The 65,468-nt window shown below is 38.7% G+C and overlaps 2 protein-coding genes across 3 annotated transcripts; one reads left to right on the forward strand and one right to left on the reverse strand.

Moving 5' to 3' along the window:
- Window positions 1–3,821: 3,821 nt before the first annotated feature.
- LOC106882195 (uncharacterized) lies at window positions 3,822–34,476 on the reverse strand. Of its 2 annotated transcripts, none has more exons than XM_014932785.3 (4): window positions 34,249–34,476; window positions 16,395–16,707; window positions 11,911–11,993; window positions 3,822–9,260 (listed from the first exon to the last, which is right to left on the reverse strand). In XM_014932785.3, the coding sequence occupies exons 2-4, from the start codon at window positions 16,682–16,684 to the stop codon at window positions 4,099–4,101; spliced, it is 5,535 nt and encodes a 1,844-aa protein (XP_014788271.1). In that variant the 5' UTR covers window positions 16,685–16,707; window positions 34,249–34,476; the 3' UTR covers window positions 3,822–4,098. The 2 variants fall into 2 exon arrangements, with proteins under 2 accessions (XP_014788271.1, XP_014788270.1); XM_014932784.3 differs by lacking the exon at window positions 34,249–34,476 and adding an exon at window positions 31,416–31,501.
- Window positions 34,477–55,635: 21,159 nt separating this feature from the next.
- On the forward strand, window positions 55,636–56,478 carry LOC106882194 (uncharacterized). The gene has a single exon (XM_014932783.2). It carries the CDS (start codon window positions 55,636–55,638, stop codon window positions 56,476–56,478), a length of 843 nt encoding a protein of 280 aa, XP_014788269.2.
- The last annotated feature ends 8,990 nt before the right edge of the window (window positions 56,479–65,468 follow it).

The raw sequence follows: 65,468 nt of genomic DNA on the forward strand, positions 1-65,468 counted from the left end.
AGCTTTGTCCTGATTTAAAACCTCACCTACGTTAGCTTTGTCTTTTATCATTTCAGGGTCAATTAATGTTATCAGTTCAGGTAAATAGATTTTGGTAATATCTGTTTTGTTCAATTCTATATTTAAGAGATGAGGAATTATGTACATTAGACAGATATTTGTCCTCATCTTGTTTGTTGTTAACACAACGTTTCGGTTGATATACCCTCCAGTGTCTTGGGGAAATTTCGAACCTGGGTTCTCATTCCTAAGGTATTTTTCGATATAATTATTATTATTGTTGTTAGTGTTCAGGTCACTGCCCAGGATTGAGAACCCAGGTTCGAAATTTCCCCAAGACACCTGAAGAAGGCTGGAGGGTATATCAGCCGAAACGTTGTGTTAACAACAAACAAGATGAGGACAAATATCCGTCGAACGTAAATAATGTATTTGTTTTGTTTCTGTGCATTCTGAATTCAAGTCCTGCCCTCTGTTACCAGCAAAAATGGTGAAAGGCCTGTGAAAGTCCTTAAGCAAATGCTTAAGTATTCCAGTTGGATCAATCTCGAGGAGAAAGCAAGGAAATGGTCGAGTCCTTGGGTACTCGATGAATAAACAATTTTCATTAGTTAATTGTGAAGACTAGCATTGTTAACAGTCTTCACAGACTCACCTAAACTGAAAGACATTTTGATAAGATTAATATAAGTGATATTTAGTTTGAATTTAGACCAAGAGAAGAAAACATAGGGAAGGAAGGAATTCAACAGGATAGAAATGAGTATCTGGAAAGAAGGGATTAAGCACTCATTAACAATAGAAGTTTGGGAAGAGGGATACAATAAAATTGGTGGAAAGCCTGCTGAATTAAGTGGGTTTATGTTGTGGTACAGAAATGATGAATCCACCAAATGAAATTATGGTGGTGATGATAAAAAAAAAGTGAAAAGATATTGGACAAGACTGTAGAGTATAACTTGCTAATTTGGGATATATTCATATTTTAACATTTTACATGTGGTCAAACAGTACCAGTACATGGCAGGTAACCAATCCAAGATGTGCAAGGTGAGAAGAATTCTGAATAACTGAGACTTCATTAAAACCAGCAGATAAAGTCAAGTGTTAAGCTATATCATGATTATGAATTGCAGCGAATTAAATACTGATACTTCAAAATCTTTAATTTCATTACTATTACTCATTGTGTAGTCAATCTTCAAAATTTTGGGGTTTATTTACTCAACTCTAATATTTGCAATATTATTTCAAACTCTCTTTCTTTTTTATTTAATTAGTACAGAAAGTCTGAAAAGTACTTGGTACAGGTCTACCATTTTTCAAAGACCATTTCCACGAACAAAATGGTAAACACTAAATATTTTAATACTTGCCAATAATTCCCAATAAAAATAGCGACAGAATTATAATTCTTATAAAAATACCAACCACTTATAAAATATAGTTACTTTATTTACACTATATTACATGCATATTTTTGTATTAGGTTTATGTGTATGTATGTAGGTATGCATATACATATACATTACACATTTGAGAATATTCGCTAGTTTGGGCATATTTGTATATATGTTAGTGGATATATTATACATTTATACAATATATATAATGTATGCAAGAATATATACCTGACTTACACATGCTACATGCACACATACGCACCATCACATATACATGTGTAAATATATTAAAGATTTTAAGAGTTATAATAATAGTCAAAATGACAATTTCTAACATAGGCACAGAATCAGAAATTTGTGGAGAGGGAACAATTGATTATATCAACTCCAGCACTCGATGGTACTTATTTCATCAACCCCAAAAGGATAACAGGCAAAGTCAACCTTGATATATTTGAACAATATTTAATAGAGTTAATAATTTCTAATATTGTACATTGTTGTAAGATAAAAATTAATGTTAGAAAGGAAACGATGGCTTATACATTCAGCCACATTACTCTATATCACTGGCAATAGCTATTTACTGATTAAAATAATGTGACCTACACATATAGCACCATGTGAGTCAGAAGACATTGGTAACAGCATTCTTTGATAGAATCATATAAGCACAATTACTCTGGAATTTTCTGGCTAATCTTCTCTCTCTTTCTCAGGAGCATTTAAACAACTATTTTCTCCAATCATTATTTATTACAAAAGAAAAATTTCTTCTCAAATAATATCACTAGAGTAAATTAATAAATTAAATCTTTGATATAAAAATGTTGAAAAAAAAGTAAATTATTAGTAAAAATTTCCTTTCATATTGTAATAAATATAATTTCAATATGTGTACAAATTTGTGCATATATGTATATACAGCAGTGAGCTGGATATAGTCCACATGAAATGGCTAACAACCAGTTCTCATAAAAAAAAAAGTTTTGCTAGAAACTGAAGAGTGACTCAAAAAAGTTGATCAGTTATGCCACACAGTCAACTGACTCCACCTACCTACACTACAAAAATTCAGTTGGCCCTTTGATGCTTTGAAAGTTTTAAGTTACTGTATTTGTAGCATAAATATCTCTATTTTAATGTTCAATTGCGAAAACGTAGTTCAAAAGTTATTTACGGTGATGAGAGTAAGGATATGCGTCAGTGTATGAATGCATGTAACTATGTATTGGGGAGTAATTGTCTGTTTGCATATGTTCCCACTACCACTTCTGCCAGCATTCCTCAGCCTCTATACTTCTATCTCACTCTCCTCCCTGCAATATTTTAGCAGGTCATCTTAACTGTAACACTGTTGTTTGATGTATTGTACCTGTCTTCCTAAAAAAACTTTCATGTCACTTTAACTGCATCTCCTTTTCTGATTGTTTGAAGGATGAATTTATCAGCCTAATGTTCAGCTTTTTTCACCTTCCTCTTTCATCAGCATACTTCCATGGCATTTTGTACTCTCATACCATCCATCTCCCCACTGAATCAATCAAGTTCAGTTTAGTTCAAATTTCCTCACTTTCAGACAAAGGGTAATCAACAAAACAGTATTGCTACAGTCCACACAGCAAAGAATTTCATAAATCTCAGCCATATACCAATTGATTTTTTTGCTGATACAGACTGTTACCACATTCACCTGACACTGGATTACATCTCAATTTAATATTATATTGCTGAATTCAGAATTTTTGCCTAAAATTTTGGCTACTAAGTAAACTGGTTGTTAAAGTTTTGACAGCTAAGCAAACAAGTTGTTAAAAGTTTAGTAGCTCACCATTACATACATACACACACACACACATAAATACATAATACACACACATACATACATATATATATATATATAACATTTATATATATATGTATATTTATATATATATTATATATATATATATTATATATATATATATATAATATATATATATATATATATATATATATATATATATATATATATATATATATATATATATATATATATATATATATATATATATATATATAATATATGTATATATATATATATATATTTATATATATAAATTATATAATATATATTATATATATAATACATATATTTATATTATATATATATATATATATTTATATTATACATGTATTTATATTATATATATTTATATTATATATATTATATTATATACATATATTTATATTATACATGTATTTATATTATATATATTTATATTATACATATTTATATTATACATATTTATATTATACATATATATATTATATATATATATATATATATATATATATATATATATATATATATATATATATATATATACACACACACACACATGTATGGTCATGTAATTTTAAATTCTAAATTTTAGATTGTTTCAAAATTTGTTTACTTTATTCAAAGATATTCTAACACTTAAAAGTTTATCTAGTTTCTCAGAATTTCATTTCATACTTGACATACAGTGTTGTTTCCTTTCAATTTCACAGATCAAACAATTTTATTTCAATTGGTCAAGACAAAGTAAAAAAATATTAAGAAACAGCTTTCTTCATCAAATTTTTTTGCTGTTGTAATTGCATTGTTTTCTGGGTGGTTGTTTTTTTTTTTTGTACAGAAAGAAATTTGCATTTAAAAGAGAAATAATATTTAAGATTCAGAAACAGAAGCATTGCTAGATTGTTGCTGTTGTTGATCACTTTGAAAAGTGTTTTCTGAAAAGGCCACTGACTGATTAGCATCAATTTTAGGTCGGGGTTTGACTGCATGACCTGCAACAACAGTATTACTACTAGTTACAATAGTCAAAGGTTTCGAAGAAGTAATTGCTTTGCCAGCAGTAGTTACAACAGAAGAATAATTAGAAGCAGAAGCTATGCCTAAACTTTGTCCAAAATTTGAAATACCCGTGGAACCATCTGCTGAGATACCTGCCAAAGATAGTTTCCGTAATTCAGCTTGCGTCCGCTGCCCTGAATCTATGTTCAGTAAAGCAGCAATAGTGTTTAGACGTGGACGAGTGGGTGCTGTTGATGTTGATACTGCTGCTGCTGCTGAAATGTGGCTGGCAGCAGTAGAACTGTGGCTTGTTGACTGAGTTAAGGCAGTACTGCTAGGAAGAGAAACACTACTCAAAGACAACTTGTGAAGATTAAGTTCTTGGGTGGGAAGTGATGGGAGTATTGATGCAGATGTTGCAGCTTCTGTTGCTGAAGACACTAGCATGTGCTGCAGTAAAGAGTTATTGGTTGCAACAGTGCTGACAACATCTGACTGCTGAGGTGTACTCATGGCACTACTTGAATTCTTCACAGAAGAAAATCCTAATAGCTTTTTATGAACTAACTGACTCTCTTTGCTGGTAGACTGAGAGATGGCAGCTCTAACTGCAGACAAAGAGGTGTTAACTAAATCTAACGTTTGTTTATCATCTTTCTCATTGAGTTTTCTTTGTGCATCAAATTGCTGCACAGATTGCATCGGTGTCTTTTGGAGGAGAAGTTGTGAAATTTGGTTGGTTGCCAGAGAGTTTACACCTGACTGCGGAGTAGTAATTGTATGTGTACTAGATACAATATTAGTTCCTGAATCAGTTGAAACAGTTTGTAAAGTATTCCAATTAACTCCAGAATTATAAGAAATGGATGAAGGCAATGACATTTCAGTCCCTTTAACAAATGCTACATTTGATTTATCAGTGACACCTGATGAAAGATGACTTATTGCATTGGCATCTTTTCGTCCAGCGATGGAAGTTAAAATCATTTGTGCTTTCTCAGCAATAGCAACTGAATAAGGTGGAGGAGGCTTTCCAATTATTGCTGACTTTGGCATCATATATGATTGTGTAACAGCAGGATCACCTATTGACCCTGCATGGGATTGGGAGAAACCCACTGGAACAGATGATTGGACTTTTGGGACACTGGAGTATTGCTGGGCAAGGGATACAATGTCTCCTTCTGAATGTTGAGAAAAACGTTCTTGGTTCTGAAGTGATGACAATTCTCTGGATTGTATTAAAGATGACAATGTTTGCTTTTCTTGTTGTGTCAGACTACTAAGGTCAAATGATCGCACCATAGACGACAATGTCAAACGTTCCCGAGTGGATGAAGGCGAAGGTTCATTTGCCTCAGATGCATTTTGATGAGGCACTTGTTTAGAGCTAGTTAAATTATTAACACCCTGAACCATAGAGCTTAGAGTGAATCGCTCTTGCTGAGCAACAGAAGTTTCACCACTGGTTTGCAATAAGTTCTGAGATAAAGTTCTGCTTTGTGGAGTTAGTAAAGTACCACCTTGACTGAGTGAAGTTGCTGTGGCGGTGGCACCACTGGAAGATTGACCAGACACAGCGACACTTCTTAACTGGTTTGCATTCAATTCCATAATTGTCTGTGATGATAAATCTACTTCGCTACCGCTCGTTAGAGAAGACTTTCGGGTCAAAATTGGTCCTGACGATCCCGTTTGTGGAGTGGTGGCCTGTGTAAAAATGGAAAGTTTGTAATCTGGTGAGGAAATCTTATTTTGAGAAATTCCAAGAGTTTGTGCAGTGAGTACATCATCCTTGCGCAGAAGTGAAGATTGCTGTGTGCCAGCTGGAGGAGACTGTGATATAGAGGTGACAGGTGACAGGGCAATATTAGAAGGATTAGTTGAAGGAACATGGCTTCTTGAAGATAACTGATTGTGAAGAGTAGCAGCGTTAACCTGAGCAATATTTTGAGCTGAGCTGATAGGAATCTGAGTGTTGTGAAACAGAGTTTGGGTGGTGGGAGACTGAGTTGGCTGCGATTGAGATGTAAGCAATTGGTTAGCCTGTGTGGTCAGAGAAAGGGATTTTAATAACTGGGGGTGATTTGCTTGGTTTGCACGGGCTTTGGCTGCCTGAAAATACTGGCTAAGGCTGGCTCGGTTCATTTGTGACAAAGCTGCTTGTAAAGCTGAAGGAGCTCCTCTTGGCTTTGCTAACTGAACTGAGGCTGTGGCACTCAGCTGCAACTTACTAGTGGGCTCTTGAGATGGTGACTGACTAACAGCTTGCTGGGGGATTGTCTGACCCATTAAGGCCTGTGGAGATGATTGACTAATGACAGCCTGGGGTGAAGCCTGACTAGATGGAGTCTGTGGAGATGCTTGACCTACTGATGCTTGTGGGGAGGGTTGGCTAAGGACTGACTGTGGGGAGGCCTGGCTTACTTGTGACTGGGGTGAACTTTGCCCTATTGGGGTTTGGTTTCCTATCTGAGCTTGCTGCTGTTGCTGTTGTTGTTGTTGTTGTTGCTGCTGTTGTTGTTGTTGAAGAACTAACTGCTGAAGCTGTTGCAACTGCTGCTGCTGCTGCTGTTGCTGTAGCTGCTGTTGCTGCATTTGTTGTTGCTGTAGCTGCTGCTGTTGTAATTGCTGCAGTTGCTGCTGTTGTAGTGCCAGCTTCTGAGATGCTGCTTGATTTGCAAGCTGCTGGGCAACACGTTGCGGAGAGACAAACTGTCGTGTTTTCTGTTGTTTGATCAGTTGAGTAAGCTGTTGCGTTATCTGCTGCTGCATCACACTTTGCGACTGCTGCACACTGGACACCGGCTGACCAGCAACTTGAGATGTTTGTTGCTGCTGCTGCTGTTGTTGTTGTAATTGTTGTTGTAGCTGTTGTTGTTGCAGTTGTTGCTGCAATTGTTGTTGCTGTTGCAGTTGTTGTAGCTGCTGTAATTGATGTTGCTGCTGTTGTTGCTGCTGCTGTTGTTGCTGCTGCTGTTGTTGCTGTTGCTGCGACATTTGCTGCTGCGCTAAACTGAGTTTCAACTGTTGCTGACTGACAGTTTGTTGTTGATTTAAAGCTTGTATTAACTGTTGCTGCTGCTGTTGTTGCAATTGCTGCTGCTGTTGTTGCTGTTGTTGTTGTTGCTGTAATTGCTGCTGTTGCTGCAATTGCTGTTCCAATGAGGTCTGAGCCTGTAACTGGGAAGCCTGTATCACTTGTTGTGATGTCACTTGGGATCTTTGCTGCTGCTGCTGCTGCTGTTGCATTTGTTGCTGCTGCTGCTGTTGTTGTTGTTGTTGCTGTTGTTGTTGTTGTTGTTGAAGCAACTGGTTTATCTGCTGCTGAGTAGCCTGAGATAGTTGCTGTGGAGCAGACTGAGCCTTCTGTTGCAGCAGTCCCTGGCTAAGCTGGGCTTGTAGAGAACTAAAACTAGGCTGACTAGCTGCAGGTGATGCAGCATATGGAGAAGTTGGGGGAGCCCTTGGCTTACCTGAGGCTACATGTTTAGATTTGTCTGAACTTAACTTTGGTTTGCCTGAAGCAGCCTGGCGGGGTTTAGTAATCAAACCAGTCTGGGGTAGATTCTGTTGGACTACCCGGTGTGCAGAAGCCGTCTGAGCCATTGGATTGGACTGGAGTGTAATTGGAGACAGAGCACCAGTTTGTAAAGGTGACGGAGCAGTTGAAGACAGTGGAGACTGGGCAGCAGTAGGGGATGGGACAGGTTGATTCATTGGGGACAGGGCCGGCTGCTGTAAAGGGGACATTGAGATTTGTGTCATGGGAGAATGTGTGTGCTGACTCATAGGGGACTGAGTGTGTTGACTCATTGGAGAGTGAATAGTTTGACTGATAGGTGACTGGGCAATAGGAGACATAACAGGATGAGCTATGGGTGATTGGACAGGTTTTGCCATGGGTGAATGAACAGGTTGAGGCATGGGTGAATGAACAGGCTGTGCCATAGGGGACTGTATGGATTGGATCAAAGGTGAGTGGGCAGGATGCATCATTGGTGATTGGACAGGTTGGTTCAAAGGTGACTGAGCAGGAGATTGTACAGGTTGAGCCATAGGAGAATTAGCAAGATAGGATTGAGCTGCTCTGACCACAGAAGGCTGTTGTGCAACCTGGGCAGACTGATGAGAGAAGAGGGAAATGCTAGATCGTGAAATACCTGCCACCGAATGAGCTGATTGAGTATTGCTGGCAAAGTGTGAAGCCTGAGTAGATACTGCAAGTGCAGTGGCAGAAAGAGGAGAGCTGGCAGGTGCACCAATAGGAGAAGTAGGAGCCAAAGTGGTGCTGGTGGTAGTAGTAATGCTGGTGGTAGTAGTAGTAGTAGAAGTAGTAGTAGTAGTAGTAGTGCTGTTACAGCTAGCATTAGCTGTAGTGGTACCAGATAGTGATTGTGGCACATTTTGTGGAAGAGAAACCCTTGGTTTATTAAAAAGAGTTATATTAGAGGGGTAAGAGCTTACCATTGGTTCAGTCATGAGAGCTTGGGTTAGAGGTGTGTACTTCGAGGGGCTGACGACAGCAGTGGTCATGGCTATAGACAAACCAGTGGATGACCCACTTGTCTTGATGGGGCTTTCCACTGATTCTGCTTGAGTCACTTCGGTCGCATTGAACTCAGCATCGCTTGGAAGTATGCTTTGAGGAACTTTAGTAACAGTGGATGTAGTCTGTGCAGCATTTTTCTCTGCACTCTGACCAGTTTGAGATTTGGGACTGGATAATGTACGAGGAGACGAGGAGGTGGAACGTAAAGGTGGAGTGTATTTAGAACTCAAGAGACGATTGTGTGAGCTCTTTGCTCCAACAGATCGAGGTGTACCTGGTGGTGTTATAGAAGGTGCATACTTTTCAGCAGACATTGGCGTTCGAGGTGATGAGAAAAAACGTCCACCTGCTGATCCTCGAGCAGACTTTGGGGTACCTTTCTTTCGCTGGTCCTTTGTAGCTTCAGTGGCTTTCCTTTGTCGATTAAGATCGTCAAGTACTTTATCCATTCTGGCAACTCTCTTTTTGCCTTTTGATGAACCTGGATTGAGAAAAAAAATACCCATGAGAAAATGATAAAGACAAAAAATATAATACAATTTATTTTTCTATTTTATTGTCAAGATATTCCAGAGATGAATGCTCACCACCTAATAAACTGAAAAAATTCTGAGCAATGTCCACAACCATTTGTTCTATTCTGCATGTATCACTACTAAACACTCCAACCTTACAGACTACATATCAAAGTTTTCTTATGGTCACAATACATCCTAAAATCACCTTAGTATGACTAAATACAGAACGAGATCATAGCATAGGTGAGACCATTTCATATATTCAATGTATTTGGTTAATAATCTGCTTTCCAGACCATTATATTTATATTGCTGAGACTGTACGCCTTCACTTAAATTTTTCTTTTTGCTGCTACTTTGGATCTATAATGCCATGCGAGTGCAGGTGCAATAGTTTATTTGTTGAAGAAACTGTTTTTCTATTTGGATGTCTTTCCTACTACTAACCACAAATATCAGGTGAGTGTTAAAAGTATATTTTTAGCAGTCAGGGAAACCAGAGCAAGGAATTAAGTATCATAGTTGTTGTTGTTGCTGGCACTCCGTCACTTACGACGCCGAGGGTTCCAGTTGACCCGATCAACGGAACAGCCTGCTCGTGAAATTAACGTGCAAGTGGCTGAGCACTCCACAGACACGTGTACCCTTAACGTAGTTCTCGGGGATATTCAGTGTGACACAGTGTGACAAGGCTGACCCTTTGAATTACAGGCACAACAGAAACAGGAAGTAAGAGTGAGAGAAAGTTGTGGTGAAAGAGTACAGCAGGGTTCCCGACCATCCCCTGCCGGAGCCTCGTGGAGCTTTTAGGTGTTTTCGCTCAATAAACACTCACAACGCCTAGTCTGGGAATCGAAACCGCGATCCTATGCCCGCGAGTCCGCTGCCCTAACCACTGGGCCATTGCACCTCCACGTATCATAGTTAAGAACACAACAAAATGACAATAGAAAGATTTGAACCTCTGCCATGTAGTTAGAAGATCAACACGAACTTCTCAGCCACTGTGCTTCATATTCTACAAGAAGAAAAATCTACTTTTCCCTGTAAGGACCAACTATACAGTCAAAAGCCTCAATAAAATTAAGAGTTTATTTATCAGAAATATAGCGCAAGCAAACCAAAAACTCTGTTATCAGTGGTGACAGTTTTAATAATATGCAGCTAAGGATTACATCAATCTCTAATACTCAAGAAACCTATCATAACATAGCGTTCATTATATGTGACAATAACAGATAATAAGATATCTATCACAGTTCTATCATAGCTGAGGGTTGGCGACAGGAAGGGCATTCAAGCTGTAAAAAATTTGCCTCAACAAATTTTGTCCACCCCATACAGGTATTGAGAAGTGGATGTTGAACAATGATAATGGTGATGATGATAACCAGATTTTATTGATATGCTCATGCAATGGAAAAAGTAAAATAGTCTGCCTTAATCTCCCCAGTGACTTAGTGGTGACAGAGAGAGAATCCATACAGTCAGTTTGACTGCTAAAGAATGAAACTTACCAAAACAACCAACATAAGTATATATATTTTTTAAACAACCGAATTAAAATTGACTCTTAAGCAATGAAGTGATTTCCTGTAACCTTTCCTTTATTTCATATCGAATATCTCACGTAAAATACACCATTTCGAGCATGGTCGTTGTCAGTACCTCCTGACTGGCCTTTGTGCCGGTGGCACGTAAAAGCACCCACTATACTCTCTGAGTTGTTGGCATTAGGAAGGGCATCCAGTTGTAGAAACTCTGCCAAATCAGATTGGAGCCTGGTGTAGCCATCTAGTTCACCAGTCCTCAGTCAAATCATCCAACCCATGCTAGCATGGAAAGCGGACGTTAAACGATGATGATGATGATGATCTAGTACAGGCCTGGTCAACTCGAATTACATTGTGGACCACTTTAATCACAGAAAGTTTTTTGAGGGCCGCTTATATACTGACAGAATTGAAAGCATTTTGCTTTCTCAAGCTATTATTACAATAATGAATGAATGATCATTGATTCAACACGAAATATCGTTGCAAAAACAGTATCTTTCTTTTTTACATTCCATTACAATCTTTAATCTTTGATAAAATTTTTAAAATGCTTGCTTAAATGAACCCATTTCAAGAAGGTATCAAGTGGGCCACAATATAAAAGTCTGCGGGCTGCATGCAGGCTTCAGGTTGGCCAGCCCTGATCTAGTATGTAGTCTTAACATTTAATTGAACTAATGTATGTAAAGCAGGCATGCATGGATAACCAGTTTCAAAAAGTGAACTGCATGAGAAATAACTCATCATCAGACAGACTTCACTACTAAAATAATTCAAGGTAATTATTTTGTTAGACATTGCTTTCAGAAATTCCCGCTGGCTGCAGGTTGCCTATGTCTGAGGTAAAGTGTCCTGCCTAGAGACATGACAAAAAAATTTATAGCAGATACCAGTACATTATACATAATTTCATCTCAACATTTAATGGATATTTCACTCCAATATCAAATAAGATGTTAACAATGAGCCTAACAATATGGGAATCTCTCCCACTGCAACAAATATTCAACAACTAAACAGATTGGAATGACATATATATATATATATATACACATACCAGGTGTTTTTCTAGGAGTTAGTTTAGTGGTAGATTGCTCTAGGCTGCCATCATCAAAATCAAATTCTGTAGGTTGTGGCACCCTGAAAAAAATAAAAAGTAAGCAAACAAAACCTTTATTAAGGAAAATATTCTTTACATCTTCAGTAACGAACAATGGCAAATTTGAGAAATTTCCATGTTTATTTATTTTGTTAGTTTGGCAATTATACATGAGAAAAAAAAAATTTTTTTTCATTCCTTGTAGGAAACATGCAATTATATTACATCAAGCTGCATTCCTAAACAAGGTACATAACTCTGCTTGCTCCAGTTCAACTCCTATATCAGTTGGGTGGTTAACAGTAAGAAAAAGCATCCAGCTGTAAAAAAACAAAAAAGACAACGGAAAAAAGAAAAAAAAAAACTATTTCTCTAACAACTAAACCAACCTACCATACAAGGATAGAAATAATGTGGTTCTATTGTTTCCATCCTTGTAAAAGAAAATGTTTCTCCTTTCTAATATCACATCCAATTCTAAGTTACAATTTCTTGGAAAAAAAAAAAATTATTGCCAATTTTGATACATAAATAATGAGTATCAAGAGTAAAACTTGCTTGACCCCTTCATTTTCTTTCAAAATTGTACTGAAAAGAATGAGAGGAAACAATATGTTCCACCATTATACAACAGTTTGTTAGCAGCAGCTTCTTAGTGTAAACTTTATTTACAAAGCAGGGACCTCTCTGGCCTTTATATCATGTAGCACAAAAAATAAATATTTAGGCACAGGAGTGGCTGTGTGGTAAGTAGCTTGCTTACCAACCACATGGTTCCGGGTTCATTCTCACTTCATGGCACCTTGGGCAAGTGTCTTCTACTATAGCCTCGGGCCGACCAAAGCCTTGTGAGTGGATTTGGTAGACGGAAACTGAAAGAAGCCCGTCGTATATATGTATGTGTGGTATGTGTGTCTGTGTCCTCCTAACATCGCTTGACAACCGATGGTGGTGTGTTTAGGTCCCCGTAACTTAGCGGTTCGGCAAAAGAGACCGATTGAATAAGTACTAGGCAGCCAAAGAATAAGTCCTGGGGTCGATTTGCTTGACTAAAAGGTGGTGCTCCAGCATGGCCGCAGTCAAATGGCTGAAATAAGTGAAAGAGTAAAGTGTATTCAAGAGTCAATGCTTAGCTCTACTTTCAGAGAGTTAAGCAAATAATAAATATATCTTCCATGTATATAAGAGGAGTCCATTTCAAATAATAATTCCAGATGACCTATTCCTGACAAGTGGGTCAACATGTGCACAGCAATGTCACCTAAAGTGGACTGAAGATTCTAGCCATTATCATCAACATCAATTTTCAATGTCCATTTTTTCATCTGTCAAACTATGTGACCATTGCCAGTTTCATGTGCCAATATACCCTTCGAACTTTGGGCCTCACAGAGGCAGTGAAAAGTGACAGACCTTTGGCAACATACCATGCTTGAGTTGTAGCCAATGCCGGTGTTTCTTAACTGGCACACATGCTGGTGGCACATAAAAAGCACCCACTACGCCAACATGGAAAGCAGGTGCTAAATGATGATGATGATGGCATGTGTTAGATGAAACTTTCTGAAAGTAGATTTCTGACAGCCAGATGCTCTTCCCGTCACCAAACCTTACCTGTTTTCCAAGTTAGATATTTTCCTACCACTGAACCTCACATATTAAAGCAACAAAGCCACTGAAACTACAGGGTGCCTGCTTACTAGAGAATGTAAATAAAAGACTCTTTTGCTCAAATGGTGTTAATGAGGAAACATGGGAACATTCACATGCACATAAACATATCCACATGCATGCATGTGCGTAACAGGTTTCTTTTCAGTTTCCATCTGCCAATTCTATTCACAAGGTATAGGTCAGCTCAAAGCTGACATGGATGACACTGACCTGAGATGTAATGCAGGAGGATTGAACCCAAGACCACATGGTTACAAAGCAAACTCTGCAACCATACAACCATACAAGTTACTATATATTTTACTCACACGCCAATGCTAATACTAAAATTTACTTCAGTTATTAGCGACAGAAGTAGCCTTTGTCATGAATGCTAATTAGGCAGTTCAAACTAATTTGATGTTGTTTTGAATGCTATAGATGACAAATGCTAAAAAGATTTCATCAGTACCAGCAGGTAGCATGACTGTATTACGTAATTTCACAAGATGATTTCTTGGGAAATTTACTGTAGTCTACAGCGTTCAAGACAATACATCCATGATAGGTGGGACATGCTCATTACTCATGATCATCATCATTTAGCATCAACTTTCCATGCTGTCATGGGCTAGATGGTTTGGTTGGAACTGATAAGCTGGAGAGCTGCAAAAGGCTCCAGTCTGTTTTGGCTCAGTTTCTACGGATGGAAGCCCTAATGCCAACCATTCCATAGAGTGTACTGGATGTCTTACACATGTCACCAGCACAGGTACCTTTTATGAGTCACTGGCACAGGTGCCTTTTTTACATTACCAATATGGGTGCCTTTTATACATCACCAGCGCAGGTGGGCTTCAGTCAGATTTTTGTGACTGTTTAGCCAGTGTTAAAATATAACAATTCAACTGATTTTTGATATGGTATTCTGTGTTGCTGATGAACTGTAAGCTATGGTGAAATCACATGACACATCATTATCATCCACAAGTACTGACAAAGTTTCATCAACCAATATAATCTATGCTTTTTAACATTCGTCATTTACACAAGATCATTTCTTGGGACATTTACCACAGTTTATAGCATTCTAGACAACACATCTGAGTTAGGTTAGATGTGCTAATTATTACTTACTATAATTAAGGCAGTGAGCTGGCAGAATCCTTAACACATCAAGCAAAATGCTTAGCAGCATTTCGTCTGTCCTTATGCTCTGAGTTAAAATTTTGCCAAGGTCAACTTTACCTTTTATCCTTTTCGGGGGTCAGTAAAATAAGTACCAGTCAAGCACTGGGGGTTGATGTAATTGATTTACAAGGTGGTATCAAAAAGTTCCCAGGCTAGTTCTGTAGCACACCAAAAGATGGCAACACATGGTTGTGTGCACAGTGAGAGCTAGCAATGGCCTTCATGGGACAGTGCACCAAGTGACATCGCTGTGCTTGCTTCTCAAGTTTTTAAATTTGTGTTTTGTGATCATGTGTATGCTGTAGTCTGCGATTTTGTCAGAGACAGGAAGTTGGAACAAAGAGCCAATGTGAAATTTTGCATTAATCTTAGCAAGTCTGCTACATAGACATTGAGCATGCTTCAGCAAGCTTATGGCAAAAATGCAATGGCTCATATGTAATGTTTTGAGTGGGACAGGCACTTTAAGAGCCAAAGAGCATCTCTGGAAGATAATAATCTGAAAGACCTGCAACGAGCATCACTCCTGGAAATGTGGAGAAAATTCATCAGCTTGTGCATGAGGATCATCAGAGAGCAATCAATGACATTGCTGAGGTAGTTGATCTGTCGTATGGGTCAGTAAATGCAATCCTAATATCTGTATTGAACATGCAGATAGACAGACGATCTTCACAAAAGTTTTGTAAAGAGAGTTGAATATGCTTTGCTGAGGAGATCTAATACCAGTGAAACATGTCTGTTGCTTTCACCAGTCGGCTTTAGTAACAAAATGTATTGCCATCTGCATTCGGGATCACATGTAAAATCAAGTCACATGAAGCAAACTTAACCACAGCCATAACTGTGCCTGCCATATAAACATTGTAAAATAATTTATTATAATGTTTTACCACTTCTACCAACTCACTATGCTATTTAATTTTACAATAAAAATAAAGTGAAATAAAATTTAAAAAGACAGCATAAGTCCACTACCAACCAACTGAATAGCAAAAGTCTGAAATTCAAGGAAACTAGTGATTGTCTGTGTTGGTGACAATTAGTCTGCAGGCGAGTTCTTGAAAGAGTTTGATAATTTCAATTGCTGTAAGGAATAAATTCCCAGATGAAACCATTCTGGAATTTACTTCAACTTAATCTGAGAAAGAGTCAATGAGGAAGTCTCTATGCCAGCCAGTAAAGGAACCTTTACACAATCACAGCTTTTAGAAATAAGAAATCATCATCATCATTATTAAACATGTTTTCCATACTGGTATGGTTGTATGATTTAACAAGAGATGGTAAGCCAGAGGATTGTGCCAAGCTCCAATGTCTGCTTTGGCATGGTTTCAACCGCTGGAACATTTCCTAATGCCAACCACTTTACAGAGTGTATGATGTTTTTTTACATAGCATTAGCACTAGGAAATCTACTTCAAATTACATGCCCATCTTAAAGAAAGGAAAAGAAAAGGAGAGGATGGTCACAGTTGGATAACCTTTGCTCATAAGTCTGCACAATCAGGCCTGACCTGGAGCTCAACAACAACTACTTACCTGATCCTACAAACACACACATATATACATTCATGCAGTAAAACTATCTTGCTTACTTTTTTTCCTCTTTGTGTTCTTCTATTTTCTGTTCCACAACTAACTTCTGTTCTATGTCCATATCTTCATCCTCTTTCTCCACCTCAGGTGGCCTGCGACCAGGACATTTCCATTTAAGAACTGGTAAGCCACCATTGTCCAGTTTCTCAAACATTTCAGCAACTTGATCCGGATAAGGGATCCAGAGGCCCTGGAAGACATTATTTGCATTGTATTTCTCATCGTCACTCACATCAACATCAATAATGTCTTCTTCGTCCTCTACACGAGAACTCATTTTCCTCACCATCTGGGAAGATTTGGGGGAATTAGCTAAAAAGAATAAAAAGAAAAAGAAAATAAACAATAGTAAAATTCTAAGAGGACATTTCTGTGTATTTAAAACATTCATTTTGTTTCTTTTTACATTTAACAAATTAGTTTTAAGGTTAAGAATGTTGGAATACTATATTCACATTCTTCGCAGAGCATTGTGATCTGCCTTAAGGCAAAGCATGTAACTCAGCTTGCCTCAATTTGTTACTCTTAATTCACTGACAATAAGTTAGCGAATCATCATCATCATCATCGTCATTTAACGTCCGCTTTCCATGCTAGCATGGGTTGGACGATTTAACAGAGGACTGGTGAAACCAGATGGCTACACCAGGCTCCAATCTGATTTGGCAGAGTTTCTACAGCTGGATGCCCTTCCTAACGCCAACTACTCCGAGAGTGTAGTGGGTGCTTTTACGTGCCACCGGCCCGAAGGCCAGTCAGGCGGTACTGGCAATGGCCATGCTCAAAATGGTGTATTTTACGTGCCACCTGCACAGGAACCAGTTCGGCAGCACTGGCAATGATCTCACTCGAATGTCTTTACACGTGCCAGAAAAAGATATCCACTACAAAAATAATTTCATCAATGATATACAAATAATATTCAAATAAGAATAAAATATTCCATTCCCACTTTAGTATAGATCAACAAAGGTAAAATTCAGTGCAAAAAAAAAGAAAAGAAAAAAAATCTTAAATCTTTTTTATCATCTATCTTTTATTTGTTTCAGTTATTGGACAGCAGCCATACAAGGACACCACCTTTCAAGGCAGTTTTTAGTCAATCAGTCTCTTTTGTGAAACTGATAAATTACAGGGACATAAACAAACCAACACCATTTATCTATCAGTTGGGGGACAGACAACAAAGACAGACATACATAGGTATGTACATACACACTCACAGATATGTACACATGCACACATATATATATTATATGACAGGCTTTTTCAGATTCCATCTAGCAAATCCATACGCAAGACCTTGGTTGGCTAGGAGCTACAGTAGAAAAAACTTGCACTGAACCTATGTATGTTGAAAAATTCTATAAATTCAAACATTTGTTCAGTTGTTTGGATATTACTTATAGCTTGGATATAGGACTGATAATGGCAGCTAGATTATAAATAAATACAAAAAAGAAAAGAAAAGAAAAACATACTACAAGACACATTCCTGCTTGTGAGATATTGTTACGATCAGACAAATTAATAATGTAAGAAAAAGGGGTAAACTTCTGATTGTAACAACAAAGTGTTCAAACAGGGAAGTAAATGTTCATATATGGAGATTGGTCTAGGGGTATGATTTTCGCTTGGGTTGCGAGAGGTCCCGGGTTCGTATCCCGGACGAGCCCCCAATTTGTTACGATCAGACAAATTAATAATGTAAGAAAAAGGGGTAAACTTCTGATCGTAACAATATTTTAACCATGCCTAATACTGCCTTGATCCAATCACCTCTTTCTTGAGAAGGAACATTTGTATAGAAATTAGTTCAAAGCAAATTCAAAGTTATTCCCTGTTTTCCAAAATTTGCACCCAAAAGAAAACCTGTTCAGTAGCTAGAGAATATAATACTAAAACCAGAACTTGATAGCTGACAGAATAGTCAATTACTACAGCAGGTATGGCTATGTGAATAAGACATATAATTTCACAATCATATTGTTCTCATCAAGCTTTTCAATTTTGCATTAGAATGAACTCTCAAAATCATTTTCAAAGACCTACTGGAAATCTAATTTCTAATCTATGATATAGAAATGGGCCAAAGTGCTAGAAAGTCATAGTGAAAATAAATTTCTTTATGGTGTTTAGCTACAAACTAGATCTGATCAAACAGATGTCCTAGTTGTGACCATCCAATTTTTTGCGTGTCAAGGATTACACAGTTGAATGTATCATTCAATACTGAAATCTATGGAGATATGAAGGGAGAATTGACTGCTATTTCTACCAAATCAAATGCCTGCATAAAGGCTCCCTTGTTGGCTACTACAGATAGTAAAAATAAAGTTGTCATTAGTAAATCTTTAAACAAAGTTTGGCAAGTAAACTTTCAAACTACCTGAGTATTCTAGGTCAACCGTTACATAGCAATAAACCCAAGGTTGGGAGCTACTAATAAAATGACTTGGAAATACTACACTGCAGATCCATGCCATAACATAAAAAAACGATGATTTAACTCTTTAGCATTTTAACCAGCCATATCTGCCCAAATAATCTGGTCTTGTGTTCAAACTTCCCTGATCTGTATCTCACTCTTACCTAAAATGTCATTCTAAAAAGTGTAATCACATCATCGAAATTTTGAAACGATAAAATGATACATGATTAACTCAAAACAATGTGGATAAATAAGAATTATATTTGATAGAATAATATGAATTTAGAAGGGTTAACTTTTTAGCATTTGGATTTCTGTCAAATGTAATGCTTATTTATTCAGTTTTGAATTTACCCTGCATTATCTTGTAGCCTTGAGATTTCATGATGTGATTATTTATTTCTTAGACTGACATTATAGTGTAGGTGTGAGAGGCTGAACCTGGCCAGTTTGAACATAAAACAGGTAGAATATTTTGGCTGGATATGGCCAGTTTAAATGCAAAAGGGTTAAACAATGATAATAATGACCAACAGACATACCAACTAAATATTCCTTCAAAAAATGTCAACTATCTTTAAATCTCAAGATGAACTGTTTGACAGCTAAACTATTAAAGTAAAGTCACACAATTAAAGCTTAATGCTACTATCTTCAATGTGAGAATCACATCTTTTAAACTCCTAACCCTATTTGCTAATGAGCTAAGACATATTTCAGGTATCCTATCTAAAACTTTTGATTAATTAGTTTTAATTACTAGAGTTGGCACCAAGATTGAAGGTCATCATTTAATTTATATACATTTTGTTGTATCTTGGGAGACACTGGTTCAATTTCACTTCTTTATTTGTCAATTGATTAGCTACTTAACCAATAAACTAATTGATTGTTTGATTAAATATTTGATTAATCAATCAATCAAGCTGTGTTAGCCAAAGTCCATTTGTCACCATTCATGACTTCCTGAATGACATGCCCTGTCTACTCCCTGTCAAGCTTCTGCATACGATTCTGAAATCTTTTTAAATGTTGCAGAAATCTTTATCTTTTGGAAAAATAATTGCTAAGACCATGCATTATTTTTGTAGTCTTAATACTTAACTCAAAATGCATTACAGAAAAAACAGGATGGCTACTGTTAAAAAAGAAAAAAAAATAGTTAATGCAATAGTTGTATTCAAAGCTATGAATCTTGGTAATTTAATTTTTATCACAAACATTTTATACTGAAATTTTAACTGTTTCCCACATTGGAACATCTAGTTATCTTTAATGATGACTTGTGCAGCGACTTGCTCAAAGTGGAAAAGTGTTGCACATCATCAACCTCTCTCTCTCTCTCATCACTGATCATCTTCAATCCAGTGGCAAGACCAGGTCAAGATAGCAGAGAATGGAGATAGGAGCAGTAGATGACCACGATGTCTTATATGCCCCATCTGGCTCTCTGTACTGCAGCCGCTTTCCTCTCTGTTGAACCATGAAGGTTTCTTCCACAGTCTGCTGGATCTAGTCTTCACATGCATAAGTAGGAAAGTGACTAAAAACCGAACACTACAGGAGGGATGATTCAGTTTCAAAAACTGACTATGATCATTAATGTCACTCACAGAGCTAAAAGCCTCCTCAGATAAGACATGAATGTTACTTCCCATTTTCCATTCCTTATAAATCTGAATTAATGAACAAATTGGAAGAAGTGGTAAAGAGATGAAGGATATCAAGGGTGTGTGTGTGTGTGTGTGTGTGTGTGTGTGTGCACACGCACACACACACGTGTATACAATCACTCAGCATGTTTTGTGCTAAAATTCTGTTCAGCCAAAAGTGACTTGAGTATTCAATAGCAACCTATAGAAGGCATGTTGATCCACTATGTATAAAATAAGGAGTCAACAATGGATTCTGCACAATGGTTACAGTTGTCAGATAAATTTAATCATCACGTTCAGGGCAAAAAAAAAAAGCAACACTAAAGAATAATGTCACATAACCCATCAGATCATTTGAACTCACTTGTTGACCTTGTAGTCAGCATTGTATCCAAGGCCAGGTTTGCAGTCAATCAAGCTCCACTTATCAGAGAATTTGAGCACAGAATTAAGAAACTAATAGTGTGTAATGAAATCATTGAGAATTAGGAAAAAGCTAATATTGTTAGGTACCAAGAATGTTATTTACAATTAGATTAGTCTAACAAAAGAGAAATCTTTTTATCAGAGTTATAATATGGCACCAACAGTGGAATAACCAGCAAATCTTCAACAGGTAGGCTAACATCTTATCAACTATACTAGGCTGAGATGCACATTATGAATGATGAGGATAAAGAGACCGAAATTGTCAGTCTGACAAAGCCTTGATTAGCTTGCTTCTGTTGAGGACACCACCAGAATTGACATCAGACAGAAGTAGACAAAAGGAAGCATATAACTAGACTGTCACACAACATGTCAACGTGATCTTCAGTCAGGTAGCAGAGGTCTAATATATGAGATCACAATTCTGTGAATTGCATCTAGTTGTCTGACTAACTCGCCCATTTTAGATCTGTTTAAAACTGACCATGAGTTTCATAACATTAATATTTCATATAGATAATCCAAAGAATGCATTAACCCTTAAGCAACCAGATTATTCTGTCAAATGCAATGCTTATTCACATTGCTTTGATTTAATCCTATATTATCTTATAGCTTTGAGATTTAAATGATGTGATGGTTTATTTTTAGAATGACATTGTAAGAGAAGTGTGAGAGGTCAGATCTGGTCAATTTGAACCCAAAACAGGCCAGATATGGCCAATTTAAATACTAGAGGGTTAACCAGATTTTTTTCATATTGAAAAGTACCATAAAAACCCATTTGCGCACCTGTGTAATTTACGCAGGTGATTTTCAGGATAAAATTTGTTAAAAAAAGCTTCTACTCATGTAAAATTTACACCCAAAAGTTTTCAGAATTGCTGATATGGCCAGGTGTAAAAGTTTTCAACTTAGCTGTATTTAGCATAATTTAACTTACTTAAGATTAGATTTTATTAAATTTTCTTTAAATAAAAACAATTTCTGTTTAACAGGTATCACATTAAAAGCTATTAAATTACGAAGTGTTTGTGTTGTTTATAATAAACTTTATTTTACATTTCTTGCCCACAAGAGATTATGTCCGATCTTTAGCATACTGTTGTATATCTTCTCAAATCACGATCACAGGAAAAGTTGTTGATAAGAATTATCAACAAAAACAAAGCTGATAATCAAACTGATTGTGTAAACAGAATTCTGATCAGTCGAATGCATCTTCTTGTCTCAAGCTCCGATTTTCTGCCTATTCTTCTCAGAACCTTTGATACATCAAACGCCAAAAAGTAGAAAAGTAGTTAACCATTTAATGGGTTTAGTAAATTTATACAGAAAAAGTAAGCATTATACCGTCCAGCATAAATAAAAATCAACTTCATTATATTTAAACCCTTATTTTTTGCTGTAAAAACCTATTCTGACATTAAATGAGTCAACTTCCAGTATGAATGTTTATGTATGTCTTTTTTCAACAAAAAAAATTTCTAAAAAAATTCTGTAAATGATCTACTCATGTAATTTACACACCCCTAAAGTTTATTTTTATTGTTTGCGAAAAAAAAGTGCATAAATTACATGAGTTTTTTACCATAGTTAAAAAAGGAACAGAATTTACAATCTGCTTTGAACATGAATGTGAGAGCTAAGATTTGAGTTTAAGCATGTTTGTTTGAGAAGGGTTACTGTATACCGGAGGCGCAATGGCCCAGTGGTTAGGGCAGTGGACTCACGGTTTCGATTCCCAGACCGGGCATTGTGAGTGTTTATTGAGAGAAAACACCTAAAGCTCCACGAGGCTCCGGCAGGGGATGGTGGCGAACCCTGCTGTACTCTTCCACCACAACTTTCTCTCACTCTTACTTCCTGTTTCTGTTGTGCCTGTAATTCAAGGCAGTGGACTCGCGGTTTCGATTCCCAGATCGGGCATTGTGAGTGTTTATTGAGAGAAAACACCTAAAGCTCCACGAGGCTCCAGCAGGGGATGGTGGCGAACCCTGCTGTACAACTTTCTCTCACTCTTACTTCCTGTTTCTGTTGTGCCTGTAATTCAAGGCAGTGGACTCGCGGTTTCAATTCCCAGATCGGGCATTGTGAGTGTTTATTGAGAGAAAACACCTAAAGCTCCACGAGGCTCCAGCAGTGGATGGTGGCGAACCCTGCTGTACAACTTTCTCTCACTCTTACTTCCTGTTTCTGTTGTGCCTGTAATTCAAGGCAGTGGACTCGCGGTTTCAATTCCCAGATCGGGCATTGTGAGTGTTTATTGAGAGAAAACACCTAAAGCTCCACGAGGCTCCAGCAGGGGATGGTGGCGAACCCTGCTGTACAACTTTCTCTCACTCTTACTTCCTGTTTCTGTTGTGCCTGTAATTCAAAGGATCAGTCTTGTCACACTGTGTCACGCTGAATATCTCCGAGAACTACGTTAAGGGTACACATGTCTGTGGAGTGCTCAGCCACTTGCATGTTAATTTCACAAGCAGGCTGTTCCGTTGATCGGATCGACTGGAACCCACAACATCGTAAGCGACGGAGTGCCAACAAACACTGTATACCATTCAGTACAACCAATAAAATTTATAGAGTGAAGACACACAAGGGTACATCCATACAATTGCTCAATCTGCTAAAAGTAACAGCCAAACTACCTTCAAATCACAATATACCAACTTACAAAAGGAAGAACAGATTAGACAATGTAATCCCTGATATACAAAAAGTTGCCATGATATATGGAAGAAATGTTTTTCAACATGAGTCTGCTTGGTCAGGTTTTGACCAGAAGGATCAGCAGTAATCTTTAGGTTTTAAAAGCACCATTCAAGCGTTGGACCTCATGGAGGCAGTGACAGGTGATCAAGACCTTTAGCAATATATCAAGCTCATGTAGATCTGTCAAGCCAAGTGATATCGTAGTCATGGTCGATGCTGGTGTCATGCCAGTGGTACGTAAAAAGCACCTACAACACTCTTGGAGTGGTTGGCATTAGGAAAGGCATCTGGCCGTAGAAACCTTGCCAATTCAGATTGGAGCCTGTGCAGCTCCCTGGCTTACCAGTTTCCAGTCAAACTGTCCAAACTATGCTGGCATGGAAAACAGATATTAAATGATGATGATGATATATCTAGAAGTGGGTGGAGCTGAATTATCAATTTAAGACAGAAAAAGATTTATGAAAACACTTCAAGAATACCTTTTTTCTTTTATTATTAAATGTACAAGACCTTTGTGAAATGTGGCTACAGAAAAGACAAAGACTTTTTCACTTATAGTGATAGCAACTGAACTCTCAATGAATATATACTTGCTAAAATCCCCTATATTGTGTCCAAGAAGAATTTTCTAGTAGTGGTGACCACAATAGATACAACCTAATCTTTCGTTCAATTTTAGGTTCATAAATTTAAAGCACTGCTCAATCAAAATCTTATTTTCCCCTTGTAAACCTTATATCAGATACAAAGGGATCTTCCAGTTTAAAGGGATCTAGAATGAAGCTACTCTTCACAAGTACACATATTGTTGATAAGGGTAGAGGAAAACCAAAGTGGTAGTTTATACAAATGCCAAATCAGAGATAAGATGCTATATGATCGAAGCACTACAAACAATATCTTACTGAACCAGTGGGCCTAATTTATCATCATTTAGCATGTTTTTCGATGCTTGCACAGATCTTCTCAACAGTGTTTTTTCCCTTGTTGTAGCTTTGTCATCTTCAGATTTAGCATCCCTAAGAATTCTTCACACCTTACTTTTCCACAGGTTTCTTTAACTTAGCACTTCTTTTCCTAACATTCACCCTCCATATGTATCACATGTTCACACCAGTGCAGTCTTCTCTCTAGCATGCAACAACTGATTCTTCTTGTTGCAAACTTCTCTTTTAGTTCATGTGATCATTCATACATGCAGATTAATATATCCAGCAGAGTCTACTTGCTCTATTCATATTCACATCTTTTGCATTCAGTGCTCATGATTCACTATTATACAAAATCACATTTTGTACACAAGTAACATATAATCTGCCCTTCACTTTTTTATATTTCATTTTTACTCTGGCTACTATGCTCTCTCCCCCTCTCTTCTATATATATCATCATCATCATTGTTGTTTAACGTCCGCTTTCCATGCTAGCATGGGTTGGACGATTTGACTGAGGACTGGTGAAACCAGATGGCTACACCAGGCTCCAATCTGATTTGGCAGAGTTTCTACAGCTGGATGCCCTTCCTAACGCCAACCACTCCGAGAGTGTAGTGGGTGCTTTTACGTGCCACCGGCACAAAGGCCAGTCAGGCAGTACTGGCAACGGCCACACTCAAAATGGTGTATTTTACATGCCACCTGCACAGGAGCCAGTCCAGTGGCACTGGCAACGATCTCGCTCGAATGTCTTTACACGTGCAACCGGCACAAGTGCCAGGAAGGCGACACTGGGCACAGGTGCCATCACAATTTCGCTTTCGCTAGCCCCAACAGGTCTTTGCAAGCCGAGTTTCGTGTCCAAAGAAGGAGACAACGTTGGCATGGGTCGAATTTAGTTTGATTTCGATTTCACTTGCCTTAACAGGTCTTCGCAAGCGAAATTTAGTGTCCAATGAAGGAAGGTACGCATACACACACTTCATCAAATGTCTAGGGTTTTTTTCCACACTAGCACAGGTTTGAACAGATTTATTTGGGCATAGGACTGTATGGCCAAATTCTCTTCTCATTGCCAGGCCACAACCCTTGAGGTGAAAATAGTAGAACTAGTAAAACAATAAAAGTATCTCCTATATGATGTCCTTGGTCATCAATGACAAACAAACATTATATTATTATTATCATATGGTGGTTTAGCTGGCAGAATCATTAGCATGCCATGCAAAATGCTTAGCAGCATTTAATCTGTCTTTACATTCATTCTGAGTTCAAATTCCACTGAGGTTGACTTTGCCTTTCATCCTTTCGGGGTTGATAAAATAACTCACTGTACTAAGTGACCTCAGTTACATACTGAAGTCACTGAGTACTAGGTTGATGTAATCGACTTCCCCATCCCCGAAATTGCTGGCCTTGGGGCAAAATTCGAAACCATTATTATTATCATTAATATATGCACACATATGTATAAAAAATGTATCACTTAACATAAATTAATTATGAATAGTGACATAGAGTTAGATTAATGAATTCATGAATTCTGAGACAAATGACAATCAGGAAAAGGAAGGTTGCTAATTAACTACTGTCAAAACTTTGGGTATGCAAGAGATAATATGGGAGCACCAGCAGGTCTTTGTAGTAGATGTAGTGATTAGCAGTAACAGTGTCCTTGAAATGAATTCTTTTAAGTGTATGGAAAGACCCTTAAAACAGAAATTAATAGCATCAGTGATCTAATCAGCAGAGGAGGGATGGATGTTCTGAAAGCAAAATAACGAAAGTAAGAACAGAGCAGAAAAACTTCAAGAACCTATTACTTATGCTGACAACAAAAGGAATCTCATCTGAGTAAAAATGCAGATTTTATGATACTTAACTTTTATTTGTTTCAGTCATCAGACTGTGGCCATGCTGGGGCATTGCCTTGAAGAATTTTAGTTGAATAAATCGACCCCAGTACTTATTTTTTTGTAAAGCCTGGTACTTTTTATATCAATTTCTTTTGCTGGACTGCTAAGTTACAGGGACAATCACATCAATACCAGTTATCAAGTGGTGGTAAGTGACAGACACAAAGACACTAAGAACTTTCGAGCGAGATCGTTGCCAGTGCTCCTGAAATGGCTCTTGTGCAGGTGGCACATAAAATACACCATTTTGAGCACGGCCGTTGCCAGTACCGCCTGACTGGCCTTCGTGCTGGTGGTCCGTAAAAGCACCCACTACACTCTCAGAGTGGTTGGCGTTAGGAAGGGCATCCAGCTGTAGAAACTCTGCCAAATCAGATTGGAGCCTGGTGTAGCCATCTGGTTTCACCAGTCCTCAGTCAAATTGTCCAACCCATGCTAGCATGGAAAGCGGATGTTAAACGACGATGATGATGATATATATAAAGTAAATATATATACCGAAGTAAGCACATAAATGTGAAACAAGGTGGGGAAAAAATAGTACTCGAATACTATTTCACGTTCCCATTCGTCAGACAGACAAACAGGAATATGAAACTCTGAGTAGCAGTTTTTTGTGATATTCTTGCAGCTTTAATAATAATAAAGTGTGTATATACATATATATATATATATATATATATATATATATATATATATATATATACATGATGGGCTTCTTTGAGTTTCTGTCTACCAAATCCACTCACAAGGCTTTGGTCAGCCTGAGACTATAGTAGAAGACACTTGCCCAAAGTTCCATGCAGTGGGACTGAACGCAGAATCATGTGGTTGAGAAGCCAACTTCTTACCATGCAGCTACACCTAGTGCATGGTAGTGAAACATGGATATTGGATGCATAATGCTGATGTACATGAACAAACAGCACAAATAAGTTGATAATAAAAACTGAGTATATGAGAAATCAGCTATAGTGTGCAAAAGAAAAGACAGAGCTAGTATGGAGACATGATGCATATGGTTAATGACAGTTGGTAAAAAAGTGCCAAGTGGTCCCAATGGAAGGAATATGTGATAAAGAAACATTGAGAAAGATGTAGGAAGTAGTGAAGTTGATGTCAGAATGTTGAAGGTTGCAAAGGTGACAAGGTACCATAAATAGCAAGAAGCTGCACTGGAGAAGACCAAATCCAAGCATGGCAAAATAGATGTAAAATGATAATGACTATCAGTTTTATATTTATTTTTCTAATGCCTGCATGGATTGGCTAGGTTTAGGAGAAAGCATTCAACCACATATCTTAATCTTCCATGATGACTGATATGCATAATGAGAAATAAGTTCAGTAAATATCAAACTTCAAAAGTCACTTCACTAATCTCATTTAAAATAAACATTAATGAACCAACATTTGAGCCTTTATGTGGTCATTTAAATGGCTAGACATAGCAGCAAAATCTTCAAGTTACACTATATCAGCTTGAAAAAGAACCACATTGGATAATGGTGTTGTAGATTATGCAATGCTCAAAAGAACAGACAAAATGGTAATACCTGAAACGTTTTGGATTATGAGTCTGTACAGTGACAGTTGACCTGAGATTAAACAACAAACGTCTACTTCACAGACAACATATAAGCAATCAGGTATTTATGTTGTTTTTGTAACTTCCTGTTTTCAATTTAAGTAAAAAAAACGAAACTTGATAGAATGTCATTTATAATACAGGAAGTGGCAGAAAAAAATTCCCATATTTTATTTGGTCATCGGTGTGTGGCACTAATGCTGCTCCAGCATGACCGCAGCCACTTGGCTGAAACCCATAAATAAATAAATAAATATAGCTAATGTTTTTATCACTTTCCTTTTTTATTCCCCCATCCCACCAGCTATCCTCATGGTTTGGATTGATGCACACCATGCATTAACTGTTGAAATGTTTATCAAGAACAGGGAATCTGTAATTGCAACACAGATTTTTTCATATTCATTTTGGGTTAAATCAAAATGATGTTGCTCCAGACTGAAAATCTATATTGCTATGGACTGAAAAATTCAGAGTTGCAGATTTAGGGCTAAAAAAAAAAAAAAAAATTCTGGTAGACCTTAAGAGTGTTCAAACTCCAGTAAATATCCAACCTGTGAGATAGACAGTTTTGTAATCTCCTAAATGTTCAATACATAACCAACCTCTGCTTTGGGATTATCTGATTAAACTGTCTAGAGAATTTTACACACTGATCTTAGGTTCCATACAAAATGATGGTGGTTTAGAAACTTCATGAACATGAGAGAACAACTGCAGGGTATGCTGCAAGGATATCCATCACAATGTTCCTGTAGATGTTCTCTTAAGCAATGAAGCCCGGTTTCATCTGTCTGATTTTGTCAATAAGTAGAATCTTCACTACTGAGCAAAAAGACAATCCTGATGTCTCATAAAAGAGCTCTACACAATAAACAAGTTACTGTGAAATGATTTGTAGTAAATTTTGGTGTTTGGAACCTCACATTTTTGACGAGGCCAAGCAATTACAGTAACATCCAAACAACACATGGAAATGTTCCTTTACTTTCTGGAGTCAAACCTCACATTCCTTAGAAACTTGCATGTAGCATCAACAGGATGGAGCCAACAGCAGTGTATCACAATAGAGGCCACCATTTGGAAGATATTTCCGAAACCAAATGAAACAAACTGTATCCCTTCATGTTAATAAAATATTTTTTTGATAACATTTACCTAGGCATTTTTGTTAACCTGTAAAATGTATTTTTCTCTCTTTTTTGCCTTACCCTGTATTAGGAAATCAAGATTTTTTCAAGCAACCAGAAATCGATCACTTAGAGTAATAGAAGCATTTTATTATTCTAAAACAATCCAATTTTTCAAGTGGTGTTATCTGGAATATTATATATATATATATACTCTGAAGTATTGAGGATTACTTTTAAAGGAAATTATTTAATAAATGGCTCTCAAACAGGGAGTCATGAAAGAAATTTAATTTTATAGTTTCAATGATTATCCAAAAGTTAATAAGCAAACCGATGGCCAAAGAGTGAGGTTCAAATCGGAAGTTAGCCACAGCCAATTTAACAAAACGATAGCTTGTTATAAATTAGTCGTACGTAACACTAACTTAGATTATGTTTCAAATAACTAATATACTGAAATTATATTTCTTTTATTTGAATTCGATTACTATAAATAAGCAGAATTTCTTATGAAAACTACAGGTCACGGTTTTCGCTTTAACTACTACAATAGCTTTTGAAGCTTGCATCATAGATATAGTAAAGCTTTCTTGAAACTTCACACAGATTTATATATGTCAGTAATTATGATCATCATCATCACCATCTTAGTCGTAAGTTCTGTATATGTAGACAGGTTCTTTGAGCAAAGAATACGCAATAGAATTTCGTTCACCGACTACAGTCATCTCATATTACCAACGTCGCTAACACCCTTGAGAAATAGATGAACATCACAACTTTCCATCTGCTAGAAATAGCAAAATACCGTCATACTATAATACCTCCACGGTCTTAAATATAGAAAAGAAAACACATTGAGCAATGTCGTATAGACAAGACAGTCACGGCTAGAATACTTTTGATCATAAGTCTGACCGGATCTAAACAACCATCATTAGTCATTTTTCACTTTCCTTTGTGTAGTCGCACATCAGACTGAGTTTTATGTTAATGTTTAATATATACAAAGAACATCGAAAAATAAATCCGAATTTGTCAAGGGCCGAAATAACAATTAATAAATAATAGTTTTTTGCAGAGACGCGATGCTTCTGAGTTTTCATTTGTGGGGATAAAATGCAAGGATTGTGACGTTTATGGTTTTCCCAAGGGCAACAGCGAGGGAAGCGAAGCGAAAAGATATGAATTAAAAATACTAACTACACACACACACACGCAGTCTACAAGGAAAAACGATCTAATTTAGAATAGTATTGTCTGAGCAAGTGACCACGAGATAGAATATAGCTACTCCAGCCAAGCTGCATTCTAATGTCAATATTTGGTTGTGGGGAGGTATTCAGAAAAGGGTATGTTGCACAGAGTGCGCCACTTCGATCGCTATAATAGTAGAATTGAGGTTTTCGCGGTTCTTATATCTCGAATTAGCATCGATTTATTAAGGGGGAACAGTAACAAAAAATATCTAAAAATTGGATATCAAAATAATACACACACCTACATATATATATATATATATATATTATACAACATACACACGCATCGCTTCATTTCTTTCTTCACACACATACATATATATCTATATTTATATATCTATATTTATATATATATATATATATATATATATATATATATATATATATATATATATATAGTCTGACGCTATACCCTACTCTACCACTATTTCGAGTGGGACACAGAAAATCGCAGGACTTGAATGCTATCTGTTAATATTGTGATGCTTAACTAACTCGCTACACACCCACATGTTTGTAATATACTTCAATGTGCAAAAAGAAAATGAGGCTTTTTTTTTAAAATAGAACCATTGCGATCTGGCGAGCTTAGAAAAGATTTTCAGTAAAACAGTTTCTATTCAAAAGCAACACGATGATAAATTTGCTTAAATTACCGACGATAGAAATATTATCGATATTTGAAATGTATAAAAAAGCGTATTTAATAAAAAGTTTCGAGATGGAAATGCGACACAATTGTCAAAATGTCAACAAAAATAAAACAACGAAGTATAATCTAAAATAACCTAAACAATAGTAAATATAAGTTCACCATGAAAAAAGCACATAAAAAGCATTAATAGCGAATAGCTTTAGCGATATATTGAAAATCACGAATGAAATATCTGAGCAGCTGTATAGAGTTAGTTCTAAAATAAATGGGGAAGCCATCGTGAGCAGGAGGAAAGACTCACCTATGGCATCTGTCAATGAATAGGAGAAATACTTCTTCACTTTACATGAAAACATGCTACTTCCCGCCATTACAAGGCACGTCGCTGTGTATGACAGTGCGCAGGCGCAGTACTAATACTAGTAACGTCACTTCCTATCAGTGACTTAAACTTCACTTTTCCATGGCAACTGTTCTCGAGAGATAAATAAGTTAACGTTTAACAATTCTTTCTTCTATAGGCACAAGGCCGGGAATTTTGGAGGGAGTGGGGATAGTCGATCACAGCGAACCCCAGTGCTAAATTGGTATTTATTTTATCGTCCCTGAAAGAATGAAAGGCAAAGTCAACTGCGGCGGAATTTGAACTCCGAACATAAACAAAAATTTGCCTCTTAGCATTTAACGATTCTGTACGTTTTGTCATTGGAATAGTGTTCTCCTTTATAATCATTTTACTTCACTAAAAGAGAGAGAGACAGAAAAAAAAGCTAACTCAGAGGAGAAAGACCTCAGCTGATCTAAGAAAAAGTCTCAATGGGTAGTTGTCGAACTGAAGATTGATTTGATAAATATTGTCTTTTAGCCATATAATAATAATAAGCAAGCACTAAAAAACTAGAGTTGAAAATATTAGTTAGTGAAAGCAAAAGTAATGAAGTATTCTCATGGTAATAATTAATTTTTAGCATAGTAGGGGAAAGGAAAAGTCGATTGAGATCGCCAGCGGATCCTGGCGTGTGGCAAAACATGACGAAGATAGGGAACTACTGTGTTTACAAATTAGTATTCCAGTTAGCTGTGATCTAAAACAGTCTAGTGCGACCTGCGGTACTTTCTGAATTACATGCCTAACGAAAATTAACCTTGAATTTTTTTTTAGTAGTGCAACATGTCTCATGTGCTCCGCTCCTTGAAAAAGGTTGCTCATGCCTGATCGAAAGCATTCCAGCAGGGCTATCTAGGACTGCATTATTCAATGGGTTATTTTCTTATTTTTAAGACAGTATTGTGTGATTTGAAGGAAATGTAACTTCAGGTCCAACAACAGAGTACCTTGTCCGAGTTGGCATCACATGTTTCGGTTGGTTTTAAGTAAAGCAACATTGGAACACATTGAAATATCTCACGCACACGAGGTGAACAAACGAAAGTAGCATTCTATTCGTTTAGTTGGAGTTGTGTATTTAACGGGTTAACTCTACTCCAATTCACTCAAGTTTCATGGATGCATACACCCCACCCCATCTCGCTTGTTCTCTCTCTCTCTCTCTCTCTCTCTCTCTCTCTCTCACACACACACATATCACTATTGTGTAGACTGTTGAATGTAAGCATATATCGCTGGTTACAATGCGCTTCTTCGTGTTGTAGCCCTAATTGATGCCACCCCGCATGCAGGCGAGCCAACATTCGCTCTGAGTGAATTGGAGTGTTTTGCTGAAGAATAAACGCACAATCAAAACCACGATCTTGCCAATGTGACTGCAACATTCTTAGGGATGGAGGAAATCAATAGCTACAAGCAAATAGTATTGAATGATCGTACAGTTTGTGCATCCAAACGTGTGTGTGTGTGCATATATATATATATATATATGTGTGTGTGTGTGTGTGTGTATACACGAGCGCACATACATATAATGGAGGGTGTGAGCTGGATGGGGCGGGGAATAATGCTTATACTGGACCCACTGCACTTTGGTGTATTTAAAAATAAAATATCTTCCTCCATAGAATGAGCTATTGTGAGCGTGAAAAAAAACCAAAATCAATTTAGCAAAATAACTGTGGCATATGTTAAATTCTTGAATGATCCACACTAGTTGGAACCACGAACCAATGAGGGAGTTTCTATGTGGTCGCAGTCTGCTAAAAATAGCAGTCAAATCTCTCAAAGCATTTTCTAACGGCCTTAAAAATAACAAGATTGTATTTTGTAACATAATCTGAGACAAACAACGTCTGAAAGAACTGGAAGGTCATTGCTAGAAAGTATTCGATCATAGGCTTGCTTGATTAAGGTTGATCGGGAGCAAAAACAATTCGTTGGAACAGGCCTCGAATTCCAATTTGAATCACTGTTTACTTCGTTCATGAATTAAGAAGCGGTGTTGATGTCGCAGATTTCTTCAAACACGTCTGTTCGTCGTCTTATCTAAGTAATATATCTAGGGCTTCGCACTATCGTAAAAACAGTTTTTAAAACAATGGGGGGGGGGAATAATATTAACAATAATGTCTTTAGGTTACAAATCCATGCGATAGAGGAGTAAAACCGTATGACATTAATGCCTTTCTCAGTACCACAAATGGTTAAAATGCAGTGAAATAGATTTGAGGCAGCGCGCCAAGCTGCCATAACAAGAAGAAAAGGAAAAAGAGATCATCACAATGATTGATGTATGTAAATAATGCGCCTTCCCTAATTAAGATGTTGGCGCACCAATGAAGACTGGTTTTTCATATACTGATTCAAGGGAGAATATACACTGGAGTAATTTCCCGTGGCTTCTCCAGGCCCAAGGTAGGATTTCGAAGTTCAGCGCTGCAAGAAACACATGTTATTCATATACATTGTTCCTCTGCACGACAAATTACAGAGCACAATGGGTGCTACAAGTGTGTTAATCCCTTGGACACCGAAATTTGCAATACTAAATACCACCGGCAACAGAAAATGTGAAATAATTATAGTAATAATTAAACTGTTTTGACACGAGTGCTTGTTTATTATTACATAACACTTCTAATTTTATATTTCTTTTTTTGTCAGGAATCTAACGCGAAAAGACAATTTTTTCGGACAACATCAAGCGGTTTCTTCAGTAGAATCCAAGATAGCTTTCACTTACCTTCTTATATGTTAATTTCAGCATATAGTAAATAGGTTGTGTGAAAATGTTTTACTCGAGGTTTTTTTCTTTCGTAAATTAATACATCATCCGATTAACAAAAAGCGACTAAATCTATATACATTAAAAAAAAAGTAATAATTTTTAAAAAACGGCCGATCGGCCATCTAACAACTTAAGTACTATTTCTTTACAAACTTGAAATAATTGTACGAAAGACAACTCTGCTATTAGTCAATTTCTAATCTAAACCTTATAGACAGGGGAATAATATCAAATCGGTCTACACGTTCAAAGCTTTGGTACAAAGGTGAAAATATTAACGGTGATTACTATAGAAAACTGTCGATGTTTAGGCACCAAATTAAGGATTTTTTGAAATATTTTATTTAGGAAAAAGTAACAAATTTAGGGGAAGGGATATAGTTGATAAGATTGCAACTTAGTTGCTCGCCCTTGAAGTTGGTCCTGGCAAGATTTGAACTCAGAAAGCAAAGTATTGTTTCAAGTGTTTATTGTTAGTTGGAAATTAAAGGAGACAACAAGGTTATATTGGAGGAGCTGGACGACAGTCACCCTCCAGCTCCACCATTCTCCTCCCAAATTTGTTGCCTCATAACTTCCAGAAAAATGGATATTTTATAACAAAATTTTCTATGAATACGCTTCAGGTGGTGTAGATTCTGATTATATCGGAATTTTTTTTTTATGAAAAAATAAAGTTTTCCGACGGTGGGGCGAGAAGTTTCAGAAAATTCGCACGAGACTGCTTTCTTTACTCAACTGTCAGAAAATTGGGTAATTTTTTTTTTTTTTTTTTTTTTGTAATCACCTTTCAGAGTATGTAGATTACGTTTACATCGGAATTTAATATGAAAAACAAAGAAAATTGGTGGGTTCGTACGCATACATACTAACACACGTCACAAAGTGAAACTTGAAATTTTGGAAAGATCAAATTCTGATATAATCGTAATTTACACACTATGAGAAGTATTTGGTGAAAATTTCATTAAAAACTATCCATTTTTTGGGCTGAAAGTTGTGAGGAAAATTGTGTAGATTTTGTGAATCGTGTGAATTTTCTGAAACTCCTCACCCCACCGTCAGAAAAAATTTTCTCACAACTCATATGAATTTCCCGAAGCTCCTCTTCCCACTCACCAAAAAATGTTTTCACAACAAATTCCGATAGAATCAGAATCTACACCATCTGAAGCGTATTTGTAGAAAATTTCATTTAAAAATATCCATTTCTCTGAAAGTTATGAGGAAATAAAGTCGGGCGAGGGGGGAACGTTTGTGTAGGATTGCCAAAATGTGAATATCACTTCATAAATTGAATTAATGAAATTATTTTAGTTCCAACTTGGGTAGACAAGTTTTGAATAATGTGGTGTGTATCATCATCATCATCAGATTGATATACACACGTGTACACATAAACACATACATATGTGGTCTGTACTCCACTGTTTTGGTTTCCCCGATCACTTTGATGACATCATTACTGCACTCCATGATGGACATGGTAGGACATGTCTGCACACAGAATGCACTCTCAAGCATTCCCCATCTTCATAGACCTGAAACAAGGATGCCTCCTGGCTCCAACTCTGTTCTCCATCTACCTGATGGCAGTGCTCTACGAGATCCCACATGGCTCTCCTGGTATTAATATCTACTCTTCAACTTTGCATGCCTGAAATCCAAAACTCAAATATCAAATAGCAGCATCAGGGAGTTCCAGTACATAATGACAATGCCACCCCAACCTCCTCCATTGTAACCACCAGTTGAAGCCTACTATCACTTTGGGATGGAAGTGAATGTGGACAAAGTGAAAATACTTGTGCAGTCTGCTCCTGGACAAGAAATGCCAGAAGCTACCATCAACATAGGGTACACACCTCTGGATGTCGTCAACAACTTTCAATACCTTGGCAGCACTCTCTCACAATCCAGGACATACAAAAGAGATATCAACCACTGCATCAAATCCACTCATTGAGCTTTTAGAAGACTCAGCAAGCACATATTCAACAACTACAGACTCTCCCTCTGAACAAAACTTATGGAGTTCCACACCATTGTCATCTCCATCTTGCTGTATGCTTGCAAGACATGGACTCTGTATAAAAATGACCTGGAAAAGCTTGAGCATTTCCCAAAACCTAACCTTCTGCAGATCCTCAACATCAAATAGCAAGACCAATGCACCAACAACAATGTACTCAATTGCTCAGAAGTGACAATCATTGAAGCCACCATCTTCAAGCATCACCTCAGGTGGTCAGGATATGTTGTCTGAATGGCCCTTTCAAGACTCATGTGGACCATCTTCTACAGCAAGCTTGTCAATGGTAAATGACATTGAGAAGCCCCAAAATGCAGATTCAAAGACCAGCTGAAGTCTTCCCCGCTTCAAGCTGGAATCAACCCTAGCACCTGGGAAACAAACTGCCAACATCCCATGCTGGCGAAGAGCAATTCATTTCGGTTGGTCAACTCTCAAGGAGAGGAAAAAGACTGAAGAAGAAGCAAAAAGAAGGCAACACAGTGCCTGGCAACCCCAGTCAAGACTACCTATCACTCACACTGCCAGGCAATCAATGCCCAAGACTGTTCCATTCCCGACTTGGCCTCCTGAGTTACATCAGGTCTAAGCATCATGGAGGCACCAGATGAACCAAACTTGGACATGAGTGGTGCCGACAACATATATATATATATATATATATATATATATATATATATATATATATATAATGGGACAAGAAAGCAAAACATCCAGACAGCTAGATGATACAAAAAAGGGACAACAAAACATCCAGACAGATGATACAAAAGATGGACAAGAAAAAACACAGACAGGTCATTCGAAGTTTTCTTTCCTCAGTCGAGTTCCAGATTATCTTTGCAATTTTGGCTGGTTATACTCGAGATTGCTCCAATCTGGCCAGCTCCAAAGAAAAACTAAGCTAAGAGCATTAGATTCCTTGGAAGAAAGCAGCAAATGTATACAAAAATAAAGACGGAAAAAGAAAAAAACAGAGAAATGGTACACAAATACAAATGCAAATAACAGGACATAACAACAGGTGTCTTTTGACCAAGGACGAATTAAATTAAGCTGGCATGTGTGAAAATGAAGCCTTACGGCAGGGACATGGGAGATGACAGGCATGGGAGGGATATAGATGTTGCACTGCGTTCTTGTCCCATTTTTTGTATTCCTTTTTATATACATATGGCAGCATACATACACTTTGGTTTCTTATATGTAAGTACATATATATATATAAGTACATATATGTACTTATATGTAAGTACATATATATATATATATAATGCTATGTATAATATAGAACATTTATAAATAGAATGTCTTACAGCTGTTTCCAGGATATTTATTATATCCCTTCATCGGAGACGGTGTGAGAGGATGATTAAGCAATAGTTAGTTTAGTTAAGATAGGAAATAGAGAGTGAATGTAGGGATATTGTATTTGTAGATCCCTACATACTCTAGTGTCTGCGTTGGCATGGTTTCTATGGCTGGATGTCCTTCCTAATGCTAACCACTTTATGTACAGGGTGTTTTTTCATGTCACAAGCACTACTGCGATTGCCATGCAATTTGCAAATCTACAAAACCCAAGGAATGAGAGAGTGTGTCCTTATGTTAGATGGGGAATAAATTATGATGGAAATGGTTAGGAGAGAGTAGATTCATGATGTAGAGGAACTACATGGTTGCTTGCATTTAGGAGAGAGGGTGAGAATGATATAGAGGTATGTCCAAGGAGATAGATAGTAGTGATAAGGTGTCCAGGTGGCACCTCAAGGCATGAAGTGATTAGTAGTGGGTAGGGCCTTCAAGGGTATATGGAAGAAGAGATAGGAGATATTGGAGAGCAAGGGTAGGCAACATTTGTAAAGCTTGGGAAAGGTTGAAGGGAGAAAGTGTATAAGTTGAGGAGGCTAGAGTAGTAATGATAAGGTTGGCAGAGAGGAGAGAGATGATATGTTTGAATAGGCTACAGGAGTAGGAGAGGGGGAGATATAGATAGATAGATAGACAGACAGATAGATAGACAGACAGATAGATAGAGAGAGAGAGAGCTAGTTCATGAAGCACTAAGCTTCAAAGAAAAGCCCTGGAGTTGATTTGTTTGACTAAACTCTCTAAGGCAGTGCCCCAGCATGGTCACAGTCAAATGGCCAAAACAAGTTATATATACAGGGTGTTCAAAAAGTCTTGTAAAGTCTAATGTATTCTTTTGTAGTCTTATACTATCATATAGATATTTATTTTGCAATAAAATACTTACTGTGGAGAAACTTTATCAACACCCTGTATATATATATATATATATATATATATATATATATATATATATTTACACACACACACACACATACTTATACTCATATACATATGTATATGTGTGTTTGGTGTTTGCTTTGCGACCATATGGTTTCAGGTTCAGTCCCACTGAATAGCATCTTGGGCAAGTGTCTTCTGCTATAGCCTCAAGGTGAACAATGCCTATTGAGCAAACTTCATAGATGGAAACCATGTGGAAGCCAGTTACCCCACCCCCACTTATACACACACACACTTATACACATATACATACATACATACATGTTGTTGTTGTTGTTGTTGGCACTCCGTTGCTTACGACGTCGAGGGATCCAGTTGATCCGATCAACGGAAAAGCCTGCTCATGAAATTAATGTGCAAGTGGCTGAACACTCCACAGACACGTATCCCCTTAACGTAGTTCTCAGGGAGATTCAGCGTGACACAGTGTGACAACGCTGACCCTTTGAATTACAGGCACAACAGAAAAAGGAAGTAAGAGTGAGAGAAAGTTGTGGTGAAAGAGTACAGCAGGGTTCACCACCATCCCCTGCTGGAGCCTCGTGGAGCTTTTTAGGTGTTTTCGCTCAATAAACTCTCACAACGCCCAGTCTGGGAATCGAAACCACGATCCTATGACCGCGAGTCCGCTGCCCTAACCATTGGGCCACTGGGCCTCCACACATACATACATACATACATACATATATATATATGTGTGTGTGAGCATTTGTGTTTGTCTCCTCACTGTTTGACAACCAGTGTTGGTTTCTCTACATCTCTATAACTTTGCAGTTCAGCAGATAATATCAATAGAATAAGTACCAAAGTTAAAATATGTACCTATGGTTGAGAGAGTAATTCTTTTGACTTGTCCTACAAAACTGTACTCCAGTATGGCTGTAGTTCAATGACTGGAACAAGTAAAAGACTATAAACTATGGCAAAAAAAATAAATTTTAAAATTAGTTTTTAATTATTGTCAAATTCTCAAATTACACCAATAACGGAATTAACATCATGAATCAACAGCTGAGTTTGTGACGCAAATGTTTTTAATTTCATTATAATTTTACAATTCAATTTTATTATAAACATTACATTCTTCCTAATTTTGGCCCAAGGTCAGCAGTTTTGAGAAGAGGGGGCATGTCAATTACATTGAATCTATTCCTTGGCTGGTACTTATTTTATTAACCCTGAAAGGATTAAAGGCAAAGTTGACCTCAGCAGAATTTGGACTCAGAATATAAAAAGCTGGAAGAAATGTCAATAAACATTTTGCCCAACTTGCCACCTTCATTTTTTTTTTTTTTTTTGCATTGTGCATACTGGTTTCAAATGGCCACAGGGCTAGATATTTTCAGCACTCCACCTCCTAGAAATAGCAACTAAACACATTTCAAATTATATCCTACTGTATTATAAAAAATAAAGAAAAAACCAGAAAGGACACATTAAATTTTTTTTTAAATCTGTAATTTAGTTACAGGAGAGCTTCTGAACCAGGTGGTCAGAATAGATAAGTTATCCTCAGGCAGGATAACTGTGTGTGTGTGTGTGTGCGCATGTGTGTGTGTATAAGTGTGTGTGTGTATAACAGGCTTCCACATGGTTTCCATCTATGAAATTTGCTCAATAGGCATTGTTCACCTTGAGGTTATAGCAGAAGACACTTGCCCAAGATGCTATTCGGTGGGACTGAGCCTGGAACCATATGGTTGCAAAGCAAACAGCCATTCTTGCACATATTTATTTTTGCTTATATAAGCAACACTAGTGATAGAAGTGGAAAGATATTGAGTTTGACTGATGAAGCAGAATTCCAGTTAAATAATGGGGTGGATTTAATCAACTATACCCTTTCCCCAAAATTTAGTGGTGGCTTAATGGGTAGGGTGTTAGACTGATGATCATAACATTGTGGTTTCAATTCCTGGACCTCGCAAAACACTTCATTTCACGGTGTTCCAGTCCACTTAGCTGGCAAAAATGAATAATCTTGTAACAGACTAGCGTCATGTCCTGGTGGGGAATTTATACATCATGGAAACCAGGAAACCAGCCCTTGTGAGTCAGCATGACTTCAGAAGGTAACTTTACCTTTTAGTGGAGGTATGTGGCTTAGTGGTTAGAATATTGGACTCATGATCGTAAGATTACGGTTTCAATTCCTGGACTGAGCAATATGTTGTGTTCTTGAGCACAACACTTCATTTCACTTTGCTCCAGTACACTCAGCTGGCAAAAATGAGTAATTCTGTAATGTTTGGTTAAAAACATGGTTCGTGAGAGTTATCTCCCTTCTCACACTATTTTTTTTTTCCTTAAACTAAAAAGCGTCCAGTTCAAAACATTTAGTTTGCATTGATAGTAAACATTGCAGTAGATCTTTCTTATCTCTCTCTCTCTTTCTCTCTCTCTCTCTCTCTCTCTCTCTCTCTCTCTCTCTCTCTCTCTCTCTCTCTCTCTCTCTCTCCATGTGTGTGTGTATACATGTATATATGTTTATAAGTATGTATGTGTGTATGTATGTATAAAATAATATATATATATGTATATGTGTGTGTATATATACACACAGCATGGAAAACGGACGTTAAATACTGATGATGTTATATATATATATATACACATCCTTTTGTTGTTTACACCAACTGTCCTCGTCTGTTGTTTTTTTTTTCGTAAATTCTCCCATATATATATATATATATATATATATATATATATATATATATATATATATACATATGTATATATATATATATGTATGTATGTATGTATGTATACACACAAACACCTTTGTCCATTTAAATAATTATTTTAATGTTTTTAAAAGATATTTAACAATAGACGTCTGCAACACAATTTGACCATGTTTGGCACAATGGGTTGTGGCAAGTGATGAAGAATTACAACTTCAACAATTACCTCATCGAATTAATTGAAGCACTATATGAAAACTCAAGCAGTACAGCTCTCCTGAACAACAACATTGGAGAATTCTTCAGGACAACAACGCGTGTTTGATAAGAATGTCTCCTCCCTCCAGTGTTTTTTAATATCTTTCTGGAAAACATCATGCAGGAGACACTTGAAGACCTTCGCTCCTCTCTTTCCATTGGGGAACAGCCCATTTCCAACTTGCACTTTGCTAATGATATTGACCTGTTAAGAAGCAGTGAAACAGAAGTACAGGAGCTCATAACCAGACTGGACTGGAAAAAGTATCAGGTGCATATAAAATGAAGATCAGCCCAGAAAAGAGCAAGATCTTGTTAATAGTAACAACTAAAACACAGCAACCAGTATTATGCTAAATGGAGAGAGATTTGTTGAAATGGATACCTTCAAGTACCTAGGATCCACTTTGACCACAGGCAGATCTCAAAAGGAGATAACAACAAGACTCAGTTTGGCTTTAGTTTGGTAATGATGAAGCTGAACAACATACAGAAAAGCAATTTCATTAGTTTTCCAACAAGTCCCTGGTGTGAGTGCTGGATTCTTACAGCTGATATGGATAAAAGAATTCAGGCATTGAAGCACAAGTGCTTCAGAAGGCTATTACACATCCCATACACAGAGCACAAAATGAACAACTTTGTCAGGCACCAAGTCAACAAATATGCTGGCACAGGAACCACTCCTTGCCCAGGTAAAAATATGAAAGCTTGCTTGGTATGGTCATGTATCTCACCACAACTCTCTGCCCAAACCATTCTTCAGGGCACAATTGAGTGAGAGTGGAAGAGAGACAGATAGAGAAATTCCTGGTTTGGCAACATCAAGGACTGGACAGATCACAACACAAAGAACCTGCTACACATAACAAAGAACAGAGGTCCTTGAAAACGTATCTCTGGAAAATATCATTTAAAAAAATGTGCATTTATCTAAGTCCATGGTAGGGGGTGGGAGTGACCCATAAATTTCTTTTTCTAATTTTCCTTCACATAATCATAATCTACACAATAATCCTTTTTTCTTTTACTTGTTTCAGTCATCAGACAGCAGCCATGCTGGGGCAATACCTTCAAAGAATTTTAGTCAAATGAATCGACCTCAGTTCTTAGTTTCAAGCCTGGTGCTTACTCTATTGGTAACTTCTTGCTGAACTGCCAAGTTGTGGAGATGTAAACACATTGACACTGGTTGTCAAGCATGGTGAGGGACAAAAACATACAAAAAGAATGTACACACACACACAAACACACACACACAAACACACACACACAAACACACACACACACACACACAAACACACACACACAACAACAACAACAACAAGCTTCTTTCAGTCCCCATCTACCAAATCCACTCATAAGGCTAAAGCCCAGGGATAGATTATAAGACACTTGCCCAAAGTGACACTCATATAAAATGTACCTCTGGAAAATTGTATTAAAAACTCAGCATTTGAAAGAAACTTATGAGGAAACAAAGTTGTTAGGTTTTTTTTTTAAGCTACTTTGGATTAGGTGCAGGGTGTAGCTGCATGGTAAGAAGTTTGTTTCCTAACCACATGGTTTTGGGTTCAGTCCTGCTCTATGGAACCTTGGGTAAGTATTTCCTACTATAGCCTTGAGCTGACCATAGACTTGAGTGGATTTGGCAGATGGAAACTGAAAGAAACTCATCATATATATATATATATATATATATATATATAAATACATTATAAGTGATGAACGAAACAGAAGATGGATTAGCCCTTTAAGGTCGGGTATAAATAGTAAATCTTTAAAAAATCCATCTTCCATTTTCTTCATCAATTATAAACCCAACAAACACTGTGGATTTCCTGACATAGATCCAGTGAAAATTATATTGTTACTGTGGATGACATCAGGTAGCTCAAACAGTGAATGTGCTTTAATCTACATACTAATAGCCACATACCCACAGTCCAACTCGTGCAATATTGTCTTACAAAAGTTTATCTGAGTCTACACCTTTAAAACTGGAAAGTACATCAAATTAAAATATGTCTGTATGTATATGTTATATAAGATTTACTTTATTCTTCCTCTCCCACCTCCGTTTTGGATATACTGGGTGTGGCATAAATATACACCTGCTAATAGAGTCAGTAGGTAGACAATTCTAAGTAACTTTATTCCAGCTTTATTAACATTGCACCAAGCAAGATACTTTACAAGTGCCCTTTCACACACAGCATATACTGAATATAAACAGGAATATAAAAAGGTATACTCTCATTAACACACATACAAGTCTATAAACAAGGTGTTTCAAAGTATGCTAATAAACACCCTTGCACATGTATACAACTATATGCATAAATACATATATAGACATGAACATATTTATAGGTTCACACATACAGTCAGATCCATACCTATAAACTTATTTCCTTTTGCTCATTCTTTGTGTTACTGTATACTTTATGCTAGAGTACACTCACACACACACATACACACACATGCACACGCATACAAACACACACACACAAACATACATGCACACGCACACACACACATACACACACACATGCACACACACACACACACACACACACACACACACACACAAACACACACCTCACATGTGTATTAATATATGTATGCATGCATGATTTTTGTGTGTGTGTGTGTGTGTGTTATACTCTTTTACTCTTTTACTTGTTTCAGTCATTTGACTGCGGCCATGCTGGAGCACTGCCTTTAGTCGAGCAAATCGACCCCAGGACTTATTCTTTGTAAGCCTAGTACTTATTCTATCGGTCTCTTTTGCCGAACCGCTAAGTGACGGGGACATAAACACACCAGCATTGGTTGTCAAGCAATGCTAGGGGGGGGGGGCAAACACAGACACACAAACATACACACACACATATACATATATATACATATATACGACAGACTTCTTTCAGTTTCCGTCTACCAAATCCACTCACAAGGCTTTGGTCGTCCCGAGGCTATAGTAGAAGACACTTACCCAAGATGCCACGCAGTGGGACTGAGCCCGGAACCATGTGGTTGGTAAGCAAGCTACTTACCACACAGCCACTCCTGCGCCTAGGTTATGTGTATGTATTTATACCATCATCATCATCATCATCGTCATCATCATCATCATCATCATCATCATCATCATTGTCGTCTTCATTTAATGTCCGTTTTTCATGCTGGCATGGTTTGGACAGTTTGGCAGGAGCTCTAATGTCTATTTTGGCTAGGTTTCTATGATTGGATGCCCTTCCTAACACCAATCACTTTACAGATTGTACTGGTTGTTTCTTTATTCTGTAGCCCCAGCGCCAGTGAGGATTCCAGATAACTTACAAGACAATGGGTGAGATGAATTTATGTAGAGATAGATTTTTCAGCATCCAGATGTTTTTTCTATAAACCAACCTTCATCTGTTTCCAAACAAGGTAATATTTTCCCTAGTGTATTGAACAATGAACGGCCTGGACATCTTTCTTCCACACAGTGAGAATGAACCCAGAAACTCAAAGCATAAAAGTGAACTTCTTAACCACACAGCCATGTTCATACCCCCCACCCCACCCCGTGACACACACGTATATATGGGAATAAATGTATTTTTTCTTTTATTTTTTTTTACTTGTTTCAGTCATTTGACTGCAGCCATGGTGGAGTACCACTTTTAGTCAAACAAATCAACCCCAGAACTTATTCTTTGTAAGCCTAGTACTTATTCTACTGGTCTCTTTTGCTGAACTGCTGAGTTTTGGGGATGTAAACACACCAACATTGGTTGTCAAGCAATGGTGGCGGGACAAACACAGACACAAATACATACATACATACATACATACATACATACATGTATATATATATATATATATCATCATCATCATCATCATCGTTTAACGTCCGCTTTCCATGCTAGCATGGGTTGGACGATTTGATTGAGGACTGGTGAAACCGGATGGCAACACCAGGCTCCAGTCTGATTTGGCAGAGTTTCTACAGCTGGATGCCCTTCCTAACGCCAACCACTCAGAGAGTGTAGTGGGTGCTTTTACGTGTCACCCTCACGAAAACGGCCACGCTCGAAATGGTGTCTTTTATGTGCCACCCGCACAAGCCAGTCCAGGGGCACTGGCAACGATCTCGCTCGAAAATCCTACAGGAGCCAGTCAGGCGGTACTGGCAACGGCCACGCTCAAAATGGTGCATCTCATGTGCCACCCGCACAAGAACCAGTCCAGGGGCACTGGCAACGATCTTACTTGGCTTGCCGGGTCTTCTCACGCACAGCCCATTTCCAAAGGTCTCGGTCCGTAGTCATCGCCTCGGTGAGGCCCAATGTACGAAGGTCTTGCCTCACCACCTCAGCCCAGGTCTTCCTGGGCCTACCTCTTCCACGGGTTCCCTCAACTGTTAGGGTGTGGCACTTTTTCACGCAGCTATCCTCCTCCATTCTCACCACATGTCCATACCAGCGCAATCGTCTCTCTTGCACGCCACAACTGATGCTTCTAATGTTCAGCTTTTCTCTCAAGATACTTACACTCTGACGGGTATTCACATTGACATTACACATCCAACGGAGCATACTGGCTTCATTCCTTGCGAGCTTACGTATGTCCTCAGCAGTTACAGCCCATGTTTCACTGCCATGTAGCATGGTTGTTCGTACGCATGCGTCATACAGTCTGCCTTTTACTCTGAGTGAGAGTCCCTTTGTCGCCAGCAGGGGTAAGAGCTCTCTAAACTTTGCCCAGGCTATTCTTATTCTAGCAGCTACACTTTCAGCGCACCCACCCCCACTACTAACTTGGTCGCCCAGATAGCGGAAGCTATCAACTACCTCTAGTTTTTCACCCTGGAATGAGATAGAAGTTGTTTCCTGTTTGTTTGCAGTCTTTATTGCACCTGAACATCTGCCACAAACAAAAACTAACTTGCTAGTTAACCTGCCTTTGATGTTGCTGCACCTCTTATGTGTCCATAGCTTGCACCGGGTACATCTTATAGAGTTACTACCTACTCCTTTTCTACATACTGAGCAGGGCCATCTACCTGAAGGGGTTTGTGTTTTATCTACCTTCCTACTTATTAGGATTTTGGTTTTAGCTAGGTTGACTCTAAGGCCCTTCAATTCTAGACCTTGCTTCCACACCTGAAACTTCTCCTCTAGTTCTGATAGTGACTCCGCAATTAGGGCAAGGTCATCAGCATAGAGGAGCTCCCAGGGGCAACCTGTCTTGAACTCCTCTGTGATTGCCTGGAGGACTATGGTAAATAATAGGGGGCTGAGGACGGAACCTTGGTGGACCCCTACCTCTACCCGGAATTCATTGCTGTACTCATTTCCAACCCTCACCTTACTGGCAGCATCTCTGTACATGGCTCGCACAGCTCTCACTAACCATTCTTCTATCCCAAGTTTCCTCATTGACCACCAGATAAGGGATCGGGGGACCCTGTCAAAGGCTTTCTCCATGTCAACGAAAGCCAGGTACAGAGGTTTATCCTTAGCTAGGTATTTCTCCTGCAACTGTCTCACTAGAAATAAGGCATCAGTAGTGCTTTTACCTGGCACGAACCCAAACTGCATCTCATCTAAATTGATTCGCTCCCTAATTAGTTGGGCTATGACCCTCTCTGTAACTTTCATAACCTGATCTAACAGCTTGATGCCTCTGTAATTATTTGTATCTAAAGCGTCCCCTTTACCTTTGTAGCAGTTGACTATGATGCTGCTACACCAGTCATAGGGTATGACTCCTTCGTGTATCACCTGGTTCGTAATACGGGTGACTAGGCTATAGCCAACACTGCCAGATATTTTGAGCATCTCTGCAGTGATTCCTGATGGGCCGGGAGCTTTCCCGGTCTTCATACTCTTAATTGCTTTATCTACCCTGGTACTATCAACTCGGATAGCTGGTCCCTCTATTGGGTCGACATAAGGCAGGCTCTCTTTCTCCCATTCATTCTCTTTATTAAGCAATCTATCGTAGTGGCATCTCCAGACCTCTTTCTTTGCATCCTCATTTAATGCAAGCGTACCATCATCCATGCGAACACATTTCTCTCCTACAACATCACTATTCTCTCTCCTACACTGTCTTGCAACACGAAATACCTCGAGTCTTTGGTCCTCACGGCGCAGAACATTGGCAAATCTTTCCTTATCTGCTTCCCCTCTGGCTAAATAAACCTGTCGCCTAGCCTCCCTTCTGGCACATTGGTACAATTCCCTGCTACCACCGTTCTTCCAGTCCTTCCAAGCCTGTTTCTTTTGTCTAATAGCCCTGTCTACCTCCTTGTTCCACCACCACGTTACTCTGGGTTGGGAGGGGACCTTACACCACCCACAAATCTGGTCGGTGGCTTTCAACAGGTTGTCCCGCAGAAATCTCCAATTGTCTTCCACGTTGTATGATGCTATATCCCCTTCTATTTCGTTAAATGCTTCAAGTAACTTGTCTCTAAGTCTCTGTCCGTTTGCAGGGTCTTTAAGCTTCCACACCCTTCTTCTCCAAGCCTGTCTAATTCTGGGCACCCATTTTGCCTTGATCCCAAAGTCGCTAACTACTAATCTATGTTGTGGGGTACATTCTTCGCCAGGGTAGGTTTTGGCATTTATAAGCCGCCCTCTTTCCCTATTTCTGGCGAGGATGTAGTCGATTTGGCTAGAGTGTCTGCCGGAGCGGTAGGTGACTAGGTGACTGGCAGGTTTCCTGAAGTTGGTATTGCAGACCATAAGATTGGTTGCATCACAGAACTCCAGCAGTCTGGTTCCCTCCTCGTTGCGGGAACCGAAGCCATAGCCTCCATGTATGCCATGGAAGCCCCCAGCACGACGTCCGACATGACCGTTGAAGTCTCCAGCCACAAAGAGAAGGTCCCTGTCACTCGTCGACGAGGTAGTTTGCAAGAGGGTGTCATAGAATTGGTCTTTCAGACCATCTGGTAGCCCAGGTTGAGGTGCATAGGCTGAGATGACAGTAGCTAATCTATGATGAAGCACTAGTCTGATCTTAAGTACTCTGTCACTTACTCTAACGACCTCGATTACCTTATCCACCCATTTCTCCGCTAGAAGTATTCCTACGCCCCCGACCCCGTCAGTGTTCCCTGCCCAGAAAATCTTGTACCTGTGTTCTTTGCCTGTGAGGAACCTTGCAGAACCTCCTCTCCATCTTACTTCCTGGATGCAGCACATATCTACGCATCTCCGTTCAAGCATCTCAACAATCTCACCAGATCTACCTTTCAGCGTGCCGACGTTGAGAGTGCCAATCCTAACAGTATGGGTGTTGGGGGTGTGGGCCTGTAGCCTGGGAAGGGGAAAAGCAGTGTCGTGTACCTGAAAAGAAAACTTGCAATTGGAAGAATTCATAAGCAAAACAGTACCTACAACCTGCAAACATTTCTCAACCTTAATGCGCTACCCAAAGGTAGGGGAGAGGATGGCCAAGGCCACTAGATGGGTTCCGGGAGACAGCCGAGGTTGACAGGATGACAGAGGAATGAACTTCCGGTGGAGGGGGCGGGATGACAGAGGAATGAACTTCCGGTGGAGGGGTGGGATGACAGAGAAATGAACTTCCGGTGGAGGGGGTGGGATGACAGAGGAATGAACTTCCGGTGGAGGGGGGTGGGATGACAGAGGAATGAACTTCCGGTGGAGGGGGTGGGATGACAGAGGAATGAACTTCCGGTGGAGGTGGTGGGATGACAGAGGAATGAACTTCCGGTGGAGGGGGTGGGATGACAGAGGAATGAACTTCCGGTGGAGGGGGTGGGATGACAGAGGAATGAACTTCCGGTGGAGGGGGTGGGATGACAGAGGAATGAACTTCCGGTGGAGGGGGTGGGATGACAGAGGAATGAACTTCCGGTGGAGGGGGTGGGAGGGCGGGTTACCGCCAGCGAGTAATATATATATATATATATATATATATATATATATATACGACAGGCTTTGGTCAGCCTGAGGCTATGGTAAAAGACACTTGTCCAAGGTGTCACTCAGTGGGACCAAACTTGGAACCATGTGGTTAGGAGGTGAGCTTCTTACAGTCACTCCTGCACCTGTATTTGTATATTTGTGCCTATATTTGTATATTTGTATATTTCATCATCATCATCATTGTTTAATGTCCATTTTCCACACTGGCATGGGTTGGACAGTTTGACTGAGGACTGGGAAGCCAGGAGGCCGGACCAGGCTCCAATCTGATCTGGCAATGTTTCTACAGCTGGATGCCCTTCCTAATGCCAACCACTCCAAGAGTGTAGTGGGTGCTTTTTACGTGCTACTGGCACAGGAGCCAGTCAGGTAGCACTGGCATTGGCCACGATCGGATGGTGCTTTTTACGTGCTACTGGCACAGGAGCCAGTCAGGTAGCACTGGCATTGGCCACGATCGGATGGTGCTTTTTACGTGCTACTGGCACAGGAGCCAGTTGGATGTGTGTGTGAGTGTGTGTGTGTGTGTGTGTGTGTGTGTGCATGTTTGCATTTTGAGTGAGTTGTATATTATTTTGGCCTGTGTAATAAAAACAAAATAAACACACAAGCATGCAAAAGACAGGCAAAAACTAACACATGAAGTACAGTTTTAAGTACAGTATGTGCAGTTTTAAAAGTCTGAGAAAATATGACAAACTGTACATAAAAGTGCTCGGAAATGAAGAATTTAATTAATTCAAAGACTCATAAGTAAAAGTCATATGCACAACTTATATCAAGATTGATGAAAAGCCATGTAAAAGTTATGTAAAATTGTATAAGGATCAAATGTGACAGCTGGAAAGAATCCAGGCATTGAACGGAGTACAAAAAGCCATCTAATATATTCTAAAAATTAATAATGATTTCAAATGTTGGCACAAAACTAGAAAGTTTAGGGAAAGTGCTAAGTCAATTATATGGTTTGACTGGTACTTAATTTATCAAACCTGAAAGTAAAGTTAACCTTGGCAGAATCTGATCTGCAGAATGCAAGGTCAGAAGAAATGCCACAAAGCATTTTGTCCAACATGCTAACAATTCTGTCAACTAGTCAACTTAACATTTCATGGTAGACAGAAACTGCTATTTATGTCATCCATTTCACTGTATAATACAATTTTTGTCCTTGGGTAGCAACTATTATTTTCTTTTTGCTTACCCCTAGAAAGTATGTTAACTGGCTAATATTTCCTTCAAACTTTGCTTTTGTTACATTTATTCAAACCCTAAAGAATCCTTTGCAACATGACTTTGATGCTCCCCTGCTACTCCTGCTCATGATCAGAGATGCACATACTGTCAACCACTAAGGGACATTCTAAAGTGGTTAAGGTCAAGCAACTGACAAGCAAATCTGTGGTATTGAGCAGAATATTTGCTATTCCTGCTGCAGCAACTTAGCACTGAATCTGTCTGAAATGTAATGGAAAATAAGTCAGTTTCAAAACATTAATGTCCAGCTCACAAAAGCAAAGATTGAAAGGAATAGCTGTCATTTCCTTTGATTTCTAGATAGAAGCAAATAAGAAATAATAAACACCTACAGACCAAAGACAAAAAAAATTTGTTAAACAGTGTTTTGAGGAAAATGTCTCAAAACTTCAATTGTTTAAATTCATCATTTCCATGCACTTTTCATGTTTTGTTTTGTGTTTATTACACCTGAGAAAACAGCGTACAATTTTTGTTTTACTCTTGGCCCATCAAACTAGATTCCTTTCCATTTCTCTAATGCAGGCTTGCTACTTCCTTTTACTTCCATTTCTTTCACACGTGTATGTATGTCATTGTTCAGTTTTATCTTAAGATTTCTTGCCAATATTGAAAAAGTCAGTTTCTAACCTAGATTCAAGGCTCCTTTACTGGAATTTCATCATCAACAACAGGTTATTTTTGTTTGTTTGTTTGTATGTATGTATATGTGCAGATTTGTATGTTTTACATTATGTATGTATTCTCATGCATATAGTTGCATATCTAGACATGTAATATTCTTTAGAGACATGTGTTTTGTTACAGGTACCATTGTAAAATATGTTTCCATCCACCCTTAGATACTTGTAAGATTCCTCGTCAGATATAGGGGAAACTAGTTTGGTTTATAGTTTTCCCCACTTTTCACAACCATATAACAACATTTATCCGGACCAAACTCCAATCCTACATGTATGTATGTATGTATGTATGTATGTATGCATGCATGCATGCATACATGTATGTATGTATGTATTACATATGTACTTATGTATGTATGTATGTATGCATGCATGCATGTTTGCATGTATATATTACACATGTACTTATGTATGTATGTATGTATGTATGTATGTACGTATGTATGTATGTGTATATGTGTGAATGCACGTGTATGTATATGTAGTGTATGTGTGTGTGTGGTGTGTGTTTGTGTGTGAGTGTATGTAATTTAAACTGATGTTATGTATCAATGTTTATTTATCTAATTCATGTATCAAAACTATATGCTGCCTTTAACTAACCTCCACTTCTCTTACTTTTTATCTCACTAAATTTTTTCTTACACATTTTTCTGATACTCATTTGCCCTTGATTTTATTATTTATTTATTTTTATTTTCTTATTTATTTATTTATTTATTTTATTTTTTGTTAATTTACTTTATCTCGGTTTCTTAAATTCTAAAACGGTCCTTGTCTGGAATTTTTCCTTAGTGGCTGGTATTACTATTTTCATACACCAATGCATAGCACTTCATTTTGTAATGATGATATAAATATTTTGGTTGAGCTGAGAGATGAAAGAAAAAGGTATCTGTATGAAATTTCAAATACAACATATTCATTGTTGTTAACAGAACAATTTGTCTTTACAACAAACAACAGAAATGAAGATATTTAAGCCAAAAGGATTAGTTCAATAGCTCTTATGAGAGGTTGTGTTCTAACAGGGATAGTAGTCATGAGTGGTATAGATTCCAGCAGCTAACTGGCTTAATCTGTCCTGACCACTGTTATCATGGTTCATAGCTGAGTGCCGTAAACTTCCACAGCTGATCGTCTTGGTTGTCTTATAGTCACTGCTGGTTAGCAGATAAACAAACTAGCTAAACCACACACACACACACACATACGCACATACACGTTCTGTTATTACACACACATGCACGCACACACACTTACCTCCCTCTCCTGTCTTAGAAAGAACTTTTTCTCCACCCTTTCCTTTCCGGTCATTCCACAATGTAACCTCGTGGATATTGTTGGCAATTTTTTCTTCCTCCGTCTTCCCTTCTCTGGACTGTCCTATGTTTCCGACGAAGAGCTCCGCTCGAAACATCAAATTCTCTTTCTTTCCTTTCCCGAGCGTCCAGTAACACAATCTGTATCACGTCCTCGCGTTGTTGTTTTTTGTTGTTTTTTGTCGTTTTTCTTTTTTGAACTATACATAACAAACGTCTGTCAAAGAAAAAGGCACCAAGGATGAAATTACTAGTGACAATTCTATATGTTGTTTGTCCACAATAAGTGCTTGCTTACAACACTGAAATTTAATGAGTTAAACATCTACTGAGTCTTTTGATTTGAGTGGTCAGTTCTTTGCTAACCTCATCACACCTTGAAAGCATCCTGTTTATTGTTATTGCTATTGTTACTTGTAAATATGTAGAGGCGCAATGGCCCAGTAGTTAGGGCAGCGGACTCGCGGTCATAGGATCGCGGTTTCGATTCCCAGACCGGGCGTTGTGAGTGTTTATTGAGCGAAAACACCTAAAGCTCCACGAGGCTCTGGCAGGGGATGGTGATGAACCCTGCTGTACTCTTTCACCACAACTTTCTCTTACTCTTACTTCCTGTTTCTGTTGTGCCTGTAATTCAAAGGGTCAGCCTTGTCACACTGTGTCACGCTGATTATCCCTGAGAACTACGTTAAGGGTACACGTGTCTGTGGAGTGCTCAGCCACTTGCACGTTAATTTCACGAGCAGGCTGTTTTCCGTTGATCGGATCAACTGGAACCCTCGACGTCGTAAGCGACGGAGTGCCAACACACTTGTAAATGTACTGATTCAATTTCAATTGGATAGCGATGAGCTGTGTCTGGGACTGCCAATTATTCCTGCTACAGTTTTATTCCACTTTATTTCACTGGTTATGAATGTTTATATTGCTTTTCATCAGCAGTTAATTCTGTTGACCTACAGATTCCATTAATTTTGAAATATCATAAGCCCCCTGTCCAATCAACTTTCAATGCTTATTTGATTATTTGCTCACCAATCACACTGTGTCATACCATTTAAATCCATTATATTGTTCCAAACATTCCCTTCTTTCTGAGATTCTGTTACATGAAATTCAGAGTAAGTTGTAAAGTTTGTAACCTCAATAAAACACTATATATTGCTCTATCTTTGGTAATCGAATACTATTACTCCACTGTTTTGTGCCTATGTTCTCATATGACTCTCTCTCTCTATCTTTCACGCTCTCTTTTTGTTCTCACTTTTGACACACACATGCACACAGACATATGTAATGTGTGTGTGTGTGTGTGTGTGTGTGGAGGCATGTGGTTTAGTGGTTAGTGTGTTGCACTTGTGATTGCGAGATTGTGGTTTCAATTCCCAGAACTGCGCGTTGCATTGTGTTCTTGAGCAAAACATTTCATTTCATGTTGCTCTGCCATCATTTTGTTATCTGACATGTGGTACATGGTGCATCTGTACAAATAATATCGATTTGATGGAGGGAGTGAACTTATGTGAGCATGAACATTTGATCACTATAAACAAATCATCTGTGTGGTTGTTCGATAAAAAATTGTCGAGCCCTCATACATCATCTAAAGATGGGAGAGTCCATGATATATATATATATATATATATATATATATATATATATATATATATATATATATATATATATACACACACATACATACATACATGCATACATACATACATATATGTGTGTGCAAGTGTATGTGTGTGTATGTATGTATGTATGTATGTATGTATATATATGTATGTATATATATATATATATATATATATATATTTATTTATATATAGCTAGCTAGCTAGCTAGATAGATAAACAGACAGACAGACAGATAGATAGATAATGTAGAAACTTAATATTCTTAAAAAAAGAATAGTCCAATGATGGGTCAGCTGGCCAAAACTTTGAAGTCACTAATATTCTTATTTTATGTGTGTGTATAGATATGGATATAGATATATATGTGTGTGCATGTATATATATATATATATATATATATATATATATATATATATAAACATGCATAGATATATATGTGTGTGTATATATGTATGTATGTATGTATGTATGTATGTATATATATATATATATATATATATATATATATATATATATATATATACACACACACACACACATGCATAGATATATGTGTGTATATCTATAATATATAAGACGGAAAATGTGTGTGTGTGTGTGTGTGAAGGCCATTTATTTGATCCTATATTTGATCAATATTTTCATCTGATTTTGTTCACACTTGGCACATACATCACTTATGTTCCACAGAAGGTTCTACACTCTTTAGATTTTTCACTTATGGAGTAATGGGGCTTCTAGGGTCAGAAGGTCAGAAAAACCTTGTACAGTGACTATTGTGGACAAGGGAGGTAGCTCTTTGTGAAGTAACATTTAGCAATTGATTGTCTCCCAGTGGCAACGACGAAAACAAGGCTGGCCTACGCAGTTGGATCAAGCCGTGTAGAAAGGCGGCACAATCGGACGCATCTACACAGTTCACCCCTTGAATTCCGAATGCTTCCATCCACGGCTCTTCATGTTATTAAGGGACCAACCTCCTTCGACGACCTTCGCACAGTGGACCGCCACTTATGCGGCACTTTCAAAGATGCCTGCTCCAAACGGGGACTTTTGGATACAGATGATCAATATGATAATGCACATGAAGAAGCCTCTCTGTGTCGTTCTCCGCACAAGCTCCGACACCTTTTTGCAATAATGATGGTTTCTACAACCTGACAGACGCACATTCACTTTGGATTAAATATACTCAATGCGCCATGACATTTTGCTGCAAACTCTCCAAGTCACAGGTAGCATTGACACTCCCACTACCCCTGCGATTTACAACGGAAGGCTTCTCTTGGAAGACTTGGCTATGGCAATTGGAGGTCAACTATTGGACAGAAATGAAGACGCCTGTCCTAATCGCCTCATTCTCAGAGAAACAACCTACAACATCCACAAGCTCAAACAGTACATTGCTGACAACGAGCCTCTTCTGAATTCCGATCAAGCTAACGTATACAATTTCTTCCTCGGAAACATCTACACAAACACTGACGGAATCATCTTCATAGATGCACCCGGTGGAACTGGAAAAACATTCTTCCTGAATCTTCTTCTTGCGAAGTTGCGGCATAATGGTGACCTTGCTATTGCTGTTGCCTCCTCAGGAATAGCCACGACTCTTCTCGATGGCGGACGAACAGAACACTCTACCTTCAAATTGCTTTTCAATGTAGCACATCAAGAAAACCTAACGTGCCACGTAATGCATTCCTCGGACGAAGCGACAATTTTGAAAAAGTGCAAACTCATTGTTTGGGATGAAGCAACTATGTCCCATAAATGTTCCGTACAAGCACTTGATACCACAATGAGAGATCTTAGATCGAGCAACAACATCCTTGGAGGTGCGACTCTTCTTTTTGCAAGAGATTTTCGACAAACTCTACCTATTATACCCAAAGGAACACACGCTGATGAACTTAATGCCTGCCTTAAAAAAAAGCCTCCTTTGGTTGCATGTCCAGTCGAAACAACTCACCATCAACATGAGATCACTCCCACAGACTGGTCAGCCTACAACCCAGTTTTCGGAAATGCTCCTTAAAATCGGCAATGGACAAATTACGTCCGACGACAATAGATAGATTGATACTACCACCATTGGCCATATTGTCTCCAGCCCTGATGACTTATGTTCTGCCGTTTACCCAAATCTTACAACGGAATACATAAAACCAGACAGGCTTCGCAACAGGACTGTTCTTGCACCTACAAATGCAGCTGTCAACACTCTTAACTACGACTTACTCAGTCAGCTACCTTCTCAAGAACGTTGCTACAGATCAGTTGACACCGTTACCGACCTCGATCAGGTTACACACTTTCCATCAGAATTTCTCAACTCCCAAGATCCTCCAGGACTCCTTCCCCATGAATTTCTCTTAAAAGTCAGTTGCCCTGTCATCCTCCTACGCAATCTAAACGCACCCACACTATGCAATGGAACTCGCCTTGTAGTCAAACAAATGATGGACCACGTCATTGAAGCCCAAATTATCACGGGACACATCAAAAACGATACCGTTTTCATTCTGAAAATTCCACTAGCCCCAACAGACTGCCCCTACCCTATGCAGAGACTTCAGTTCCCTCTCAAACTCAGCTTCGCCGTGACAATTAACAAAGCATAAGTTCAGTCGCTGAAAGATGTCAGATTGGACCTTTGAACATCGTGCTTTTCACATGGACAATTCTACGTCGGTTGTTTCAGAGTTGGCCATCCAGATAACTTGTTCATCTATGCTCCTGAAGGAAAGACAAAAAATATCGTCTACAAAGAAGCCTGCAGTAGTTATTCCTCTACTGCAGTCTTCAAATTTACGCCAAACTGTAGCCGTTAGCAATCAGACTTCCTGCAAGCATTTCATTGATATTTTGCTTCATTTCCCTGTTCACAGTACATTACCTTCAATGAACTTTCTTACTTCACGGAGGAACACCTACACACATACATGCATATGCATATATGGAAAGCGAAGTTGTGAAGGGAACGCTCCTCCTGCATTGAACGCATTATCTCCTCCCTCTCTCTTCCCTCTCCCTTGTCTATTCATTATTAAATCTCTTCTCCTCTTTTTCATTGTTAAAAGTAAAGAAGCTAGAGAAAATCGATCGTATTTCAGTGTAATCGTCATTTTAAATGACTGAGGCTTTCCTTTCCCTGTCTCTATCGCTTCACTCCTTTTCTCTGCAGTTAAGAGAATGGAGGTGCGTGGCTCAGTGGTTAGGGGTATTTGGTCCACGATCGTAAGGTCATGAATACAATACCAGGCAGCGAGCTGTGTTCTTGAGCAAGGCACTCTACTTCACTTTGCTGCCGTCCACTCAGTTGGTAAAAATGAGTTGTAGCTGCAATTCATATAGGCCAGCCTTGTGACATTTTGTGTGAGGCTGAATCTCTCTGAGAACTAAGTTAATGGTATGCATGTCTGTGGAGTACTCAGCTACTTACGCGTTAATCTAATCCTTGTGTGGTAATGAAAAGTGAAAGTGATATCCAATATTTGCTGTAGTTATTTGTCTTTGATTTAACAATGTGTCTATGTATCTATGTATCTACTTTTCTTTCGATGTATGTATCAGTCTACTCTGAAAATACTGATAAACATTTATAAACACAAAACGAGCGCCAACTTCCTTTCAGTCACCATTCACTGTCTTTCTCACTCTCTCTCTCTCCCTTTCTCTCTCACTTCCTCTCTGTCTCTTCTCTCTCTCGCTTTGCCACTCACTTCAACTATACCTCCTCTGCTCAACACCTTTTATTTCTCTTTTTCTTTGTACCTCTCCTTTCAACCTTTTTACCTCTTCCTGTGAAGTATGACACATACTACAGGTACGTACAAAAACAAAAACTTAGCGTGCTAATATTTAGGACAAGTATGTATTGGTATTTGTTATGCGTACATACATACAATTGTGTATGTGTGTACACATACACATACACACACATGTATGTACATACACATACATACGTACGTACACACATACATGCACGCATACATACACACTTATACATATATGAATACATACATACATACACACACACATACATACATACATACATACATACTTACATACATATGTGACTGCTGCGTACACCCACAAGCACTCACGCGTACGAACACGCACATCGATGAAAAGCAGCTTAAAGAATGAAATTGTATTTAAGACATCATAAATCGACGCTAAGTGCATCCCACGCAAGTTTCTTACCAGAAGCAAGCTTGCACACTTCTCTTCAACTAGAATTATACTATTTATGCAGCTATTACTTGAACCAGCTGTTGTCACTTAAATTATTTACTGTTGCGCTTGCTTCTTTTACAAGGTAACAATGCAGCATAACCTATAGTTGACAATTTTTATTTCAAATGATTCATTCTTATGTAGTGATAACTGCGTGATAATGGCTGTGAATTTAGTAGACTTCAAGATGAAGGGCGCATATTTTTGACGTCAATCTTTCTTTTTAAATTTAAAGATAAATATACCCGTATATTTTACGCCTACACATATTTATGCATTATTCTTAGTGATCTCCTTAGGTTAATTCTCGGACAAAGATTAAGCACATATGTGTAAGTTTTCTAAGACCACAAAGCTATGCGTTGATATATTTATCTTCTAGAAGTATAACTTCTATTGTTCATGTTGTTGTTAATGATTTACTTTAACTGTTATTGTTGATTTATTTCTGTAGAAATGGCTGGAACGAGTGAAAGAAAAGCACTTAAAATACTCAAGAATGTCTCTGCTTTTGAAGGCAAAATTGTAATTGTTAAGTTGATTTGATTAAGCAAATGTTTAGCATTTTGCTACCTACCTGCAACCAAAAGACTGCAAGAAATTTGTGGGTAGGGAAAGAATTCTAGGGGATTACATATGGAGACGAAGAAAAGGGAATATCAGATAATGATAAATGGGAAGCATGACAGATGGATACAATATGCAGTGGTGTAACAAGCAGGAGTTGTTATAAAGGGGAAACTTTAGTACGTTGATCCGGAGCCCGGAAAGCCAAGCAGGGGTCTAGGAAAATCTGACAAACACCCCCCTCTCTCTCTCTCTCTCTCTGAAAAAAAAACTTTCATCCATATTCCTTTCGCTTTGTGACCTGAAAGCAGTCTTGCTCTATCTTGCAGAATTTCTCGCAGTGGCCCTGGTTACCAGGAATGGGAAAGGGGAACTTACGGTGTTACATTATCGCGGGGAGTGAAACAAAATGGCCGTCTGTAAAATTTTCGTGCAGTGTTTCAGTAGAAATTTATTGTCATATTTTTAAATGAAAAATATCTAGACCAGTAAAATGCTACAAATTTTACTTCGACTTAACATACTCTCTCTACTATAGACACAAGGCTTGAAATTTCGGGAACTAATCTACCCCAGTGCTCGACTGGTACTTATATCATCGACCAAAAAGGGATGAAAGGCAAGTTGACCTCAGCAGAATTTTGAACTCAGAGCGTAAAGCCGGAAGAAATGTCGTTAAACATTTTGTCAGATGTGCTAATGATTCTGCCAGCTCGCTGCCTTCGACTTTATATATTGTTGTGTAATTGTTCGAAGATAGAACAATCGCAAACTCATTTCAAAGAATAGAAAAAGACCTCTTTTGTACGCGAGTGTGTGTGGTGGAACAAAAAACAATAGATTAAAATCTCTCTCAAACACTCATATGGAATTATATTATACAGGTAACATAAGCACACACACTTACACATACACACACACACACAGATTTACAATACACGTTTAGGAGAGTGGGTTATATATCTTTAGATATACACCTAACTCTCCTACATTAAATTGGAAGAGAACCGAACGCAGAAACTCCAAACTGATCAACAACAACAAATATTTATTGTTCGGTGGAAAAGGTAAACAGCTTCTAATTGTCCGGTTTTAGAGTAGCCTGAAATGTAGATGTACGGTTCTTCGTGCTGGTGTCGTTATAGAGACAACTTGGTTCAACCACACTCAAATGGGAGAGCTTGCTTAGACGTCTTGCTTGGTCGCTGTCTGCCTTGGTAAGAGACAGTCTAGTAGCGGGAACGCTTCGATGTTGAAACCCACGCATGCGTGGTTAAGGATTCAGTAATGGCGCCTGACTTTTGGCGCCAATATGACGTCACTACAATGGCTCCCCCTTGAGTGTGAAACACGAAATTAAAAAATTTTGGAGGGACGTCTGAGGCGAGATGGCCATCGAAACCACACAGAAAATGCGGCACAAATATATATATATCAAACACTCGGTTTTATCTTCACTGTATGAGTGGGACATCCCCTCACGGAAAATAGCAAGAGCCAACCGACTAAGATACCTAGTACCAGGCAACAGGTCGAAACTGGCATCGATGCTCAACCACAGCTCCGCAACTGACCACGACTTCCTGAGTACAGACACTCCAAATCAACACACTCGGTTTTGTCGACTCTGTTAGAGTGGATGTTTTCACTCACGATCAACAGACCAAATTTTCCTTGTGTAAACTTTCATAGAATATTCCGTACCAGGTAAACGGTCACAACTAGCATCTGATGCTCATCTATAGCTCTGCTCACCGACCACGACCTCCCGCGTATGGACATTCCAAATTTCCTTGTGTAACTTTTTACGAACCGGATACATAGTTTTTTTTTTTTTTTAATGGAAGAAAAAAATGTTCAATAAAAAAAACTGAAATTGTCCAGTAAAAACACAATAAATCAAACGTAAATAGTTTTTTCCAATTTCTTGGGCCAATGCACCGTCCTGCCAAACCTAGTGACATAAGGTTCGCTAGGGTTCTTTTGCAACGACGAAGGTGGTGTAATCGTTGGTGTGTGCGATTGTGATGGTGCTGATGTTGGTGTATGCATTGGTAAAGGCGTTAACAATGTATGTGGTGATAGTGGTGTGTGCGGCATTTGAAACACGGGCATGTCGTCCACGGGAGTTGAAGGTTTGTCAAGGTACGCTTTTTTCAGACGGTCGACAGACACAATTTCTGTACGACCATTAGCGTCGACCTTGAAAAACTTTGGAGTGCGAGAAAGCACACGATAGGGTCCTTTGACAGAATCATCCCTAATAAACACATGAGACCAAGACTCAATGTCTGCTGGCACTCTAAAGGGAGGTGACTGTTGTCTGGGGCCCATAGATGGAAGATTGGAGAAATACTCTCGCAACCGAGTAACATAGGACTCTGGGTGTGGTGGTTGTGATGAGTCTGGTACCACCATCGCACCTGGCAACGTCAACGTGGTGCCGTAAAGAAGCTCCGCCGAGGAATAATCCAGGTCAGCTCTTGCTATTTTCTGTGAGGGGATGTCCCACTCATACAGTGAAGATAAAACCAAGTGTTTGATATATATATATTTGTGCCGCATTTTCTGTGTGGTTTCGATGGCCATCTCGCCTCACGACGACTGGTCCTCCGGTTTTTTCTCGACCACGTCGCCTAGCGCCTGATCGTCTTAAGACGGCCAAGGCCGAGTTTGAGCACATGCTTCAACTCGGCCTCATTCGCCCCTCCACCAGCCCATGGGCATCTCCTCTACATTTGGCCCGTAAAGGGGATTCGGATTTTCGCCCGGTGGGGGACTATCGGAGACTAAATGCAGTGACGATAGCTGATCGCTATCCCATCAGGAATTTGCAGGATTTCTCGGCGAACCTGCATGGATGCACCATTTTCTCTAAGATTGATCTGGTACGGGCCTATCATCAGATACCAGTAAATCCAGAGGATATCCCTAAAACAGCCATCACTACACCTTTCGGTTGTTTTGAATTTCTATTTATGAGTTTTGGTTTGCGTAATGCTACTAGCACTTTTCAGAGGTTTATGGATGAGGTCGTTCGTGGACTTGATTTTGTATTCGCTTATGTCGATGATATACTCATCGCTAGTGATACGGAAGAGAATCATCTCCACCATTTGTCGCAACTTTTTCAGCGTCTTCGCGCTTATAATGTGAAGATTAATCCCGACAAGTGTCTTTTCGGGCAGTCATCCCTGAATTTTCTGGGACATTTGGTTGATTCTAATGGGATCAAACCTCTTCCTGCTAAAGTCGATGCAATTCAACGCATCGCACCTCCAACCTCTCTGCGACAGTTGCGTCATTTTTTAGGCATGGTCAATTTTTACAGGAGATTCATTGACCGGTGTGCATACAAACTACTTCCTTTAACGAGGCTACTGCAAGGCCATTCTAAGAAGGATGCTGGACTCACTCTTACTGATGAGGCGTTATCTGCTTTTGAGTCTGTGAAACAGGAGTTATCCTCTGTTCCTGTTCTTGCACATCCTGCTCCTGATGCTCCGCTTTCTTTATCTGTGGATGCTTCCGATTCTGCGGTCGGTGCTGTTTTGCAGCACACTGTAGACAATCAAACAAAACCTTTGGCTTTCTTTTCTTGTAAATTACAGCCTACCGAACGCAGGTATAGTACTTTTGATCGTGAGCTATTGGCGATCTATCTGTCGATTCGGCATTTTCAACACCAACTCGAGGGACGAGAGTTTGTGATTTATACTGATCACAAGCCCCTCACTTTTGCTCTGTCCTCTAAAACGGACAAGTTCTCTCCTCGTGCTTTTCGTCACCTGGATTTTATCTCACAATTTACAGGTGACATTCGTCATGTGCCAGGGAAAGAGAATATTCCAGCTGATGCTCTTTCTCGACTTCCTGTGCATTCTATTTCCACTCCCGCGGAAATTGATTTGCTGGCAATTTCACAGGAGCAACCTTCTTTATCAAGTTTAGATTTGACTTCGTCAAAATTCATCAACTGTAAATTTGCTTATCTTCCACTCCCTTCATCCGAGGGCTCTATATTATGTGACACATCCACAGGTTCTCCTAGGCCTTTAGTACCTACGAACCATCAACGTTCTGTGTTTGATGCCCTTCATTCTTTGTCACATCCGGGCATCTCAGCAACAGTAAAGCTTATCACTGCTCGGTTTTTCTGGCCCAATATGCGGCGATCAATTGCCACTTGGGCACGCTCCTGCATGAAGTGCCAGAGTGCGAAGGTCCATAGGCACGTTCGTGCCCCTCTTGGACAATTTCCTTCTCCTGAAGCCCGTTTCCGTCACGTCCATCTTGATTTGGTTGGACCGTTACCAGTGTGTCGCGGGTTCTCATACCTGTTAACTTGTGTTGACCGTTTCTCACGTTGGCCAGAAGCCATTCCTATAGCAGATATTACTTCTGAGATTGTTGCCCAGGCTTTCGTTTCTGGGTGGGTGTCGAGGTTCGGAGTACCGGTCAGTTTGACCACAGATCGTGGCCGGCAATGTGCAGGTTTAACCGGGTTGAAAGTAATATCCACCAACTCCGGAAAAGACGCTAAAAGAGAATGAAAAGCGTCCCCAGCAGTGGCAATAAAAAATGCTGGGCTAAGAGGAGAATTGGTAGAGCTCCTTGCCGGCGTGGAAAGGGATGTCGAGTCATCGACAAGCCTTCGACGTCGGACATCTACCAATAATTGAAAATGATTTTAAAAATCCGCACCTAAAATAGGATGCGGAATGTCAACTATGACAAAAACCCATTGAAAGTCTCTGCGAAGACCAATGTCTAAACGTAGAGAAAGCTGACCAAAAGTAGGAATCGGAGATGAATCAACAGCGTGCAAAACGATTTCAGAACGGCGAGGTTTGTCGACTGTTAGACGAAGCGGCCAAATACTACAACAGGAACCAGTGTCAACCATGAAGAATTTCTTCGACACTTGGTCCTGGACGAATATTGCACGATTAAAAACAGGTTGGGTGGAGGAAAGTGACGTGCGCACTTTCTCCGTTACTCGTTTCCCGATGCCTTGAACGAACAAGTCTGAATACACTTTGTCGCCTTGTTCGAAAAGTTTGTATGGTACCAACACAGACCTTGCTTCTTCCAGGTAGCTCCCCGATCTCGAGAAAATTTTCGAGACCGGGAAACGCTACGAGATTGGGAACCACCACGAGATCTCGAGAAACAGAGTTTATTTACGGTGCGAGTGAGCTCCTGAATGCTACGTAGCAAATCCTCATTGGTCACTGAAGAGGACTGCCTTGCAGGATCTGCGGAAACAGTACGTGGTGTGTACCGCAAATGGGAAAGGAAACACACTATTTTTTCTGTACCTTTTTGTTTTCCTCTGTAATGTATGTGCACAATAAGAACAAAATGGAAAAGGAAAGAAGAAAAGAAATATTCGCTAAAAAAAAAAACAATGTGGTTGCCTTCTGTATTTTTTTTTTTTGTATTGTTTTCCTTTTTTTTTGTAGTGTGTTTAGTTGTGAGTTTGTACTGTCTGCGGGGAAAAAAATTTTTTTTCTTTTTTTTTTTGAAAACCCACCTTGACGTGCCTGAAAGGAAATGGAAAATAATAGGCAGAAAGAAAGAAAAAACGTCTGTGTTAGCTTGGCACAATGTGAGTTTGTGTAGTCTGAAATGCTATAGAGTCAATATCTCACTGTGAAATTGTTCAAAAAGTCGTTATGATGATGATGATGACGGCGGCCGGAAACTCGTGTTGCTCATACCAATGATGATGCTGATCAGTCCAGATTGTCGTGGCTGCAGTCGTTCCTTAGTCGGGGTCACCACTTTAGTAGGAAGTGGGTTATTGCAGCTCAGCGGGCTGCGTGATCGAATCACGTCGGGGGTCACCACTTTAGGAGAGTGGGTTATATATCTTTAGATATACACCTAACTCTCCTACATTAAATTGGAAGAGAACCGAACGCAGAAACTCCAAACTGATCAACAACAACAAATATTTATTGTTCGGTGGAAAAGGTAAACAGCTTCTAATTGTCCGGTTTTAGAGTAGCCTGAAATGTAGATGTACGGTTCTTCGTGCTGGTGTCGTTATAGAGACAACTTGGTTCAACCACACTCAAATGGGAGAGCTTGCTTAGACGTCTTGCTTGGTCGCTGTCTGCCTTGGTAAGAGACAGTCTAGTAGCGGGAACGCTTCGATGTTGAAACCCACGCATGCGTGGTTAAGGATTCAGTAATGGCGCCTGCCTTTTGGCG

Source organism: Octopus bimaculoides, chromosome 1 (genome assembly GCF_046866305.1).
Source record: "Octopus bimaculoides isolate indiv1 chromosome 1, ASM4686630v1, whole genome shotgun sequence".
In the NCBI taxonomy this organism is placed as follows: Eukaryota; Metazoa; Mollusca; class Cephalopoda; order Octopoda; family Octopodidae; genus Octopus; species Octopus bimaculoides.

What these genes read in the sequence shown, in the direction of transcription:
- LOC106882195 (XM_014932784.3), bottom strand. Translation starts at nt 31,485, where the DNA reads ATGGCGGGAAGTAGCATGTTTTCATGTAAAGTGAAGAAGTATTTCTCC. An exon ending in TTCATTGACAGATGCCATAG is followed by an intron (nt 16,708 to 31,415) that starts GTGAGTCTTTCC and finishes TATTCTTTTTAG; the next exon opens with CTAATTCCCCCAAATCTTCC. An exon ending in GAACACAAAGAGGAAAAAAA is followed by an intron (nt 11,994 to 16,394) that starts GTAAGCAAGATA and finishes TATTTTTTTCAG; the next exon opens with GGTGCCACAACCTACAGAAT.
- LOC106882194 (XM_014932783.2), top strand. Translation starts at nt 55,636, where the DNA reads ATGCGCCATGACATTTTGCTGCAAACTCTCCAAGTCACAGGTAGCATT.